At 39.1% G+C, this 72,089-nt stretch overlaps 3 protein-coding genes across 3 annotated transcripts in view; 1 reads left to right on the forward strand and 2 right to left on the reverse strand.

Annotated features, from left to right (window-relative positions):
- Window positions 1–9,163: 9,163 nt before the first annotated feature.
- Window positions 9,164–23,746, reverse strand: LOC127195306 (cytochrome P450 2K6-like). The gene is made up of 9 exons (XM_051152674.1): window positions 23,561–23,746; window positions 21,594–21,756; window positions 20,456–20,605; window positions 18,114–18,274; window positions 15,991–16,164; window positions 15,072–15,213; window positions 13,999–14,183; window positions 12,638–12,779; window positions 9,164–9,360 (listed from the first exon to the last, which is right to left on the reverse strand). Exons 1-9 carry the CDS (start codon window positions 23,744–23,746, stop codon window positions 9,164–9,166), a joined length of 1,500 nt encoding a protein of 499 aa, XP_051008631.1.
- Window positions 23,747–32,456: 8,710 nt separating this feature from the next.
- Rhag (Rh associated glycoprotein) lies at window positions 32,457–53,276 on the reverse strand. Its single transcript, XM_051152575.1, has 10 exons — window positions 53,106–53,276; window positions 41,957–42,140; window positions 41,603–41,753; window positions 39,016–39,163; window positions 38,614–38,780; window positions 36,960–37,097; window positions 35,918–36,039; window positions 34,298–34,371; window positions 33,887–33,960; window positions 32,457–32,643 (listed from the first exon to the last, which is right to left on the reverse strand). The coding sequence occupies exons 1-10, from the start codon at window positions 53,260–53,262 to the stop codon at window positions 32,569–32,571; spliced, it is 1,290 nt and encodes a 429-aa protein (XP_051008532.1). The 5' UTR covers window positions 53,263–53,276; the 3' UTR covers window positions 32,457–32,568.
- Window positions 53,277–68,142: 14,866 nt separating this feature from the next.
- The window catches only part of LOC127195155 (cysteine-rich secretory protein 2-like), a 10,437-nt gene continuing 6,490 nt past the window's right edge, over window positions 68,143–72,089 (forward strand). Inside the window, exons 1-3 of the mRNA XM_051152576.1 lie at window positions 68,143–68,211; window positions 70,618–70,734; window positions 71,865–71,952. Coding sequence (XP_051008533.1) covers window positions 68,143–68,211; window positions 70,618–70,734; window positions 71,865–71,952 — 274 coding nt within the window. The remainder of the gene's footprint in view (window positions 68,212–70,617; window positions 70,735–71,864; window positions 71,953–72,089) is intronic.

Below are 72,089 nucleotides of genomic sequence, written 5' to 3' on the forward strand. Positions count from 1 at the left end.
AGTTCTAGGCCAGTCTGTGCTGCACAGAGAGACCTTGTCTCAAAAACAGAGATATCTGAGTGCACCACAGTCCTCTTTGGGCCTGCGTGCTGTTGGGATGGAGATGATTTGGGCCTGCTGGCTGGAGATTGACCACTAGCAGTTCTCAGGCCTGGGATAGCTTCCCTTGAGGGAGGGATTTAGGCCTTGAGCTTATCTACAGATTTGTTTAGTAGTTGGAAAAGGAGATATTAGCCACCCCCGCACCCCCCGCCACTGCCAAAAAATTATTCTTTTGAAGAAATTCTCCATGGTTCCTTTGTAGGGTTCATTGTGACTGTTAAGTGTCCTATCTGCACTTTTTTGAATTGGTCCCAGGTGATTGAGCACTGCAGGAAGACAAGAAAAATGAACACCTTTTGCAGTGACACAAAACAGTAGCATCTTCAGCTCTCCAAGGCAGGTTCTGGAGTTATTTGGCTCTTATTAACCTTCTGCTAACTAGGAACCTCAGGCAAGGTGCCTGATTACTGTGTCTTAACTTGTTAAGTAGGGTTAACAAATGTTGGACTTTTTGGGTAGGATTTAAATACTTAAGAGTATTACCTGACATGGAATATACATTCAACATTAACTCTTATGGTTACTAGTGCAGTTGTTTGCATTTAAACCACTTTTCTCCTCACTAGGATTTAGTTTTTATTTAATAATGTAGTATAGAAATCACAAAAGCTAAACAACAACAAAACAACTAACAAAAATCCAACTATTGGTTTTTACCAAGACTTCTCCTATATTACCCAAAGAACTTATTTTTAGCTTTCCCCATCATTAATGGATCAGTAAGAACATTTTCCAAATTCCTCAGAAATGACTTCTGTGCCTTATGGAAGGCGTCAGCTAAGACTGGAGGACCACAGTCATGATGTTAAGTGAACGGAGTGATTGAAAAGCCATCGCTGCCTCATTGACAGGCTAAAGCTTTGAAATACTTGTTCTTTTGAGAGAGAGTCATGTTATATAGCCTTGGCTGGCCTATGACTCATTATGTAGATCAGACTGGCTTCAGATCTGCTTGCTTCCCAATTGCTGGGACTAAAGACACAAGTGCCCTCACTGTAAAACCATTTTTAAGTTCCTCTAACTCTCCTGTTAGCTGTCTATAACATGTTTACGGGTTTAAAATAGATGTCACACTGAAAGTGAAAAGTAGTTGCTGAACTGTCTTGATTTGCTTTCCAGGTGAAGAACATTTTCCCTTGCACAGGTGTCGAGGGAAGAGCAGCCGGGCTAGTCCACAGTACCAAGAATCTCTCAGGATGCTGGGGTCTTAGGTCTTCTACTTACTGTTCATCTCACAGAAAAACAAGTTCATCTAAAACTGTGTTAGCTACATTGTGATAAAGACTCCCAGAGGCCCGTCTGGACACCTTATGACTGGGACAAATGTCAAGGTCACCTGCCAACTGTCTACCTCTTTTATTATTATTAGTAGTAGTATGTGTTTCTTAATATATTTGAGGCAATATCTCCCTGTGCATCCTAGGCTTACTTTGGGCGTGGTGTAGCCTATGAACTGGAGGGCTTCCCACCTCAGCCTCCCCCACACTGGGATTACAGTGGGTGCCAGAACGCCTGACAGCCACCTCCCTTTATCCCATTTATCCACACCTGTTATCACCTGTGATATTTGTTACATTAGACTTGCTGTAGTGTTGAGGGGCCATACTAGTTCTTGCTATTAAAACTCACTGTGACTCTTTTTTTTTTCTAATATTTTTAAATTTTAAATTCATTTTGTGTAGGAGCGTTTGCCTGTGTGTGTATATGTGCACACTGTGTGTGCCAGTTGCCCACAGAGAAAAAAAACAAGGCATTAGACTCCCTAAAACTGAAGTATAGATGGTTGTGAGACTCCACGTGGGTCCTCGAAACTGAACCCAGGCCCTGACTAGGTGCAGCCAGCGTTCCTAACCACTGAGCTATTTGTCCAGTCCTGAAAGTGACTCTTAAAAGAAGAAGAGTCTGCATTCTGGCCTTTAATTTAAGCACTTGGGAGGCAGAAGCAAGATGATCGCTGTGAGTTCGAGGCCAGCCTGGTCTACAAAACAAGTCCAGGACAGCCAAGGCTACACAAGGAAACCCTGTCTCTAGAAACAAAATAAAACAAACAAACAAAGACAGAAGAAAGAATAAGCTTTATTTTCAAAATAAAATTTTGGAGCCTGGTGTTGTGCATAAGCATTTAATTGCAGCAATTTAGAGGCCTAGAGGTAGGAGGAGCTCTGTGAATTTATGACAAGCAGGGATTCAGAGTGAAAAAGAGAAAAGCAAAGGAAGAAAGGAGGGAAGGAAGGAAACGAGAAAGTGGTTGCATATCCAGAGAATTGTTAAAGAGATATTATGAACTTAATAAAGCTAGATTAAAAGACAAGAAAAAAATTCTCTTGTAATATTTAGTATCTCTTCAACATTGTTTTATTTTAGTCTCATTTTATGTGTGGGCTTCTGCTGATACAAAACATACAGTTCTCACCTCAAAGGGAATAAAAGACTTAATTCTTAAACTAAACATCAGTGACCATGGCCCAGCGATTCAGCTTATGCCTAGTCCCATATGTCAGTGTGGGTTTGTGACATTTCTATAGTATCAGGACCATAGAAAAGCTCCTAAATACACAGGCTTTTTACATACAGTGCTTGACGGGTCACAGCAAAGTGAGAGATTTCTGCTCCAGGCTTCAGATACAGTCTGATGTCATTATTAGCCTTTAGTAGAAGCCAAGAGCCCGAACACTCCAAGAACATTAGATCACACATACCTGGGGTCATACATAAGGCAACATACATTGGGTCTTAATCCGAAACATTCAAACTCCCTATAATCATTGAAGTTACAGTCAGTTAATTAGTTAATTAATCAGCCTTGTAGAATGTTTACTTCAAAGTGTGTTTTTTTGTGTATGTCTTCGTTTCAGTTAATGCGTACTTACATGTTTATTTTATTGTAAGAATAACTTACAAAGAAACAATCCTAGTGTGACCTGCGTGTATTTTGTGAGTGATGCTTTATATAAGTGTATTGGTTCATTAGCTGGCTACCATGAGAAGAAATAAAATCTTGCCCTGAGTTGCTTTGTGTCATAGCGTTTTATCATAGCAGCGGAAAGGAGGCAGCATGCTAAACTAACATGCAGGCCTGTGCCCCTGCTCGTCCTGCAGCAAGGGACCCTCCAAGGCAGAACCTGCTCTCTGCACTGCTGAGTCAGTTCAGTGCATTTTTGCAAAGATCCCCGGGTGATTCATATTAAGGTTTTGCGAGCACTGACCCACCCCTCAAGTTTATTTAACATATCAGTCATGCACTCCAACTAAAGATATTTATACGAAGTTCTCATTAATTCTTAACAGTGCCAGGGCAATAATAATTTCTAGGAGGATGGAGAGACTTAGTGTTTATAAAAGGGTATACAAAACAGTTCATAAGAATTTGCAAATTGGGGAAAAAAACTCCTCTTTTTAAACAGCTGTATTATTCTATAATTATCCCTAATGAACTATTATTGACGGATTATTGGATCCCTTAACTGGGAATGATTCTTTCATTATCAAAGAATGTGAAACGGCTTTTTGTCAAAAGCCCCTTAGGGGAGGAAGGGCAGGAAGTCATTAAAGGCAGCACAGTTGCAGACCTCTGAGGCTGAGTCACAGCTTGTCAGTCAGTCATGATGAATTATGAGGGAGTGGGGCAAAGGTGGAGTTCGAATTTCAACCAACTGATGCAGGTAAGAAAACAGGGCTGGAACTTTGGAACACCCTGAAATCTCTATAGCCAAAGCCAGTACTTTGCTCTTTAATTGGGAAGACTGGCTCTTTATAAACATATTTCTCTACATAATCTCATAGATGAAGATTAAAAATGGGAACTGTTCAGATTACTTGGGGCAGTAGGAGGAGGTAGGTTTAGGTTATTGGCGCTGTTCCAGCCAATAGTTTTCAGCAAAATAAGAGACTGTTGTGCTCAGGACACGGAAGTAAATTTAAAATCAGAATCTGAGCTCTCAGCTTAAAAGAGAATAATAGAGGGCTGGAGGGAGAGAGAGAGAGAGAGAGAGAGAGAGAGAGAGAGAGAGAGAGAGAGAGAGAGAGAGAGAGAGAGAGAGAGAGGATTGCTCAGCAGTTAAGGGTGCTCACTGTTGGACCTGAATTAGGTTTCCAGTATTCATGTTTGGCATCTCATAGCCACATATAACTTGAGCTCCAGGGCCTCCAGTTCCTTCCTGCACCTCCTCAGACACAAACACATGAGATGTACACTCACACACATTCACATAAATAATAATTAAAAATTAAAATCTTAAAAGGACAAAATAGAGGCTGTAGTAATGTTAGGGAAACTGACCAACATCTCTCAGGCTGGCTGGAAGCGATTGAGCTCAGGCAGTGGAAACGTTTACATTTTCTTGTCCAGGAGCCCTTTCTTCGAAAAGGAGTGAAAAGGACTCATCGAGGAAGAGAGGATTCCAAATTCCCTTTTCCTGTGTCAGAGAATAGAAGCTTAACTTCCCTAATTGTCAGCTGACAAACACAGATGACCTAATCATAGTGACCAACCTGTTCCCAGAATCCTTCAGGGCATTCTCAACAGTTTAAAAGCTCTCCGGCCATCGGGCTCAGAAACTTTTTTATTCTCCCTCACCTAAACATAAAAATCTTCAATAAAGTATTCCTTTGTTTGAATGTGGCTTGATTATTTTTTTTTAAATAGTGAAGACTAAACATAGAAAAGGGGTGAGGGGTGGCTGAGATATATTACTGTCAAATCCTTGGCAACAAGAATTTAGGGCACTGTCTAGAGAGACAGCTTCTCAGAGGGTATAGACTTAAATCAGGGAGGGGCTGCGTAACAAGGTGGGCACATCAGAACGCTAGCAGTTATTGAGTAATCCTGCCATTTGGTACAGATGGCAGCAGAAGCTGAGTGGCATTCTGTCAGCATTGTAGTAATTCTCCAAGATTAAGTTTAATGAATGCTACTTAGTGCCCGCCATATAGTAAACACCCAAATTAGCTATTATTATCATCCTAGTAGCAATCAGTCACGGTGGTGATTACTCCTCGCTTCATTCTTACCAACTATATTTATTTACTTATCATTTTGTATGTGTGTATTTGTGGGGGTAATATGGACTTAAGTGCAGGTGCCCTTGAAGGGCAGTGGAACTCCTTAAATTGAAGCAGTTGTAAGCCATCAAACAAGGCTGCTGGGAACCAAATTCATGTCCTTAGCAAGAGTAGTGCCTGTTCTTAACCACTGAGCAATCTTACCAACATCCCTGCGCTGTCCTTCCAAATGACAAAGAGCAAATTACTTGAAACAATTTCTGCTGGGATCCTTTTCTGTTTTCAGATATTGCTATACAAGATCTGGCCACCGCTGCATGGTTTTAACTTTGGGATGGGAATGTGGCTCTGGTAGAATGCTTGCGTTACACGTCTGAGGCCCTGAATTTGATCCTCAGTATATCCACCAAGTCCACTGCATAAACTGACTGTAGATTCATCCTTTTCTTTTTTCCTTGAGTTTTACATGTGTTGGAGATTGGACCCAAGGCCTTGTAAGCACAAAACATGCTCCCTACAGTGGAGTTATAAGTCCAGCCCTCTTCAATTATGAAGTTTGAGGTTTCTGGGGGTTAGAAATAATAACAAGGCTAGAAAATAATTAAGGCCAGGCTACCTTAATGTTGCCTCAGGTTCTAGAAGTTATAAGGACTCAAATGTCAAAGCCTTGCCATCCCAACTGTGTAAGAAAATGACGAAGGAATAAGTTAAATAATCTCACAGTACAGTTCTCTTTGGGGATTATGTTGGAGTAGAAGAGAGGATTCTGCAACCCATATTTGGTGTTGAGTCAAGGTTTAAGCAATGGGGATGGAGGATTGTCCTATGGAGTAAACAAAGAAGTTCATGAAAATCGTTAATCAGACTCAAGTTGGTCTGTCTTTTATTATCACCATGTGCTTAGTGATAAAATATATTTGTTTCTTTAAAAAGTCATTGAGCTGATTTTTATTTTATTTAAAAACTTCATCATTAAAAGCATGCTAATAAATAAGTGATTAAAAGAATCACACATAAGATTTAACAGACCCAAAATCTGCACCACTCAATGTGTATAATAAACTGAAAGTGTAAAATTCAACGTGAAGCTCCGCAGCTTCCATTCTGAATGCCATCGAAAGTCTAGCTGTGGTTGCTGTTTGAATTTTAGTCATGCACATGTAAACTTTAAAGTAGCACATTTTATTTTCCTTTTACTATTTTTATTATGTAGAAGATCATTTTAAAGAGCACTTATTGTCATCTCCCCAGTATTTGTGCTTCTTGGTCTCTCTTACACACACACACACACACACACACACACACACACACACTCACATGCATTGCTAGAGGACCTTCCTGAAGATTGCATTCCTTCAAGTGAACTTTTTCTTCATCCTTCATTACATTTCAGCTTGTGCTGGCACTCTTGTCTAAGATGGTTTTGACTTTCAGCTTTGCAAAACAATAACAACAAATTAGAGGATGGAGCATGAATGGCTCAGTGGGAAAAGGCACTTGCTGGCAAGCCTGACCACCAGAATTCCATCCATTGTTGGGAAGAGAGATGTACACATGTGTATATAAAATAAATACAATATAGTAAGAATAGTGAAAACTTTGAAATGTCTAATATAGATAATAACATAGTAATTATGGAGACTAAGGAAAAAATTATGTTATATTGATTGTGATATATAATTTATGGGTAAAACTTAGAGAAATAAAGATGTAATAGTTTTATTGTATATGCATAATTTTATTAGATATGAATGGTTTAAGGAAATTTATTTTATAATCCTTATTATTAAAGAATGAATCAAGAGAAAAAATTTACATTAGTAGAAATCAGTTTTCTCAATTACATTTCACATTTTCTGCTTTATTGAAGTTTAGTTATTAGTTTAGTTATTAACAGTTATTTAATACTTAACAATTACATAAGTGGATGTCATTTTATTCTCTGACTATGGCAAAGGTAGTTATTTGTTTTAGATTATTATGCTTCTCATGAAACATTATTTCCCCCCTGGTTCTGGCGGCAGACAGAGCACATATGCCTCATCACTGTGTAGTCATAATGTCATAAAAAATGGAAAGTCGACAAGGTTATAACTAAAACTTGGGTCTCCTGCTGCCTGATTTGAGCTATTTCTACTGCTCCCCACATAAGGAAAACAAGGCCACCGACTAATTTTGATTATGGATTCAGAACCAACTAAAATACCATTGAACCCTCAAAATAAACTAAGAACAACAACAACAAAAGTGCAGTTTCCCATGTTTCAAACAGTAACATGAGTCCAAATGGAACTTATGTTCCATTTCTTCATTTCCTGTAGCTCTGTAAGGGCCTCCCATGCAAAGGCTTTGTGGGTAATGATGTCCTGGGGCTGAACTAGGTGACCTAACTTTCTATGTCCTTTTACTGAACTGTATTTGGCAGGAACTTCTCTCTTGAGGCTGGAGTTGAGAAAATGCTCTCTTAATCTTTCCCTTTGAAATCCAGATCTTTTAAAAAAATATTTCTTGCCAGTTTCACAGATGCAGACTATAGTTCTTAAGTACCCAAGTGCTTCCTTGACACTGTATGCAAGGAAGAGAAGACTCTTGACTCTACTCTCTGTGTGAAGTAGCAGCTTTCCAGCTGATGCTCAAGGGCAGGGCTTGTAGCTCAGTGGAAGAAAGCCTGCTAATCATGCATTAAGTTCTGGGCTTTATCTATAGCAAGGATAAAGAGAAAAAGTCAAATGGGCAAATACAGACAGCCTTCCAAAGAAAGGTGTGATAGTGCAGGGAGTAATTCTGTGAGCCAGATGCAGCCGATTGATCAGGCTTTCTCCCAGCCTCTGGTACTTTTCCATGGCACACCCCATTGCTGCAAGCCTTTCTGCTCTGTGCTTCTCCAGAGTTGGGTTCTGACCAAGTTCTAGCCTATTACAATACCCTTAAATAAAGTCTTCTTTGTCTAGTGCAATCCTCAGTTAGCCTCAGTTGGATAAGCGCAAGGGAGAAGCACCTATTTTTGATGGTGTCTTTATGAAAGCTGGAGGTTTTTTTTTTTTTTTTTTTTTTTTTTTTTTTTTTTTCTTTGTTAGGGGAACAAATGGTTTTCCTTTGTTCTGCTTCCGGATCCTTTTTATTTCACTTCACTGGGACTTTGGAGTGCTAAACACAGAGATGTGATTCTGAACATTCTGGATATGCTAGGAGCGCAGATGAATACTTTCCCTTCCAAAACAAGTATTATTATTAATAATAATAATAGTCTCTCTCTCTCTCTCTCTCTCTCTCTCTCTCTCTCTCTCTCTCTCTCTCTCTCTCTCTCTCTCTCTCTCTGTCTGTCTCTCTCTCTCTCTCTCTCTCTCTCTGTGTGTGTGTGTGTGTGTGTGTGCACCTATTCATGTCATGTCATGCATGTGCAAATAACAGAACAACTTTTGTGAGGTCAGTTCTCTCTCTCTCCCATTACATGAGTTCTGGAGATAAGACCTCTGGTGCCAAGGCTTACTTGGCAAATGCCTTTCCCGAGCCCCACCTACCCATCAGGTAGGACCCAGATTAATTAATACTTTCTGATCTCAGCAAACTGACTGTACTCACAACCAATTACCTGTTATTAACCACTGCTTTTTTACTCTTAGAATAAAAACAGTGCCTTATGTTTAGTGTATGCATCACTAACAACTGAGTTTTCTTTACTGCTCTTCTGATAATATTAATGTATAGTATACCACCCTACCCACCCCACTCCACCCCTGCACACACTTATCACTCTTGACTGGTGGTCCTTCAATGTCTCATGCCTTACGAGACCCTGCTGGTTTCATGTTTGGGTTTTTTTTGGTGACATTAACTGTTCACTTTTTGTCTTCATCAATAACAGTAGGGAGTTTCTACAGCAGTAAGCAGAGAACTTATTCTGACTTGAAAAGACAGTCCTCTGTGAGAAGCCGGCTAACTGCAATAACGAATAATCCTGAAGGATTTGACTAAATGCCTTAGCTGGAGAAAGGAAGGAAAGGAAAGCTTTTATGCCAAGGACCACAAGATCACACCAAGAGCTGCGGCTGCAGTAAACTTAAAGAGCCAAGGCTCGGGGCAGGGCACATATCTTGTGAGGCCTTGGTTGAATGGTAAAGCCAATGTCTGGAGTTAGATCCAGGTCCAGATGGGAGACTCCAGGAGGTGGTTGGAAAGTAAACTTCTGCATGAGACTGGTGAAGAAAAGGAACAGCTCCATCTTTGCTAGTGGCTCACCAGCACACATCCGACGACCTGGAGACAGTGACAACATAGGGGGTTATAAGATATTAGTACAAAATCCTCAACAACACCGGCAAAGACAAGATCAGAACACACATTGTTTCTCCTCTTTGAACGAATGGATCAGTCATCGATCTCCTCTGAGCTTTATTGGTTTTATTTCAAAGTAAGACATGGAAATACACTTAAAAAAAAAAAAAAGATCAAAATGGAAGCTCAGGTTTTTATTTTTAAATGAGAGTCACTTGGGAAGAGGCAACCTCAAATGAAGAATTGTCCAGATCAGACTGGTACATGGTATGTCTCGGAAAGATTGATGAGCAATGAGTGATATGGGAATGCCCAGCCCCCTGTGCATGAGATCCTCCTTAGGCAGGTAGGTATGGGTTGTGTAAGAAACTTGACTGAGCATAAACCAGAGATGGAGCTTGGAAGCAGTGCTCCTTCTAGGCCTCTGGTTCCAGGCTCCTGCCTAGACTTCTCTCAATAATGCAACGTGATGCTTTTCCTCTCCAAGTTGCTTTTTTAGTCATGGAGTTCATTACATCAACAAAAAAAAAAAAAAAAAAAAAAAAAAAAACCAGAAAACCAAAAAACAACAAACAAACAAAACCAGGAACAATGTATTAACTTGAAAATACATTTTGACAGACAAAGTCACGTGCAGCACAAGATCACGAGGGAAAAGCACACTATTTGTCTTCTAAGTGAAAGGTAGCCATTCAGTCCACAAAGCCATATTTAATGTTTAGTACAGGGCGGCTACTAATCTAGGTTCAGAGTCTGCTGTTGTTCACATGAGATTTGCTATGTAGCAGATGATCTACAGAAAAATAGGCAATTATAGTACAGTGTCAAAAGTCCCGAGGAGACCAGTGGAAAGAAGCTGGGGAAGAAGATTCATTCTTTGAATGAGAGCTTTGTAACTAAGCTTTGATAGAAAGGATGAGATGCAGATTCCAGGTGAAGATGAGGGAAGGTGAGGATGAGGTCCATGTGTCATTGGCTGGATGATCATTGACTCTTACTGTAGAAGAAACATGAGGTAGATTGTCTTGGGTCGGAAGCAAGAGGAAGGGGGAGGAACCAGGCCACAGTGGTCTTGAATATGATGTCAGTCTTGAAAAGATACTGCAGAAACATCTTGGTGAGACAAACCCAATGGTATAATTCAGAAATGTGAATTGTTTGGAGAAATGTCTGAAAATGAAATAATATTGAGAAAGGAAACCTTCCTGGTAGAAGCTTATTAAAATAATAGACACTTGGTAGTTATTTATATTCCCTGTGTTCAGAGCAATCTTAGTTTTAGCTTAAACATAATGAGCTTTGTATTAGTTTACAGATTAAAGGCAGTATATGTGACTAAAATTTAGCTTTTTTTCTTTTTCCTTTTTCTTTCTTTGTTTTTTGTTTTTGTTTTTTTGTTTTTTGTTTTTTGTTTTTCAAGAAATTATTTCTCTGCATACCCCTGACTGTCCTGGAACTCAGTCAAACCAAGCTGTCCTGACGGATTTGCTTCCCAAGTGCTGGGATTAAAGGTGTGTACCACCACGCCCAGCTGAAATGTATAATCTACTTTCAGTGCTTCTAAAGACACACCAGATCTATTTGCCTTGCTCTCCGGGAGAAGTCTTTAACGTGTTGCTTATGTTAGGACCAGTAATTTTTGTAGTTAATAGAGTTGAAGATATGTTTTATTTCCTTGAACATAAATCACAAATGTACTAAAACATGGGAGACTTCCATCTTACAACAGAGGGAATGATTTCATGTTAGCCTTTTTGGTTTATTTGAGACCTACATGGAATAGAATAACTCTACATGTAACTACACATTTCCTTATTGGGCACAGTAGTGAGGCAAGGTTTTCATGGGGTGAAAGGTCATGGGTCATTTCTCTCTGCTTAGAAATGTCCATAAAATAGCTAACCACTCAGGCTACACAAGTTCAGTGTCAACAAGACACAGGTGTTATTGTGGTTGGCTTTGAAACAGCTATTGTTTTTATGGGCTTGCCTGTGTAACAGGTCACCTAACAGGTGACCAACGGGTAAACAGGTAATTATAATACAGTGTCACAAGCCATGGAGGAGTCTGAGGAAGGATCAGTTAATATAGGTTTGGGGTTAGATACTTTCATCTCCCAAGAAATAAGGACATAATTGAATGGTGTTTAATAAGATTGTAAATAAAGTAACTTGGGATGTTCATTATGACCTTCTGAGTAAGCTTCATTGGGTTTCATGGTGAATGCTGAACAGCCCAACAAGACAAAGCATATATTATGATAGGTTACAACCCCAGCCGGAGATTCTTACTGTATATGTGAATCTGAGAATGATCTCGGGAAACAAGTAAAGACATTTAGATCATAAAAACCCATCAGAGATCAAGACTTCAAACAGTGTGGCTGGAAATGGAAATGGAAGGGAAGGATGCTGTCCGCACAACTGCAGGGACAGGAGGACAGAGAGGTTATTTATTTATTTATTTATTTTTGTTTTTTTCCTTATAGTTTGACTTTTACGTGCTTGTCTAAGACTATGAAACAGTATTGGGCTGTGTGTGGGGGTGGACACCTGTAATCCTAGCACTCCAGAGGGAGAGGCAGGTGGATCTCTCTGAGGTTGAGGCTAGTCTGGTCTATGTAGTGAGTTCCAGGATAGCCAGGGCTATATAAAGGAACTCTGTCTCAAAATAACAACAAAAACAAAAAAAACAAAACCAAGGAAAATAGTATTGGCACTCCTAGCTTTCTTTAATTGAAGACCACAATAACTTTCCTTTTTTGGGGGGATTTATTTTTAATTATGTATATACCTATGTGTCTATGGGTAGGTACATGCACATAAGTGCAAGTGCTGGTAGAATCCAGAAGCACTGGGGACTCCTGAAGCTGGAGCCACAAGCAGTTGTCATTCACCAGATATGGATACTAAAAACCAAACTGAGGGCCTTTGCAAAAATCTCGTTTAACTGCTGTTCTACACACACACACACACACACACACACACACACACACACACACACACACACACAGTGATTTCCACAATAAATTGAGTAAAATCCCCGAACAGGTTAGTTATTCTAAATATGGATGACTGCTGCTTGTTTAAAGGTCCAAAGAGGCTTCACGGTGTATGCAAATCCAGCCAAGCTTGGACATCATATTGATCATGATGGAAGAGCAAAAGTGTTCATAGAGGAAAGCACAAGACCTCAGCATAAACATGAGGTGACATCTCTCTTACTGCTTAAACCAGCTGTGTCCAGTCAGGCACCTTACCCACTGAAAAGGGCATGAAAGCTTCTTTCTTGACAAATCTCCCCTCAGAGCTGAGGAAATGAGTGGGGTTAAAAGCCTCTGGTGTTTCCCACTGTGTTTGGTCCCGAAGTACTGATGTTAACAGAGTGATGACCTCTGTGCCCTAGAAATAAAATTACTATTAGTGGTAAAAATTAAATCAAATTTCTTCCTAAGAGGTCCCTCTGCAATGATGCATTATAACCATGGTTGGTAAATTTCCAGATATGGTGTGTTCCTTTTCCTTGTAGATCACATTTATTATTGTTTTTCTGTTTTCACTTTTGCTATGGTTTGGAGATGGGCAGAATCTTCCAACATGCCTATGATCATGGTTTGTTCCAAAGGGTACAGTGGAACCTTTATAAGGTGACGACCATGGGGAGGTCCATCCTTATCCAGCAGATGTGTTCCCTTCTATGGAATTGTGGGACTCTACTCTGTCAGCCTTTCTCCATACACCCCTCTGGCTTCTCCATACCCCCCTCTCAATACCACCTCCTGCTCTCACCACCTCTATTTAGATAGGGCTGGTCTGTCTAATCTTAAACTTGAACTGGCAAAACTCTAAGTCAAATGAACTGTTTCTCATTACAGGTTAGCTACCTTGTACGTCTTATTATAGTAACGTGAAGCTGACCAATGCTACATGACTTGCACTTGTCTTTCTGTTTCACTGTTAATCTGATTAACTTAGCTCAATAGTGTGCCTAACAGAGGCTGAGAAGAAAGCCTCCAAAGACAAGCATGATCTTGCTCAGAAAGTATTCCCAGAGTAGGATCCAATAGTAGTGAGAGGAGAAGAAGCTTGAATAACCAGCAGCCTCATAGCTTTATGCAGACATGGGCCCACCAGCAATGCTCAGACTAGGTACTGAGGTATTGAGGAAAAGAATCGGTGCCTTGTGTATATGGTTACCTTCTGCTCACTGTTGCCTTCAGTCTAGTTTTAGGAGATACCTGGGAATCAGTGTGTGTGATTGCATGTGAGGGTGGGGTTGGCAGAGGGCTCAGAGCATGACACAGCTTATTTGAAACCTGGTTCCTTCAAAGAGCAACCTTTCGTTCCCAAAAAAGATTTCAATCTTCTGAGTCCCATTTGTTCTCAGTTATAACATAAAATAGAATAATATCTTATAAAGCCTTAGAGAATAGTCATCAGGTGCAATGTGTGTCCGTGTGTGCCACATGTTTTGAATGACGGGGAGAGAGGAAAGAAGAGAGATATTAAAAGGAAAGGAGAGAAAGACGGGCCAAGATGGTCCTTGAACTTCAATCCCAGTGCTTTGACAATTGTAGACATCTGGAATATACTCTCTTGTCTCTCTGGCTTAAGCCCTTACCTTTGGAATATAGTAGTTCTTGAACAGAACATCTGTAGTTGTCTCATGGGGTAAGCCCATGGGCAGAATGTTAGCGACTCTCTGTATTTCGTGAATTACGGCATCTGTGTAGGGCATTTGAGTTCGGTGCTCAATCCGAGGCTGAGCTGAGCCCACAACTTTGATGATCTCATCACAAACCATTTCTGGATACAATGCAGTTAAAGTTTAGTATCTGACCTGGACATAGATTCAAGTGATTGCACATGCTTTCTTTATATAGGAAATTGAAACCCAAATGTGCTTATTCCTTCATCCTTCCTACTTCTGTTTCTTTTTGGGGTGTAGGGTTGGAGGGTGGTTAGAGACAAGCTTTCTTCATGTAGTCTTGGCTGTCCTGGAGCTTGCTCTTTAGACCAGGCTGGCCTGAAACTCAGAGATTCACTTGCCTCTGCTTCTCAAGTGCTGGGTTTAAATCATGCGACGTCACCACCCTGCTTCCGTTTCTAAGGCTGCTCTGTGACCAAGTATGGGAGGATTTCAGAACATCTTAGGATGCTTATAGAGCATATCCTACTTTCTTCTGAAAAATAAGTTTTAAAAGATTTAATTGACTTTCAGTTTGGGTGTGTGCATTCATGTGTATGCATATGGGTATTAGTGTGTGTGTACGTGCTTCTGAGTTTGTGCATATGTGTGTGTATGTGCATGTGCATGTATGGGCATATATGTATCTCTGTGTGTGCGCGTGAATATGTGTCTTTTTGTGGATGTGTGAATGTGAGTTTGGGTGCCCATGGAGACCAGAAGAATGTGCCCTGGGAGCTAGAGTTATAGGTAGCCAGAATCTGCCTGGTGTGAAAACTGGGAACTGAGCTGAGACTCTGTGCAAGAGCAGTATACACACTCAATCACTGAGCCATTTCCCCATGCCCAAAGCTCCCTTTCTAATGCTAAGAAAAGCTAACCATGCAAGCTATTGTCAAGGCTATAATTTACAGGCATCCAGTGGGACTGCAGATTTCTGCCTTTCTGATTCCGAGAGACTTTTCTTTCCCTTCCTTTGGGCAATGCTCTGGATCTTAGGGACTTACTCTGGACCTCAGGGTATCGCATCATGAGTATAATTCCCCAGCGCAGTGTGGAGGCTGTTGTCTCAGTTCCGGCTGCAAACAGGTTACTAACAAGGGCTAACAAATTTTCTTCATTGAAATAGTTAGCAGATGTATCGTTTTCCTAAAATGGTGAAATGTGTCATTAGTCATGGAATAACTTCATAACGGGTCATCACAGCAAGTTACCATGAGTTACCAGGTATAGCAGGGAGGTGGTGGCGCACACCTTTAATCCCAGCGCTTGGGAGGCAGAGGCACGTGGACTCTGTGAATTCCAAGCAAGCTAGGGATAAAACAGAGAAATGCTGCCTCAAAACAAAAACAAAAACAAAAAACGCCAAACCAAACAAAACCAAATAAGAAAACAAAATAAAACAACAACAACAAAAAAAACCCAACAACAGCAACAACAAAATACCAACAACATAGCAGGTATTTCATTCTTCAAGTTAGAACAATTTTCATTTATTGTACAGCTGCCATGCAGAAGCTGAGGAATCAGAGAGCATCCCAGATGCTAATGGTGCCAAGCAATTCTAAAAATGACAAGGGCTGTTTCTGTTTTGAAAAGTTGGAAGCTATATTTTAGTTGCATTATTAAACTATTATAAATTTTAACAAAGTAATTTTTCTTAGACTTAGCAGCTGAAGTACATTTCAATTTTGTCAATACAGAATATTTTCAAAAGCTAATAGGAAAGATCTACATATTTTCCCCAGAGGTAAATACGGAAATTATATGCAAGTGTAATGAACAGCACTTCAGAGTCTGTAAAATACCCACTATTAACCTGAGTCCATTATCTTTTTTCTTTGAAGGAATGTTTTATTCTAGAAGTGATGAGTTAAATTAATAGTAAATATTGGCTGAAGAATCCTCTTAGGAAAACACCATTACCTCCTGCTGTCTGAGTAGAAAAGCATCAATGAGACTTCTGGGATCATTTTTGTCAAGGTTGTAACAATGTTCTAGGAAGGTCATCCTTATGAAGGAAAATAATTCATCTCTGTTCCTCAATACTGTCTTGTGGCTTCTTAGGAGAAATCCCAAAATAGGAAACATATTAAAAAGCTAAAGGAATATAAAGAGAAAGTACTTTAATATAGGCACAAATTAGTTTGGACAATGTAAGTGATATTACTGAAAAAAAATCACAGAAATAACACCTTTGACTTTTACCCAGCCAAGAATGATAGACTGGATTATATAATAATGCTTTTTCATTTTTCAGAGTTAAGCAATCAACACTGAATACTGATGCAGCTCATAAGTTCTGGGTATGAAGAGTATTTTGCATATTGTATCTGTAGGGATACAGGCCTAAGGTTGAGACAGATTACAACAACAATATCAGCTTTATGTTGAAAGTGATAAACCCAGTGTTTTTCTCACAAAAATTTTGTGTGAATCTGGGCAAACAACCGAAGTATTTTATGTCTAAACAGCACGATAAATTTACTTATTCTTTTTGTAGATTCACCAAAATACTTCAATTTGTAACTGATATTATCTAAAGATTCCATCAAGGAACACAGCTTAATCAAGTCTTCTCTGATACTTAAGATGTTCAAAGAAGACACTGGCAAGGACATTTCTATATTGTGTGTATTATAAGGGCACTCTTGTACTCCTTGTTCTACAAAAGAACCATCATGTACACGATATTACTAACTTAGCTCATGCACACTGTTCGTGGTTGGTTGGTTCTATGCTAAGCACCTCCCAGCCCAGATGCTTCTGGGAGAGTGTCTGGTTGATACCAACAGACACCAACTTGATTTCAAGAAGCTCTCACTCAGTTCAGATGCCCGGACAATGTGAGAAGACGGCAAGGGATGCTGAGGAGAGAGACAAAGACTATGGAAGTTTCAGAAATGGAGTGGATCTCAAGAAAGGCAAGGCCAAACTTTCTAAAAGACTGACTTGCTTTGCCCCTCTCCTTTTTGTTCTTCTGCCTATTTCATCTGCTGCCTGGAAACGAGCTGTAAGGCAGATTTTGCATGTTAATGGCTCTCTGAATAAAGCTAATTTTAAAGATTCTGTACTTGTCCGTTTCATTTGCATGTGATGGGCAGCAACAAGCTTTGCTATTCCAGGTTCAACTTTACTGTTTGCTAAGATTTGAGTTTCTCAGTATTTCTTTTTGGATAGGTAAGATCTGGTGTTTAGCCATATTCTCAAAGGAGTTCATGACCTCTCCAGATGGCTTAATGGGCAAAAGATCTTGTCTAAGATTGTATGAGATAGTTGCCTGTGCCTGTTCTAAGCCTCAATATCAAGAAGTGGTCTGCATTTATAGAAAAAAAGGATAAATTGTTCCAAAGTGAAATGATATGTTTAGCTGAATTGGTACTATTCAAATTTTTACAAGCTTATTTTTTAATTAAATATATAATTCATGTATGAGTGTTTAATCTGCATGGATATCATGCATCCCTTGCATTCCCGGTGCCCACATAGGTCAGAAGAGAATGTCTGATCCCTTGGAATTTGAGTTACAGATGGCTGTGAGCCATCTTGTGGGTTCCAGGAATAGAACTGGGATCATCTGGAAGAGCAGCCTGCTTAGTCATCTCTCCAGCCCCTAGAAGATGAATGAGATTGCCGAGCCATTGTGAACATGTATTGATCAACATAAACATTGAGAGAGCATTTATTTTATCACTTTTCTTTATGTACTTGTTAGTTCTCCTTGTGAAATCCTCTTTCCTAAGTGAATTCTAGTATAGACTTCTTTAATTGATGCTTAGTTCATACTCCTTCAATGATGGTTGATGGAGGTACACAATGGACAGTAGCTACAATGATAAGATACACCAAAGTCATGTAACATTAGTGTGACTCACAATCCATGCATCAAGGTATTTATTGCAGTGCTTTGTGGTGAGAGAACCATCAGATAGGTTAAACAAGCGTGTTCGTTATAATATTACACTTACAACACATTGACATCCTTTCACAGTCTCTTGAACAATCAAACTCAAATAAGGAAATCAAGTCAAATAAGGAAAGACAGTTACCACAATTCCAGGGTTTCCTATGAGTTTCACATTTTCACCAATTAAATTTAAGAGTCTCAGGAACTGGGGATCTTGGTAGTCAAACCGTTGCCCAAGCAACACGGACACAATGACGTTAGCCACAGAAGCATTCAGGACTTTTTTGATCTCAAAGGGTTTTCCTGTAAGACAATTCATCAAACAGGTCAGGAGTATTCAAATACCCAGCACTCAACGAGTTCTAGATTGATTGGAAAAGCCTACTCAGTAAGGTTTTATAGGAAGATTATTTGTGATTGTGTCTTTTATGGCTTTGACTAATGCCAAGAATTTGCCACAGAGAAAAATTCAATGGGCGTGTAAAAGAAAAGTGGGCATTTAGCTCAGTTAAAGAAATAATATTGTGGCAGAGGCACTCTAGGATGTGTATCTGGGTGTGCAGTGTGTGTAGAGACAGTGAGTAATGCATAATGTATAAGAAACTATCATTCATTATCCTTGGCTGCACTGAAGTTTGGAGTAGAACATTCTACAATATTATGATGTTTTCTGCATTACTAAAATCTACAGAGTGTGAAATCAGACCTGGTATTACAGATCTGTATCCCAGTTACTGGGGAGGCTAAAGCAGGAAGATCTAATGTCTAAGGCTTCCAGGGCTATAGACTAAGTTCAAGGCCAGCTTAGACAACCTAGTCACTAGTCCTAAGTAGGACTCAAATGAAAAATAAAAAGCAAAAAGAGGGCTGTATCTGAGGCTTAGTGACCCAGTGCTTGGTGAGTATGCATGAGTCCTTACTCCACTACCCAGTTACAACCCCAAAATACATATACAAAACCCTACTTGGGTTATGAGACTATTGAGCAGGTAAGCATTTATTATTTATTTATTTTTAAAAAATAGCATATTGAATGTATAACGAGAGGCTTTTACAAGGTTGGGTACTAACTAGCATGCCTCCCGAAAACAGGTATATTTATTTATTTATTTATTTATTTATTTATTTATTCATTTATTTTTGAGGCATGATTTCATTATGTAGCCCTGGATAGTCCAGAAATTTCTATATAGACAGACTGACCTCATACAGATCCATCTGCCTCTGCTTCTTGATTGCTGAGATTAAAGGATCATGGCTGACAGTTTTAGTTATTTTTCTATTGCTGTGAAGACACCATGAGCAAAGGGACTTAGGAAAGAAAGCATTGAATTGGCTTATAATTTCAGGGAGTTAGTGTCTATCGGTTTATTACTATCATGGGACAGGCATGGCAGGGCATGAAAGTAGAGCAGTAGCAGAGAGCTTAAATTCTTTTTGTTGGTTGGTTTGTTTTTTTTTTTGTTGTTGTTATTTTGTTTTGTTTTGTCTTGGTTGTTGTTTTGTTTGAGACAGGGTTTCTCTGTGTAACAAGTCTGGTTCTGTGGACCAGGGTGTCCTCAAACTCACAGAAATCTGTCTGCCTCTGTCTCCTGAGTGCTGGGATTAGAGGTGTGAAGTGTCACACCAGGGGAAAGCTTACATTGTTACTGTGATTGGTACAAAGTACTCTTTGTAATGAGTACTTCCCTTGTCTGGAAAAAGCTAAGGCCCTCCTTTGAAATAAGGGACCCTTCTACATTGAAGACAAAAAGCACTATAGGCTAGGGAAGGTCAGGTGAACTCCAAAGGTAAACAAACAAACAAACAAACAAACAAATAAAAACTATGATACACTTGAGGATCATGTGAAAATCCCAGCCTTGGGGATAGTGGTTCACAGGCATTTGCTACTGAGCTAGCCTTCTTTCTGACTTCTCCGTTCATAAGCACACTCTGCTGCCTCCTCTATCTGTATCAACCTCCTCCTGGAAGCTACCCAGATGAGAGATGTACTTGTTCTGTTGTCCAAAGCATCTCTTATCTGTTCTCCAACTAACCATTGTGGACAAGTTTTTAAATTCCTTTATGTGGTAGACTAAAAAGCTGAAAAATGTCATTGTGTCACCTGCCCCCAGATGCTATGTATTATGTCAAAGTTAATTTTTTGGTATGTGAGGACTGGATTACTGATAAAAGTACATTGTCTGAAGTTAAAAGGACTGCATGTCTTCAAAGTACTTTCAAACAGTACAAATGTATTTTCTATAAACATGATTTTTAATAGATTCATATATGTAGGGGAAGGCAGGGAGGGAGGGAAAGGGGGAGAGGGAATGGGGCAGGAGAGGAGAGAATGAAAACAGATGTTTACATTTGACATGGACAGTTTTGAAGTAGAGAAGATTGGGTCCTTGTATGTTCTTGGGATTTTTCTATGCCAAACCAAGTGACCAAATACACCTTTTGCATGATAAATGAAACGGCTTTATTTGTTCCACACACCTTTGTGAGATTCAAAGTTCTGTATGAGATGCTGGCATTCCTCTATAATCGTGTCTTCTATAATCCGCTTGCCCATCCCAAGGTTCCTTAAGGTGGTCAAGCTGAATCTTCTCATTGTTTTCCAGGTTTCACCATGAGCAAAGGCAATTCCTTAGAGAGAAAAGGGTCTGTTTAAGTTACCTCCAACAGTTTCAAATTTAGTACTCAGTGACAAACAAAAATTATAAACAGAAGCTTTGTTTTGCCCTGACAGAAATAAGGGAAGGATGGGTTGATGGTTTACTCAAACGATAGAGAATTTATCTGGCATACTTAAAATCCTAGTTTTGTCTCTCAGCAAGAAAAATAAAAAAAACAAAACAAAAGCCAAATAAACAGAAAAACCCGCAAATAATGCTACCCCCAAAAAGAGTAGGAAATCTAGTTTTCTTTAATTTTTTTTTTAGAGGATTGATGTAGAAAATAGGCTATACTTTCCCTTCTCTTTGAAATGTACATAAATCTTTCTTAAAAGCAATCTATCATTTTATATGGGTGTTTATATGACTCCAGTGTCTTTCCGAACAATCTGGAGACATATCTGAAATGATCAAGGAGGTAATATCCTAGTTTCTCAGTTTCCATGGGAAGATAGGCACCTAACTTCAGTGGGGAGATTACTATAAGTTAGCTTTTGTCATAAATATATGATGAGCTTGTTTCTCTGAGTCCAATTAAAAAAGACAATATCTTGAGTAAGATCTATTTTTTTTCTTGAGAACATGCATGTATATTTTATTTTTGGAACACAGCCAGTCCAATATATAAAAGGCATTCCTTCCTGTTTTTACAGTGGCAAATTGTGAAGCACGTTTCTTTTTCTAGTCATATAACAAGGACTTTTGGGTTAGGAAAACATTTTGTATTCTTTTCTCAATAAACTCAGTACATGATTTTTGAATATTTGTTTTATTCTTATATCAATCTAGATGTGATGAAGGTGTCGATGAACAATTGCAAACAAATTCATTATTTTCCAATGAGAAAAAGTAGTTCAGAGCATATAAAACCACCGAAGTAAAGAGGAATAAATAAACACAACATAGTTGAGTTAATAATTTTAACTACAGTGCTTTATTTGAACTTTAGGGGTCATTACCTTTTCCGTCAAAAAGCCTTTCAAATATAGGCACTCGAGAACGCTCCCCAAATTGATTGCCATAGTTAATAAGGGCATCTTTCACCGTCTCATAGCCAGAAAGCACCACCACCTTCCTTGGTCCCATTTGAATGCTGTAAACGGGGCCATATTTCTTGGAGAGCTTTTGTGTACAAAAAGCAGAGAGACAACGAAAACATCACAGTATAACAAAAAGTGAAGTTGAACATGACCTCCGGACTGCTTTACGAGGGTTGCTTCTCCAGCCACTGTAAATCCTGGAGGCACTCTGATACCTCCAAGTGGTGGTCCCTGGCCTATTTTATTTTAAATTTGAGAGTAAGAGTCATCTTTTATTACAGAATGGACCTATAGTCTCTCTCTATTATGTTTTTGTTTGAAAACAGAAAATTCCCAAATGGAACCCCAGGGAGACAGAAGACTTCTTTGGTACCCCACTGATCTATTCCATGTACACATCCTGTTTCTTAGGATTTTCTATGATATTAGTAGGGCCAATCACTGCTGCATCACTAGTAACATTCTTTACTGAAATTGACTTATTTAAAGTTGCAACAGGAATCGAAGGATCACATGATTTAGAAAATTGGTACAACTAAGATTAATGTTTCCGAAGTAGGAGTAAAAATGGGAGTTTGAGAACAGAGGGTCTTGTCTAAGAATTACTTTACACAGGGTTAATTATTTCATGTAAGAAAATCAATTCACGGGGAAGTTTAATTATATATATACATATATATATATATTATGGAAAAGAGTGAAAATCTCCTTTTCTGTAGGTGAAAGTAGTTCAGAAAACTGGCATGGCTGTGGAAATGAAAAAGAAATGTACTAATGAGAAGGAGGTAGTCAGGTCACATAAGCAAAGGACAGGAGTACTGTGGAAATAATGTTGAGGAACAGGGGTTGGATCAAGGGATTTGTTGAAAGAAGATCCCATCCTTATGAGGGATTAACCTGGCCTGTGAGTTTGGGTGTAAAGGGAGCCACAACGTTGTACTGAGTATTGATTTCATTTCTAGAAAGTTAATTTCTGTGAAGTAAACTTATCTGTAAAATGGAGGTACAAATGCCATCTTATTTTACCCCAGGTTAGTTAGGAGGAGAATATGGAATTCCTGTGTTGATTTATTAAATAAAAAAACATAAGACAAATTCAATGTGTTTTTGCTTTGGTGCTGATTGAGTTGAAATTATAGTTTTCTATCAATACTTTGTTTCATAAGATTTTAAAAATTAAAATGTTACAAATTCTATGACAGCTCATTTCAGTTAGAAACATTACAGAATTTGTAGCCAAATGCCAGCTCAAAATATTTACACTGTTTATCGCTGTACTCACTAACTATAGATTTTTTTCAGTGAAAAACTGGAGAAATTTAGTCTAGTTCTTGTACCAGGTCTGTAAACTAGAAGAGAGTGACATAGAAGACAAAAGCTAAATTCATTCTTCAAATTACTGGAAGACCTAGATCTAAACTGTTAGATCTATAACATAGATTTTTTTATATTATTTATATGTAGAGTTTTGAGAAATTAATTTGAAGTTTGCAAATAAGCTAATAATCAAATTGAATTGCTTTGTAGTACATCATATGAAAAAACTGTAGACCAAAACATTTGTGATGAAGGTTATATGCCATAAATACTTCCGAATAAAATTGCCACTTAAGCCCTTGAACCATATTAGATAGCTAATTTACATACACACAGTCACTCATATATATATGATATATATACACAAATTTAAATGCATATATGCATTTTTAAGCAGCTTTGCTAATTTTGAATGCTGATGACCTCAAAACATATATATGAGCTGTTAGCACATGTAAGGTAATAAATATCTCAGGTCAAGAATGATTTAGAGAAACACACACACACACACACACACACACACACACGCATGCACACCTCGTGAACAACCTTACCTCTTCACATCTTACCTCTAACATGGTTTCATACGGCCTCTTCAGGTTGAGTATGTGTAGATTTCCAATAACTGGCAATGGTTTGGGTCCTGGAGGAGACTGTTGTTTGGATGCTTCTGCCATTAAGACTTTAATCTTTAAAATAAGAACAAGAATGAGGCCCAGGAGGGCCAGCACAGCAGAAGAGTCAAACGCACTCATTATCTTTAAGCTGATATAACCATTAAGGAATTAGAGATCTTTCTAGTTACAAGCAGACAGAATCAACACTTCTGATGAAAATCAAAAACTTCAAGGCGTTGCTACATTCTCTATAGCCATTGTCTGTCTTTCACCTATTTTATAATGAAGGCGAGATAAGCCCTGTTCTTCATCCTTCCCCCGTTTTGATCTTTTACCTTTCCTCTTTCCCCTCCCAGTTCAACCTGATCAGTTGAACCTGGATTTTCTTTTCATGTAAAACTGGGATTAATCTCATGTTTCCTGATAGGTAAAATCTGCTTAATCCTTGAAGACAAAGTCTACATTTGCACAATGAGATCAGTTGCATTGTTTGGTAAGTAGAGTGCAGCATGACCTCTGCATGGTGGTTAGGTGTGCAATCCACACCGAGAACTTCCCGTCTCTTACACTGTTATCTGATCTCAGGCTTCCTCCCCTTTAACGCCCTGTACAGGGAACTTATTTGTTCAGTACTTAGTAAGTACTGGGCACAGACTCTAGTTCAAGTCTTCAGTAAATTAGTCTCTTCTAAAAACATCTGAGAGACTGGGGTCACTAGAAGGAAATGGAGGGGAATGATGGTGCGTTGACATACTTCATTTACATGGTACAGTTATATAGAACTTTAAAAATATTGTTACATATTTTATGAGCTTAGTTTAACTCTAATAACTGTCATCATTTTAAAAATACAGACAGAATACAGTTTGATTTTTTCTTCTTCACAATCACCCTTTTTTCATTTCCTTCTACCTCTTACTGGTCTCTGCTCTTTCTAAATAGTTCCCCTTCTATTTCTTGTCCTAAAAAAAATTCAGATTCTGTGTATAAGAGAAAGCATGTGATATTTCTTTCTGAGTCTTGTTTGTTTTGATTAGTATGATTATATCTTATTCCATTCACATCATAATTTTATTTTTATGTCTGAATAATACTTTATAATATACATGTATTTCCTTCTTTCCTTCCTTTCCCACTTCCTTTTTTCCTCTTTCCTTCCCTCCTCTCTGTCTCTTGCTCTCTCTCTCTCTCTCTTCCTTCAGTCCCTATCTTTGTTTTACATTTTATTTAACACACATGTGATTGTATGTATGTGTGTATGTATGTATGTATGTGCACTTTCTGATGGTCAGAGGGCAGCTAGTGGTAGGCAATTCTCTCCTACCACATGGGTCCTGAGGTCATCAGACATAGCAGTAGACTCTTTTAACTGCTGAGCCATCTCACTGACCTCCATACCATGCTTTCTTTATCTATCTATTTACGTACCCACAGTAATCTCATAACTCAGTTATTATGAATAATGACACAATAAATGTGGGTGTGACTGGATCTATTACATTCTGACATTGACTCTTTCAGGTGTGCACCTAGGAGCTGTATCATATGATCTTGCTCACACTGGATTTAACCCAGCAACCTTCCTGTCTCAACCTCTGGAGGGCTAGGATCACAGGTGTGCACTACCTTATCTGCATATATAATCTTTATTGAGTCTTTACTTCTCAGCAAACACTGAGGAAAATAATAACAGTACAGTGCATAAGTAATTGTAGTACTGTGATGGATAATGTGTGCGAAGGCCCTGGTGTACATTTAAGACTCAGTATCCTGCATCCATCCTTTTTGTTTCACTGGAAAGCTTTCTTGTTTGTGTCTGCATTCTTTTCTGAGGAGGAGCCTTTCTTCACTGTCACCTAATTTGCCAGATTTCTTGAGAACACTTTCCCTCAGTTATTCACTTGTTTTACCACAATGGCTCATAGATAGTTTATCATTTGCTCTTTGTTACAAATGAAAATTTGTTAAAGTGAGGATGTTTCATTTTTACTTTTCATTTTATTTCATATTTAATTTTGAGAAAGGATCTCACTGTGTGTTTTTAGCTGGCCTGGAACTCTCTATGTAGACCAGGTTGCTCTTGAACTCACAGAGATCTTCCTGTCTCTGCCTCTTGAGTTAAGTACTGTGATTAAAGACCTTTACCACCATGCTCAGTTACTTTCCATTTTAATGTTGACCTGCCCCCTGCCCCCACTGCAATGCTTAAGACGGGACTCATCCCTTAATGAAAATTTGTCATATTAGTAGCTAGATTAAAAATTGAATGAATAATTTATGTATTTCACACATTTTGAACAATCAATCTTAGGAATATTGGACTGGGAAGAATCATGTGACAATATAAAACAAACTCTGCCATTGTACGGGTGAAGGCAGTGAACATAAAGAGATCAGGGGTCTTGGTGAAGATATAGTTAGCTACTTATTTTAGCATGGCCATAAGCACAACTTAAATCTGGCCCTTCTATGATGATCTGTGTATCACATGGGTTAATGAAATGATACTAAATATTCCTCCCACATATCTAAAAGCCTCTGTACTTGGGAAAATGTCAGAGTGCTCAATTACAGTCCCAGGTTACCCCTTTTGTAAGGCAGCAGTGGAAATCTTCTCAACCCAAGTCTTGAACATTTGAACAGTTTAAAAGAGGCAGCTCTTCATACAGAACAAAGAGCAGCATTTCACTGTGCAGAGTCTAGCTGGAATCTCAAAGATATTTTCAGCAACAACAGCATTTACTAGAGTGGTTTTTCACGTACAAAGAACAAAAGGGGAAAACAAAAGGTTCAATGTCAAAATGGGGAAATGACAAGATTAAAATGATCTGTAGCTGATTTTTTCTAATTGTTATATAAGAATTGATAATAGTTTTATTTATTATGACCATACTATTATTATACAATGTCACCAGTGAGGAAATGGAGGCTTTAAGGAGTGGGTTATCTGATCAAGGTCAGTAAAAGGATTCTTGGTCACCTGATTTGAATGCTCTCGATCTCTATGACACTTGTTCCCAGTGCTGACAATGAGCACCTCTGGTTCACATCTGGCCATGATGTGCTCTGCCTCTGCTTCAGTCCTCTGAAACCGACTATAACAAATAACAAAGAAATGTAGCCATAACTGTTTCTTAATTGTTCTTCAGAACGTGTAGGATAATTGCTGGATATTATCAGTATTATTTCCTGGCGTCTATGTATGTCAGTTAAGAAAGCCAGGTGTTTCCTGTTCTGACTATTGTTAACTCTCCAGAAAAGAGGAATGAAGTCTCTGATTTCTATGTGTTCTCCAAGTCAGAGAGAGTGCACATCAACATCCAAGAGCTGACATATGAAATGACAGAGACAACCAGGAGGAGATGGAGGACTTTGTGTGTGTGTGTGTGTGTGTGTGTGTGTGTGTGTTTGCACTCTGTTTTCTTTTCTCAAATATATTTTATTAATTTGTTCATATTACATCTCAATTGCTATCCCATCCCTTCATTCATCCATTCCTCCCTCCCTCCCATTTTCCCCTTACTCCCCTCCCCCATGGCTGTGACTGAGGGGGAGCTCCTCCCTCTGTATATGCTCATAGGGTATCAAGTCTCTTCTTGATAGCTAGCTATCCTTTCTCTGAGTGCCACCAGGCCTCCCTATCCAGGGGATGTGTCAGAGGACTTCTTATCCATACCCTCATGTGTTCTTTCCTCCAGCCATACTGAAATCCACAAGAGGGAGTTACAAGACAGCAGTAAGCATGAAATAATGGGAGGTCACAGAACTGCCTGGACAAAGACTATTGAACTGAAAAGTTTCAGGGCTAAATGTGTGACTTAAGTAAAGTTGTCCAATTGCCGTCTTTCTATTTTTATTTTTTCATTAATGCATGTATGCACATGATCCCAAAGTTCTTTTTTTGCACCTGCATTTTATGCTTTAAAATGACGTCATTTTATTTTTAGTGTTGATTGACGTGCATGATGTCTATTCACCATCACCTTTCAAACACATTTTGGTGTCTGTATTCATGATGTATAGCCAAAAGTGTTTCTTTCATGAACTCCAAATATTACACCATGGCAATGATTTTCTGACACAGCAGAGTGACTTCAAGTGTGGCTTTTTGACAGACTTGAATTTGATTTCACATTCTGTCTTTTCTTAGGCCGCTTGTGGTGAAGTACTCAAACTGTCTGTGCCTCAATATATAGTATGCCATGTATTTGTCAAAACTCAAATGTATTTTTAAAATGTGATTTACTGGCCAGTAACTCTCAAGTCACACTCCATCACTGAGGGAAGTTGAAGTCTCCAAGGAAGGAGATCTAAGATTGAGCTCCAGGCAGGAACTAAAGCAGAGACTGTGGGTGAGTTCTACTTACTGGTTTGCTCCCAGTGGCTCGCTCAGCCTGCTCTCTTATACAATGTAGGTCTTAGATTCGAAGACCTCTGACCTGCTTTCTTATTTTTAACATCAATAATTAATGAAGACAATACTCACAAACTTGCCTACAGGCAAAGCTTATAGAAGTGTCTTCTCAATTAAGATGCATTCTTTCAAGAGATGTGTAAGTTTGTGTATTGCCAGAAGTCATTGTTAAGAGTAAGAGTTTATCATGAACTTCCATACAACTTAGAGCTCTTCACCCAGAGTCTGGTTACATGTCCCAGTATCAGTCTTAATCCCTCACTGTGTGGAATCTCTCAGAGGACATCTATGTTGGACTACTTTCACCAACTGTTTTGCATGCTTTATCATGAACTGACTATAGGCTGTTTGGTGACATCCAGAAGGGTCAGCATGGGTGTAGCTTTTCCTCTTTTGTAATATTTTATCTGTAGGAGGCCTATCAATTTTCCATATATCATTACCATCATTCTGGAAGCAGAGAAATGAATGCCTGTGCTCAGTTTCCTCATCTCCCCCTTTGTATTCTAGGAACCTAGCCCATCAAATGATGCTACTTGCATTCTAGGTGAGTTTTCTAAATGTTCTCTGACAGCATCATATCAGATAAGCCTAGAGGTATGTCTCCCAGGTGATTATAAATCCAGTCAAATTGACAATGGAGATTAACCATCACCTAGGGTGGCTTGAAGACAAAAGGTGATCATCAGATGTGGTACACAGAAAATGGGCTGAAACATGTGTTAAACCTTAAAGGTAGGTGTGTGTGTGTGTATGTGTGTGTGTGTGTGTGTGTGTGTGTGTGTGTATGTGTGTGTAGGTACATACAAATACCATATATGTTTATATTTCATGGACTGTCATATTTGTCTGGTTGCAGTTTATTTTATTTTATTTTACTTTTTTTTTTTGAGAAAGGGTTTCTCTGTGTAGCCCTGGCTGTCCTGGACTTGCTTTGTAGACCAGGCTGGCATTGAACTCATAGAGATCCGTCTGCCTCTGCTTCCCTGAGTGCTGACCTTAAAGGCATGCACCACCACTGACCAGCCTATCTGTCTTTTTAAAAAAGCTTCTTTAACCTGCATTAATTCGTGTTATGTGATCATTTACAACACTGTCACAAAAGAGGCAAACAGTACTAACAGTTGCCAAGAGCAAATGAAAAATCTCTTCCCCACAAAATTCTTTTTCACAGGAGGTTATTGCCTTTTTAGATGTAGCATTTGCCCACTTTCTAATTTATTTTCTATAGGAACGCATAAATATATTTATATGTGCCCATCATTGATTTTAATGCAAATGCCATTATTTACTAGATGGAATCATGTGATCAAAAAGTTCCTTGAGAATTTTGTTGCGTTTTTAAAGAATAAAATCTAATGTGTGTAAATACAAATTTTGTTATACTTTTCCTTTTATCTTGTCAATTACACTTGCATAAAGTCACATTTTTCAAAGCAAATGTTGTAATAATCCACGTTTTATGTATAAATACTTATATATAGTGAACTAATCATTGACGCAAACAAATACATATAGGTTCACATCATTTATTTCCTCTATTTCTGACAACAGAGAAGACCGGGTGAAGCAAACACCACAATAACAATCAACACATCTAAGTTTCCATCTCGGCAGCTGCATACCACTTGAAGAACCTATTACTTAAGGAAATGGCTGATTCCAGGCAAAACGTGAAACACATGAGGGAGAATGAAGTAGAAAGCATCATGAGCAGGTGTTTTGTGACACCAGCTTAAAGGCTGTGGAAACAAAGGCTGGAGAACTCTGACGAGGTCTTAAATTTCACAAACCTATCTGAAATTGCATCTATTAATTCTGGGTCATTCCTTCAAATTTAATCAAAAACAATCACAAAACTTTCTGAAATTGTTCATCTAGATAGATCTTGAAATTTTATTCTGTGAACTGATGCAATAGACTTGGCATATTGAATTTTGCTTTGGCATGAAAGTGATGTTAATTAAGTGTTAAACAAACCAAACAAAGCAGGGCTTAGTCTTCAAACTTGAGGAAAAAAAAACCACTTCTGCAAATAAACATAGCTAAAACACACAGCCAGAATACATGCACATAAAATGTTTCCGGATCTACTAAAACAAACAGAACGTAATTGCATAGATGCAATGAATAAACTGGGGAAGCTTGAAGACTCTCAGGATAAACTCACGGCCAATTTACCGAACAGTAAACATGAATTTATCTGAGTTAGAAACATATATATTCATATTAAAATAATTTGCCAACCTTCAGATAAAATGAATGTAAAATACATGTACTGTATCTTTGATTCCATTTATTAATATGGCAAGGTTTTATATTCTCCCCCTTTCTATGAGAAAACAATCATTGGTTTTTATGTAGTACCCTGGGCCACCCATCCAAGACTCAGAAAGTGATGGGACTAACCTTATGTTATGTATTTCCTAATGTTAACAGCTTCCTCCCCCTAAACTTGATGATAAAGGAAAAACTAAAGATATACCAATAAAATGGTAATTATGAAAGGGATTTACTCCTAGAACTTAGAGAGGCATAGGCAGGCATGTCAATGTGAATTCAATGCCAGTCTGGTCTACAAAGCAAGGCCAGGACAGCCAAGGTTTCTCTGTGTACAGAGAATCCATGTCTTGAAAAATGAAACTAGAGAGAGAGAGAGAGAGAGAGAGAGAGAGAGAGAGAGAGAGAGAGAGAGAGAGAGAGAGAGAGAGAGAGAGAGAGAGAGAGAGAGAGAGAGAGAGAGAGAGAGAGAGAGATTCATTAAACAATTTTGCTAAAGACTATACTTTATTATTTGTCCCTAATAAAAATATTCTGTACAGAAAAAGAAATGCAATGTACTACTGTGAATAAAAGAATGCTAAGTCAGAATTTGAACAAACAAATTCACAAGCCAGACATAGCAGACATAGTTGCCATCACAACACACTTTCTGAGCTGTCAGATCAGTTCTCTTATAACTTAGTTTCACCAGACCCTCTAATTTTTTTTTTTTTTTTTTTTTTTTTTTGGTGATCCATGGAGGTTAAAGGAACCTTGAATACCTTGGCAACAAAGATGTTTCTTGTGAAGGTCACGGGGTGGGAGGTACTGTGGATTTTGTTTATATGACACATTTGAAAAGCCCATTTGAGAGAGAGTATGGTACCAGAAGTCACCTGCATGCCACACAATGTATCTATTACCTAGAAACATTTTACCTGAAATAAAATATTAAATATTTTACCTTCGCCCATAGTTTTTAAGTTCTAACCTTCAGAAAGGAATGTCCCATTGGTTGCAGCAGGGATCATATCCTTTTCCCCACCTAGATGCTTCCTGTTAAGATTTCAGGACTGGGGGGCTAGAAAACAAAAAACAAAAGCTCCAAACATTAAAAAAAGTCACTTGATTCCTATAAAGTTGGTTTAATGTGACTGTGCTAATTGACATTTCTAAGTGCAGTGCTTTGAAACTTATACTTTGCATAGGCCACTTGCTTTTTAAACTTAATAGTAAGTAATATCTTCAAATTAGATACGCATTAAGTATAAGTTGTGTGTATATGTGCTTCTTCATAAAATGGATTTCAGTCATCATATAAAGAAGAGATAAAGACAAACACCTTATTTTACAATAATATTTAATTATTTGAAATTTTATACAGATAGCTTTTAAGCTCTCATTACAAATAATAACCAAAAAAAGGGATCAAGAATAAGAATATGCAAGCAACAGTGTAACATTACCATGACTGTTTTTAAGACTTAAAAAGATGCTAACCAGAACATTAATATTACTTTTTGTTTGTTTGTTTTAGACAGGGTTTCTCTGTGTAATCTTGGCTGTCCTGGACTTGCTTTGTAGACGAGTCTGGCCTCGAACCCACAGAGATCCACCTGCCTTTTTTTCCCCAAGTGCTGGTATAGTAGGCGTGTGCCTTTGCACCTGGATAATATTACTTTATTTTAACAATGATTTCTTTTATTTTCTATATAGTTCATTATGCCATTTCCTTGACTTAAGCTTTATATACTCTTTGGGATTGAAGACATGGTGTGTACATAAAGAAGCTAAAAGGATGCAGATGGAATACATGTAATAAAATAAGCAATACCCAGCTGGAGGAAGAAAGGGACTCAGCTGGAGGGGGTGGGGAGTTACAAGGGGGTGCAGTGTGTAGGGGAATGAACAGGAATGCTATGCTAATGATAGACATGCACAAAGATGCCGTGCTGAGAGCCAACCTGAACAGTGGATAAAGTCTGATGCCATCAAGAAATATTGATCTCTATGCAGATTTATCTCCCTTTCAAAATATCAAGAGCACAGCCCTTTGTTTACTATGCACCTGCCCATTCACAAAGTCATTCTAGAGTATGGGATAGAGCAATTTCTTGTCAATTGAGAAATCGTTTGACCACCAGGGAATGATATGAAACATAAAGGCATTTTCACACTGGCCATTTGTGGCCCGCCATCTCTGTTTCTTTGGATACTAAGTTTCTGCCTCTTAAAACTTGACTCTTCATGGTAATTCGGAGGATGCTGAGTTCAGGAAAGGTATTTAGACTTCATGTTCCAGATGGTTGTGATTTGCATGCCGAAAGAAGTGATCATCAAGTTCTCTGATCTTGGGAACCTTGAAAAGCAAAAGCGATAGTGGGACACTTAATGGTTCTGTCACTGAGCCTGTCCTGAGTTGGTCTTGAGGCAATGGTATTTTCTGTAATTGTTATCTAAGCTTAGAAAAGCTCCAAATTGAAACTATTTGAATTAAAGTAAAATATAAAAACAAATCATTTATTTCACAGACTTTAACTGCATTCCCTCTTTCCCAAACCCAGTCTTTCTAATAATCTGTTGAAGCATCTGTGCCACTTAAGATGTGCAGAAAATGCTTTGAGGGAAAGCAACAGTAAAGTTGAAAAGCAGAATGTGAGGTCCAGAAATAAGTTGAAGTTTCTTAGTTAGATGTGTGTACCACCACAGCTGACATGGTATCAAGAATTTAGCAGTTGACAGGCCAAGTGGGTAAACAGCAAGGTAGCCAGCAGCTGGAAGGTTGGAAATGTAGCAGTGGACTCAGCAGCGGATCCAGAAGAGGCCTTAGTAGAAGAGTGCTATTGACAGTGCTTGCCTCCAGATTGGACCTGTCCCCACAGAAGCATGGTTTCTGTTCAGTGAGTGGTTTTGAGCACCCAGCACCCAAGAGGCCTAATTTGTGCCCCGTGTCTGCTTCCCAAAGTAGTTTGATTCCCGACTGGCCCTACTATGTACCAGAAACAATATGCCAAAGGATGGCACTCTGGTTAGTCATCCCAGTGGCAGCCAAGTTGTTGAGATGATCTCAGATGAAGAGGAAGTTGGATAGTTTTAAAGCAGCCAAAGTAGGAGATGGTGGCCAACAGAAAGAGAGAGAGAGAGAGAGAGAGAGAGAGAGAGAGAGAGAGAGAGAGAGAGAGAGAGAGAGAGAGAGAGAGAGAACAGAGCTAAGACTAAAGAAGGGGAAAAGGCAAGGATTCAGTAAAGGGGACCTAAAAGCCTGATCAAGTCTCTTAGACCAAGGATCTAGGCCAAGGATGAGAACAATAGCATGGTTCACTGCCAAGGGTAGGGTATTAATCCCAATAATGGTCCTGGTACTCCAATTCTATGTAGGGGCTATCTATAACTCCACAGGGCATTTGCCACTGTTTCTACCTAGCTGCTATTCCTGCAGATGCTGACAAACAGAAAAGAGCAGAAGTTTCTGAAGACCAGCAATTGAAGAGCTCCTCCTTGCCTACCCATGATTTTGATGTGGAGGAGCAAAAAGCATCCCTGGCAACCTGAACCGTGACAGAACCATCATTTACACTCTTGTTTTGAATCCTGTCCATTACCTTCCAGTAAACAGAATCGTCATAGCAATACTCATCAGGAGGCTGATCCCAGATAGGTAACTTCAGAATTAGACCTGTGAGGGTTGAGGGATAGCAAAGCATGTGAAAGAAGAAGGCTTCTTCCTTACTTAAAATACTGTTGGGAAAGCATCCATTTTAGACAACATAATCAGTTACCAGAAGCTTCATGCATTTGGGAACTTACAAATGAACTTGCACCTTGCTCATTCCTTCTTCTAAGTAATGGAGTAATGGGGTACTGGCAAGACTTTACATTGTATTATTCCTGCTATTTTGAGGTTATCTTACAATGGTCTGGAAGTACAAGCTCTTCCATATTAACCTTCCAAGTAGCTGTGGTTCCAAGCATGTACCACAAAACCCAGATAAATGTTAAGTTTTGATGCAGACCTGTAACCAAACCTCCAATAATTGCTGATCCAATGGAAGAGCCCAGTGCTGCTGCCTGCATAGCCATGGTGGACCTAGGAGATCAAAGCAGAAGAATTAGATGCCTTTCTAAGAATGAATGACAGCAAACAAACCTTATCCACTGAAGGGATGTGTGCTCATCATCTTGAGGACAAGTTATTGTTTTACATAAAAGCAAATGTGTAGTCACTGGTTTTGCTTTTTTTCCTTTTCTATTTTTATTTTCTTTGTCAATCACTAGTCATGGTTAATAAAGTATTCTTTAGGAAGAATTAAGGAATTCCAAAGAATTGATCTTTGATTTGATTCATTCAATAATTATCTATTAATTATCAGTTCCTTTTTTTCTGAGACAGGGTTTCTCTGTGTAGCCTTGGCTGTCCTAGACTCACTTTGTGGACCAGGCTGGCCTCAAACTCACAGTGATCCACCTGCCTCTGCCTCCGAGTGCTGGGATTGATTAAAGGTGTGCGCCACCACGTCTGGCTAAGTATCAGTTCTTAAACTTCTAGACAGAGTAGGTGAAATCATGTCTAAAATAACATGGCTGCCATTTCCTCACCACTCTACATAAACAACTAAGAGTGAAATTAGAAGGTTCATTAATAACAGAAAAGCTGAATTCAGCATATATGTTAAGGAGAAGGCACTGAATAACTTGAAGAATACATTGTTTATACTAGAGTTAGTAACCTTAAAACACTGGGTCTCAACCTTTGTAGTGTTGTGACCCTTTTAATACAGTTACTCCTGTTGTGGTGACCCCTAACCATAAAATTAGTTTCATTGCTACTTGGTAACTGTAATTTTGTTACTGTTATGAATAGTAAAGTAAATATGTGATAGGAAAGATAGCTGATGTGATCCCTGTGAAAGGGTTCTTTGACTCCGAAATGGGTCACAACTTACTGTTTGAGAACCATTGGCTTAAAATAAAGGTAATAAAATATTGGGCTAGGGAGAAGGCTCAGTGTGTAAGGAAGATTGATGCCAAGCCCTACAACCTGAGTTGGATCCCTGGATCCACATGGAGGAAGAAAATAATCAACTCGGGCAAATTGTATTCTTACTTGCAGATGCACACTATGATGTGTATACTCACTTGCATACACATGCTTGGGCACATGCATACAGAGTAAATAAATAAATGTAAAATTGTAAAACATCATTGTGAGTTGGGCATACAAGAATGTGATAAGTGGCTGTGACATGCATAAGGCTAATGAATAAGCAGCAAGTGAACTTTGAATGTGGTGGTATCGCTAGCACAGTGCTTTGCTCAAAGCAGGCAGGTAATAGAGTTGATAAAAGATTAAAGGAGTGAGTCTGTGAAATGAGGTGACTAGAAAAGATTCATCGATGGCATTCTCTGATTTATGTCTCTTTGAGCTTAGAATGTTAGCAGCAGCAGAAGCAGCAGCAAGAGCAGCAGCAGGAGCAGCAGCAGCAGCAGCAGGAACAGCAGTAGCAGCAGCAGCAGGAGCAGCAGCAGCAGAAGCAGCAGCAACAACAATAACAGGGCCCCCACACCTGTGTTGTATTCCAAGAAACACAATTTCTAAGCCAGGGGTAAGAAATACCCATTGGTAGTTTACTCACACATTAGACTTTCCCAAGTATATGGCCACAATGCTAGCAAGGCCTCCAAACACACCAGGTAAGCCATGTAAGTTATGAACTCCACATGTATCTCGGATCATCAGTTTTTTAGCTAACAGTGGCTAAGGGTGTAAAGGAGAGGAAGGTCATTATTTTGTGAGGCACGCAGAGTTCCATACAGAAGCAGACAACTGTGCAGAAGAGTGTAACTTTATATTCTTACTGTGCATCTATAAAACATACACTACGGTGTAACACAGTACAAGCAGGGGGTTAAGACACTACTGTAATGAGCCAAATTTGTGTCTCTATCACGTCCACGTTGACTCTTAAAATTTCTTTTTGATTTCCTGATATAAGCAGCTAAAAGCCACTCATTAGCATAAATCCCACACATAGTACATTAAAAACAAAAACAAAAACAAATATGGGAGGAAAACCCTGGAGGTCTGCTCTACCTCAGCGTTTGTTTACCCTACACCTCTGCTGTCTGTTGGTTTGTATTCTCTGGCCTCATCTCTCCATTTCTTCCTGGGCTCAGAAGGAGACATTTTATCTAAGGCAGTTTTCCTTTGCAATAAAAATACACTCATGAACAACACCTTAAATACAATTGGTGATAAAACAGTCCTTAGTGACTGGATTGGGATGGAGTGTCTTCGCCTTTGCACCTTCTAAGAACAGGTCACTTGCCTCATTAGAACTTAAAACCCCAAATAAGCCACAGGAGTAAAATATTCTCTGGAACTTCTCTAAAGAAACTGAGGCACGCCCTCAGCATTGACTTCATGCTAAATTACTAATAACCAAAAAAATTACTAATAATCAGTATTAGATTTTCTCCTGCCACACTGAGGGCAGGAAAGAGAGTCATTGCATGGTAGGAATATGAGCAGTGTTTCGGAAAGGAAGTCAAATTGCCTCCAGGGAAAGGCACAAAGGGAACGAAGTGCCACATCTCTTTTCTCCCTGCCCACTGGTGGGACATGAGAAGACTGTGGGGCATATTTAAGGTTTGGTTCAATGTAGGTATCATACATACACTGAGGCACTTGTATCCAAGCACAGAGATGAGTCCTGCAATACTTCCAATGGTCATAGCAGCATACAGGTTGATTTCCATGTCCACACAGGTGCCCACAGCGACACCTCCTGCCAGAGTAGCATTCTGAATGTGGACCTGCATGGAGGCGAGGGGCATGAGCAATATCAAAACAACAACAACAACACAAACAAACAAAAACAGGAGGAAGGCAGCATGCAGTGAACACCTATGTTAGCTCTTAGTTGAAACACACACACACACACACACACACACACACACACCTTTTTCTCTTTTTGAGACACAATCTGGCCGTAAATGTCTGACATTGGAAGGAGAACCAATTTTAGTTCCCCGGAATTCTCAGAAGCTACAGTCTGGGTATCTATCTGTCATTTTAAAAACAGAACCTGTTGAGTATGATTTTCAAAAAAATGTGTTGACAGTTGTCTCTTATGACGTAAATTGTAAAAAACTGAAATATATGTCCTCAACCTTGCTTTAAATACATAGCATAGGAGTTTCAGGGATGACTCAGTTATGAGCACTGGCTCCTCTACCAGAGGACCCAGTTTCAGTTCCTAGAGCCCCCACACTGGTTAACCACTGTCTGTAACTTCAGTTACAGGGGATCCAATGTCCTTTTCTGGCACCCATGGACCCTGCGTGCATGTGGTGCAAGACATGCTTGGAGGCAAAAATTCATAAACTTAAAATAAAAATATATAAATCTTAAAAATATGTACAGCACAGCACAGCATTCATTTCCTTCCCTAGGTTGGAAAAGGAGAGAGCTTGGTGTGGGTTTGCCCTGTACGACCATTTCTCTAACTTACAGGCAAGAAGCTCAAAGCAAGGAGTTGAACTCAAAAAAAGATGTTATGCTACTTTTTGGGCACATAGAAATTGCAAAAATTACTTTGGAGAATTTTATATGCCTGTATTCCTCCAGCATTGACACCTTACATAAGCACAGAAAAACAAATCTATTATTACCTCAACCTATTAAGTATCTTATTTGGATTTTACTAGCACCCAAATTTTCATTTTTATTTTCTAGAGCCTTATCTGGGATTATTGTTTCTGGTTTGTTTGTTTAAACTTTTTTCTTTGAAAATCATGCATCTATACAAATATAATCATAACTACCTCCTACTTTCCTCCTCCAACTCCCCGATTATTACATGTATTATAACATGCCCCCTCCCTACTTCACATTTTTTGATACCCCACCAAGTTCAGGTGGAGCTGCTCATCCACGCTAGGGTGTGGGGCCATCTAGCGGAGAAAGGAAACTTTACTGGCTCCTTAGTACTTGGAGAACACTTGCATTTGGGAAAATGGAACCACCATCCACCCTTACCTACTCATGGACAAATCAAGTCTTGATGGGAAATTTCTAAGAGCACTTAGTTTTATTATGAAATAAAAAAAAACCCTATATGTCTGATTTATATGTGACTGCATATCCTACAAAACTTCAAATTCTTTCACTTCATTTTTGTAGAATAGATTGTGAATGAATGGATATTATTTTCCAGCCATACTCCAGAGACTTCTATTTTGTAGGTTGTCCTGGTCTGACAAATAATGACTTTCTTATCTGAACAACTGTTGACACTGAAGTTTTCATTTGTTTAATATTGTTACGTACCATATCCAGCCTGCCTCGGCGCTCAACAAGGCTTGACAAGGCGTAGGCTACGACCACACAGGCAGCAAGGGATGTGTATGTGTTGACAACGGCCCTGTACTGATTATCTCCAGGTGCAGCAATTGCTGAATTAAAGCTGGGCCAAAATACCCATAGGAAAAGTGTTCCTGTAAATCATAAATGGTATTACTTATTATAGGAGAGACTACGTTAGAGGGCAGTGTGCTCCAGGAACTGATGTCTGTGACTTTAAGCTTCATCACCTAAAATCCAGGCAGAGCAAGGAATACTTACCCAGCACAAAACAAAGTGACTCCAGAAGAGGCCTTCTGAGTATCTTCACACGTACGTTCAAGTTCAGGTATCACCAAACACACAAGCATCAGGTTCATTTTTACTCACCGATCATGGCAAACAAGTCAGAGTGATACACAGATTCTTCATTTTGGTGTTCGTATCTGAGGCCAGGCCGATATAAGATGATTGCTACAGCTAAACCAAAGTAAGCTCCAAAGGCATGGATTGTCATTGATGCCCCCGTGTCAGAGGCCTGTTGGGACAAAATGGCATTTGCATAAATGAAGGTGAAACTGTGTCACATTATAGGCAAAAACACAATGAAAGAATTGCCTGGGCAGATGTTAAAAAGAGAAAACCAGGTAGTAAAAATAAGAAAAAGTACTGCAAATCCTTGCAGACATGCAGTGGTGAGGTACCTCTTGTGATGTGATTGCTTAAAAAAAAAAAACAAAAAAACAAAAACTAAATGTCCCTGAACTACAGGATTTGTAACACTGCGATATATTAGTCATCTAATAAAGTTGTGTTGGTTCTCAGGTGAGACCATTTTCCTAAAGAGCCAGGTCCTGACTGGGCACGCAGTGTATGCTAGGCTATTTCAGGTCCCAGGAATGCTCAGTGAACTATGAGGGGTTGCACTTGACACAAAACAAAAACGACTTACGCTTATTTTGGCTTTGCAGTTAAAGTTCACTTAACTATAATGTGAAGACTGGAACCTCCAAAGGGCCACTTTCCCCTCGTGGTTCTACATCCTTTTGAATACTACATGAAGACCCACTGAGCTCCAAAACTGATTTGAAGAGATGCATTTTGTACCCTTTTTTTTTTTTTTTTTTTTTTTTTTTTTTTTTTTTTTGATCTTATATGGATTTAATCGAGTACTCTCCATTTTGTGTTTCTAGAGAGAAAGTTCACGATGCTGAGCCAGGAGCAATTCTTTATACAAACTAAGGTAAGTGAACGAAAGCATCCCAAATTTACTTCAGATTTTCAGAGTGGAATAAACAGAAGAGTCTCCCGGCTTGTTCTATCTTTGACTAGACAAAGACCCAGTGCTCTTGAAAAGCACCTTCAGTGAACTGAGTTCAGTTATCACACCAGCACGTATATGTTCTCATCTTCCATATAGCAACCTTGTTTCTCTTTATCTCATAGTTCTAGGACAGACATAGGTGGCCATTAATTATATTTTGACTTTAAAACACCAGGTAAGTCTATGTCCATCTAGAAATGCTCACCTATTTGTAGCAAAAGAGCCCTTCCTGTTATTTCCTTCTCAGAATCCATCAAATTAGGCTTCAGTTAAGCAACATATGGAGCCTATAGGGCCTTTGGTCAGTCTCCTCTTCATACCATGGTAACCTGACCAGCATCTGGACCATCCCTCTCATCTACTGCAACTCAAGTTCCTCCTTTAGTCCCCTACTCCTGAGGAACCTCTGTGCGTGAGATTTCTTTGGCATTAAGTGCATTTGTCCTTTTTAGTGACTTGTGAGACTCCAACATACTAGCTTCATTGTCACCTCCTCAGAGAATTCCTTTTTTGATTTTTCAGTCTACATTCAATAGTCTTCCTCATAACTCCACTTCCCACTGTGTATATGCTATATCGTTGGGTGTGTGTGAAGGCTACAGTTTAGACATGCAATGTCTCCCAAAGGCTCAAGTGTTGGAAGTTTGGTCCCCAATGCATCAGTGTTCAGAGATGTGGCTTTGGGAATGTAATTGTATCATGAGGGACTTGATATCTTCAATGGATGTACTGACTGAAGGATCTGAACTGAGCAGGCAATTAGATTTCGGTGAAAACTGTGGGAAGTTTGTCATTAGGAGAAGGATTTTTGTCCCCAACCCCTTCGCTTCCTGTCCACCAGGAGGAGAGCTTCTTTACTCTAAAGCATGCCACCAGTGTGAGGGCCTGCCTCACTATGGGACCAGAAACAATGGTGCCAAAGTCCTATAGGCTGAAAACTCCGAAAGCTTGAACTGAAATGTACCTTTCTTCTCTTCCCAGATAATTTGTCACAAACAAAAAATTTAACATGGAGAGGATATATAATTATTTGATTTTTGTCTAATGCACTGCACTTTAAGTTTTATAAAGACAGAGACCTTAACTAATTTTGTTTTTGAGTGAATCACCAATACTTGAAAGAAAGTTAAAATATTAGCTCTTGAATCAAATTTTAAGTACAATTATAAATAAAAAAAATATACATCAGAATGGTCAGAAATATGCTATTATCTTCAAGGAAATCAGTGACATTTTCATGGAAGAAAAAAATGAGCTTATGTAAGGGCTTTATGTGGGACTATTTGCATAGCTGTTCAAATATAAGTGCATGTTAGTTAGTGATAGCCAAGACAGTGTAATCAAGTGAGTGACACAGTAACAAAAATGGGGCTCCCCTCCAGACTCAGGTGAAGCCTTTAGCATCTGTGACCATTGTACTGTGGACAAATAGTAGTGACAATGATACTTTCCTTCCATGATTTTGCAAAAATGAGATGAAATCCTGTACAACTCCTCTTGCCTTGTTTTGCCATAAGCACTCCCCAGAGAGTGGCTATTTTTGACTATTTGGTGTAGTGTCTCTCTTGCCTTTAGGCAGAGTGGGTACCCATGGCATGTGGTGGCCAGAAATGATAGTCAGAACATAGTATGCATATATTTTCTCACCCTTACCTCAAATATAGTAGCAACCAGATGTTCATTGGCAGCAAAGGCAGCAATTTCTAGAATCGTCATGATCAACATTTGGCTGGGGCTTGTTTTTCCCAGGACAGCACCAAAAGAAATTAGAACCGTGGCTGTACTGAAGTCTGCCTGTATCATACTAAGGGCGAAAGAAAGAGTAAATGGAAAAAAGAGTAAATTGCACACCGGAAATACCGTAGTAAGCTGTATCTTTGAATGAGGTACTAATCCTGCTCTTGAGATTTTGTCTTCATGATTTAATTACAACCTGACTAGGAGTTAAGATTTCAGCATACGACCTCGAAGGTGAGGCCACAAGCCCTCAGATTCCAAGCTACTCACTTCATGATTCCGAAGCGAAATTTCTGTCCATGGCTGTGAAGGAGTCCCTGCACAATTGTACCCCATTGGAGCCCCAGAGCAGCAAGAAAGAGATTGAAACCAACACCGCTGAAGCCATATTTCTTCAGGAAGGTCATGAGGAATCCAAACCCAACAAATATCATGACATGCACATCTTGAAATACTGAAAAAGAGTAAAGGGGGAAAAGATTTGAGGAAAAAGCCCAAGGAGTCATGTTAATCTATTTAGTAAATGCTTTTACCTTTGCATAAAACTTCAAGAGGAGATCATTAATTGCCATGGTTGGTTTTTTTTGTTTGTTTGTTTGTTTTGTTTTTCTGTTTTTTGTTGTTTTGATTTTGACAACTTGACACAAGCTAGAGTTATATGGGAAGAGTGTCCTGGATTGAGAAAATGCCTCCATCAGATTGCCTATAGGCAAGACTGATGTAGGAGGGCCAGCTCACTGTGGCTATGCTATGCCTGGGTAGGCAGTCCTGGATGGTATAAGAAAGCTGGCTGAGCCAACCGTAGGGATTAAGCCATTTAGTAGCTATCCTCCATGGTGTTGGCTCCAGTTCCTGCCTTCAGTTTTCTGCCTTGAGTTCCTATCATGACTTCCCTCAGTGATGACCTTAGAAGTGAATTAATCCTTTCCTATTATTTGTTGATTGAAGGAATTAGGGCATTTTCATCCTTTGTTCCCTTGAACTTAGAGTCATGGCTCTGCATATAAGACAAAAATAATGAGAGTTTGATGGAAAAACATATTTGAATGAACCTAGTCTCCAATTTTCAAATGCATGTAATAGTATACATTCTGGGAATTTTATCCAAACAAGAAAATAACTTTGTAGCATTTTAAAGTCATCTGACAGCAGCACATAACCAACAGGCTGTTTCCTCTTGAGGAGCAAATCCTTGTCTTATTGTCTGGAATCCTCAGCTTAGCCTTCCCGATTCTATTATGTGGATTTGTGATGTTGCTTATTGTCTGGGGACTTCAGTGTTTCGTCTGCAAGATTGAAAACTCCTACTTTATAGTCTTATTTCCAGTCGGATGACTTGCTGTTGGAGAACTCATACAGCTCAAATAAATCATAATTTAGCCTGAGGAGGCCAAGTTTATAGTTGGAAAACATAACACTTGAACTTGAATAAACCATATAAAATTAAATTTTAGCAATGAAATTAACATTGATACAATATTTTCATGTATATTACTTTGGGCTTTTCTTTCTTTCTTTCTTTCTTTCTTTTTGTGTGTCTTACTGCTTTGCTTGTATAATATGGTTTCCAATTTTGTGTTTTTGTCAGGTTTCTGTGTGTATGTGTTTCCTGTGGGGATTTTTTTAATCTATCTCTCTATCTATCTACTAATTAATTAATTTTTGCCTCCTAGTCTGTTTTCTAGAGTAAGGGAGAGAGAAAGGGTGTGGAATAGCATGGAAAGAGAGGTAGGAGGAATCTGGGAGGGGTTGAGGGAAAGAAAGATGTGATCAAAACATATTTTGCAATTGTTTTTTCAATTAAAAGAAGAAAAGGGAGTGGATAATGTTAGAGAATTTTTATGGTTCAATTTTATACATAGAATAATAAGTTGATTTGAGATAAAGCCAGAAACATGCAAAAGCAGAGAGAATTGAAATATGTAACTGATGGATGGACATTAAACTTTGAAGCCAAGATTTAGGCAGAAATGGGCAAACAGGGAAGATGTATCTAGAAGTTTTTTTCTCAGTGAAGCTGATGTTAGAAGTCAAACTAATTTACACAAACGGTAGCGCAACATTTGAACTCAGGTCTGACTTTTCCAATCCCTTCGGTATTTAAGCAAGGTAGGCATGTCAAGATACTCAAAGCAGAACACTGGCTTTGGTAGGCATTAAGTAAGTCTTCCTTAGCCTGTAGCACCTCTTTTCCTTTGTTCTACAATCAAGCTGAGAGGCTGCAAGTGAGAGACCCTGGTCTCCACTGAAGCTTGCTTACTTTGCTTAAGGTTACTAAGTACCTGGAGACTCATGGTTTAGAAAGGCTTTTATCTCCCATTTGCCCTGGCTCCCCTGTTGGCAGCCCTGCATTCTGCAGTCACTCTGGAAAATGGTCTCAGCTTGTTTGAAGTCGTAGCCCTGTCCCGGAGCAGTGTTCACCAAAACTGACGCAGGACGACACATTCTGTTCTTTCTTCTAGGGCTGGAGAGTAAGTACTCCCTGATGCTGGCTGAGCCATGAGCCTGTGTGGGATTAGCCATGGCCTTTCTCTCCCCAAATGTGTCTCGCATTGTTACTGGCATTAATTTCACCTTGTACTTCGCTCAGGAACCTCAGAACCCGGAAGATACTTACTGCTAAATAGCTGTAACCAAACAAAACAGCAACAAAAAGCTTGCATTGCTCTTCCTTACCATGACCTTGCCAAATCCTTCTGGAACTATGTTATCTCCTCTTTTAAGGACAGTTTAGATTATATATTGTCCAAATGGTCGTCTAGCCCTGCATTTTGTTTTATTTATTTTATTTTAGTGTGTGATTAGGAGCCCAAAGTCTGGTTAGGGAACTTGTTTTTATTTGTAATCATAATGCTAGAATAGACAAATCCAGTTTTCCTTACACTATGATTTACTTATTTAATTTCCCCCTTGGTATTTGCATACATGAATAAAATACATTTATGTCTCATCAGAACTCTCTTCTTCGCGTGTTTCTTCTTCCTCCTCCTTTCTCTTCTTTTCTTTCTTTCTTTCTTTTTTAATTTTTTTATTAATTTATTCTTGTTACATCTCAATGGTTATCCCATCCCTTGTATCCTCCCATTCTTCCCTCCCTCCCATTTTCCCATTATTCCCCTCCCCTATGACTGTTCCTGAGGGGGATTACCTCCCCTTGTATATGCTCATAGGGTATCAAGTCTCTTCTTGGTAAAATAATCCATTGTGTCTCACGGGTATAGGGCACCACCCACTGGAGTATGGGCAACAACTTCTTCTCCTCTTTCTTCTCCTTCTCCTCCTTCTCCTTCTCCTCCTCCTCCTCCTTCTTCTTCTTTGTTTGTTTGTTTGGTTTTTTTTTTAGACAAGGATTCTCTGTGTGATAGCCCTAGCTGTCCTGGACTCACTTGTAGACCAACTCATAGTGATTCACCTGCCTCTGCCTCTCTAGTGCTGAGATTAAAGGCGTGTGCCACCACGCCAGGCATGGGCAACTTCTTATGGATCACAAACCTGAAGAAAACTGACACTTCCTCCCCAATGGACCATCAACTGTTAATAGCTACTCATCTGAAGGCACGGGACCCTGGGTCTCTGCCCTTCCATGCTGCAGCATTGATTGGCTTGATCTTACTTAGGCCTGTGCATGAAAGCCATAGTTGCTGTGATTTCAAAACTGCAAATGTCATGTCCTGAAAAGATTATTTTGCAGGAAACTTCTCTTACCTCTGGCTCTAACAATCTTTCCATCTTCTCCTATGTCATGTTCTCTCAGCCTTGGGGAGGAGGGAATGTGATACCGATGTCCCATTTGGATACTTTACTGATACTAATGTTTTAATTCAGTATTCAATCTCTCTCTCTCTCTCTCTCTCAATGTTGTATTGTCAGGTTTTGTGTGTCAACTTGACACAAACTAGAGTCATCAGAGAGGAAGGAGCTTCAGTTGAGAAAATCCTTCTATGAGATCCAGCTGTAAGACATTTTCTTAATTAGTGATCAATGTGGGAGGGCCCAGCCCATGGTGGGTAGTGCCATCCCTGGCCTGGTAGTCTTGGGTTCTATAAGAAAGCAGGCTGAGGAAGCCAGGGGAAGCAACCCAGTAATCAGTGCATTGACTCTGCATCAGCTCTTGCCATCAGGCTCCTGCCCTATTTGAGTTCCTATCCTGACTTCCTTCAGCGATGAACAGTAATAGGGTAGTGTAAGCTGAATAAACCCTTTCCTCCCCAACTTGCTCTTTGGTCATGTTATTTTGTTGCAGTAGTAAAATCTCTGAGACAAAGATATTTTTATATTTTTCTTAGAGTTCTTTTGTTCCCTTCTGTTGTCTACTAGCTTTAAATTATTCAGTATCAAACTCAATAAAAATATTTTATCTAATTTTGTAATGCCCTGAAGGTTATATCTTCACTCTTATTCATGGAAAACTAGACATTTTACATGTGGCAAAAGATCCCAAAATTTCTCCTGCCTACAGGGTGTTCAGAGGCAAAGATGGAGCTAAGATTGAGGGAATGGCCAACCAAAACCCTGGCCCTACTTGAGATCCATCCCATGGGAGAAAAACAATCCTTGACACTATACACTCTGCTATGCTTGTAGACAGGAGGCTAGCACAACTCCTCTGATAGGCTTTATCTAGCAGCTGATGGAAACAGATGCAGAGAGCCACACCCAAACATTAGACAGAGCACCTGGAGTCCTAGGCAAGAGTTGAAGGAAGGATTGAGAGAGCTGGAGTTATTGACTCCACAAGAAGACCTACAGAGTCAACTAACCTGGGCCCATGGGGCCTCACAGAGACTGAACCACCAACCAAAGAGCATGCATGGACTGGACCTAGACCCAGCACAGATGTAGCAAATACACACACAACTTGGTCTTCATGTGGATCCCCAACATCTGGAGCTGGGGCCCTCTCTGACTTGGATGTGTCTTTGGATCATGTTCTTCATAACTGGGCTGCCTTGTCAGGCCTCAGTGGGAGAGGATGTGCCTAGTCCTGCAATGACTTAATATGCCACGGTAGGTTGATACCTATGGTGGACCTGCCCCTTCTCTGAGGAGGAGACTGCAGTGCTAGGAGCAATTGCATGTTGGACTGTCAGAAGCAAGCAAGCGAGCTTCCTGGAGGCAGCCTACTCATTTTTTTTTTTTTTTTTTTTTTTTTTTTTTTTTTTTTGGTATGGCTGATAAATGAGTGTATCCCTGGTTTAGGCAAGGCCCAAGGATTTTGCCTCAAGACTGCTTCTTGTTGCTGTACTGCCTTTCCATGGCTATCTCATATATCTGACATGGCAGAGACCTTCACTGTTTATCGCTTCACTCTGCCAGGCAGATTTCCTGAGGATTATTTTGAAGATATACCTTCATGACATAGTGCTATTTTAATGAACTAATGATTTCATAATCTTTGATGATGATTTTAAAGAATTTCTGACTTGATTCAAGTAATTTAAAAACTTTCCTATAGTATAGCAAAAACTACTAAGAGCTTTGTGAACCTGCATATGTCAAGCACTTGGTTCACACCAAGAGGGAAAACAAGATAAAACAAATAAGTGACCAAGGAAATACAGTCATTCTAGGTTTAGTCCAAGGGTAAAGCCCATGTGCATACTATAATGAGAAAGACCATATGAATATGAAAACAAAGAATAAATGGTTAGCTATATGAGACAAGACAGGCACCTGTTTCTTGGAAATCCCTTGACATAAAAAACAAACAAACAAACAAAAAAACCCAAAAAAACAACAACAAAAAAAACTCCTTCTTTGAACACATAACATACATTTGAAATAAGAAAAAGATAAAACTAGTTTGAACTCATAATGGGCTTATAGAAAAAAAACACTGTTTTAAACTTATAATAAACAAAAGTATCTAGTTAGATATAGTTCTAGTTAGAGAGCTTAGATTAAATAGTCCCGCTGTAACTCTATGTAATAACTGTTTCTATTTTTGAATGAGGTAATTTGCCCTTACATAGAAAACATTTTTGTTAGATAGTTTAAGAACCACCCCCAAAAGAACCCAAGACGAAATTAAATGTTTGTTGAAACTGTTTGCTTCATCCAAAAAAAAAAAAAAAAAAAAATGCATCTGTCTGTTTATATGACTAATTATCTGTATGTATTGTTATATGTATTTATGTGTATAATATATTTATATCTGTTATTTATGTATATGTGGATGAGTGGTGTCTTTGGGAGGTCCCTTGTTTTGTCTATCGATTGTATGTGTGAATGTGGATGTGCAGCCTGTAAAATCTGCTTGCTTTGTCTGCCAAACCGTGCGTATGTTTTTGCATGCTTCTAAGTTTAGTAAGTTTAGTAAGTGATAAGCAGCCTTCTTATTTTTTTTAAAGATGTATTTATTTACTATGTATACAGTGTCCTGCCTGCATTTACACCTGCACGCCAGATCTTATTATAGATGGTTATGAGCCACCATGTGGTTGCTGGGAATTGAACTCAGGGTCTTCACCCCTCTATTGGCTTTCTTAATTAAGTCTCTAGCTTTCAGCAAGCCTCTGCTCACTGCTAAACCATCAAATCAAAAGGAACCGAGGTGTCTCTTTTACAACCCCTCATCTGCTCACCACGGGATTTAGTTGATTAAGATCTCCTTCTGTTAAACAGCAAAGGTTCTCACCTAGAGAGCTGTTTTGGCAGCAGGAAAGCCAGAAGACATGAAGGATTCAGACCCTGAATCTGAAGAGCCATAGCAAGGCCACCGGCCTGGAACTTTAAGAGTTAAAGTGTAAATAGCCAGTCTGAAAGATGAAGAGTTAAAGTACACAGTGAACCAGCCTTGGTTTACCCTGTGTTCTGGAGCTGGCTTATAGCACGGGCACAGAAGAATGGGAGGGGTGTGAGGAGAGGGCTTGGAGTAGAGGAGGGGGGCTGCGTTGAGGATGTAAAGTGAAGAAATAAAGTAAAAAAAAAAAACAAGTTTCCATGTATTATCTGTAAACCAAGGTTCTATTTTTATTTGGTTTTTGCCTCCAATTTGTGTTACTGATTCCTACCACTAGAGGGCATAAGCGCCTCAGTTTATGGGGGCTGAAGGCTGTTGACGGTACCTGTTTGATAGGTACAGATTAAACAGCTCAGAAAAATCAGGATTGTATTAAAAGAGTTTGTGACTGGAAACTGGGCAAATGCCCACTTAGTTTTGTGCAACAAGGCTCTGCCTTTAAAATAATAAAGTGATAACGTGGGGAGGGGGGAGATGGATTTAATTAGGGGTTTGTAGGCTGGGCAGATTACTTTTCAACTTTTAAGAGTTTCCAAGGTCTGTCTGTCTGTCTTTCTTTCTTTCATTCTTTCTTCTTCCTTCCTTCTTTTCTTTTTTCCCCCTAATTACTAAATTTAATTTATTTTACGTTTCTAGATGTTTTATTTCTTCCTGTTTTCAAGTTAAAACCTCTCAGATACAAAATATACAAGCATTTCTCAAAAACATATTCCATGAAAAGTGCAGATGACCATTTTGTTAAAAAAAAATGAGTTCTAGTAACATGGCTTTTCTAATAGCACATAATTTCTTTAATATGTCGCTCTTCAAAGTACCATTTAAAAGTTCACAAAATCATATTACCCAAAAGCGTCAATTTCAGTAGCTGCACATTTATTTTTTATAGTTTCTGTGATATTAAGCTTAGAGTCATTTTTTCCCATGGGTGTCTGAAACTGCTTTTAAGCTTTATAATTTATTCAGAGTAAAAGGAAATAAGACATTTAACCTTAGTTTCACCAAGTAAACTTCTTATCCCATGAAGAATGTATTTTTACCCTTTAGAAGCTGGTTGACACTGGCCCGGGGACGATAGCACAGTTGGCCATGTGATTTCTGTACAAACACAGAGACTTGAGCTCTGCTCCTCAGACACCACACAAAAAGCTGGATGCAGGAGCACGTGCCTGTAATTCCAGCTCTAGAAAGGCAGAGAAGGGGAATTCCTGGGGCTCATCGAGTAGCTAGCGTCATCAGTGATTCAGCAAGAGAACTTCTCTCAGAATGTAAGGGCAGGCAGGAGGGAGGCAGGAGGGGAGGGAGAGGGAGAGAGACAGAGAGACAGGCAGAGAAAGAGACAGAGATGGATAGAGACAGTGACAGAGACAGAGAGATAAAGAGACACACACACAGTGAGAGAGACAGAGACAGACAGAGAGAGAGACAGAGATGGATAGAGACAGTGACAGAGACAGAGACAGAGAGATAAAGAGACACACACACATATTGCCTATAAGCACTTTTATCACTTTGTTACCTTATATTATCATTGTTTCAGGTTTTTTTTTTTTTTTTTTTTACAGGATCTCACTGTGTAGCCCTCGCTGTCCTGGATTTGCTTTGTAGGCCACGCTGGCTGTGAACTCACAGAGATCCACCTGTCTTTGCCTCCTGAGTGCTGGGATTAAAGGTGTGTGCCACCACTGCCTGGAGGTTGTTTCAGTTTTAAATAGAGTTTCATGAATGAACCAGAAGGGAGAAAGTTATTCTGTAACTAATTTTTAAGGTCTAGTTGTGTCTATAGCTTCCAGGCCTCCCATAAGGATAGAACTTTTTAATTTAAAGTCAGTACTCAAAGTCAGCACTTTTATATCTTATTGTAAGGTCATATCATCTATCTATCTATTTTGCTTTTTCTTTTGTGGTTTTTTTTTTTTTGGTTTTTGAGACAGGGGTTCTCTGTGGAGCCATGGCTGTCCTGGAGTTGCTTTGTAGTACAGACTGAACATGAACTCACAGAGATCTGCCTGTCTATGTTTCCTGAGTGCTGGGTTTACAGGCGTGTGCCACCACATTTGGCTTTAAATATTTTTTTAATATATTATACTATTACTGAAATTCCCTTCTTTCAAATAATGTGTAATTTCTTTTTTTTTATTAATTTATTCTTGTTACATCTCAATGTTTATCCCATCCCTTGTATCCTCCCATTCCTCCCCCCCCCCATTTTCCCATTATTCCCCTTCCCTATGACTGTTCCTGAGGGGGATTACCTCCCCCTGTATATTCTCATAGGGTATCAAGTCTCTTCTTGGCTACCTGCTGTCCTTCCTCCGAGTGCTACCAGGTCTCCCCCTCCAGGGGACATGGTCAAATGTGAGGCACCAGAGTACGTGAAAGTCATATCACATTCTCCACTCAACTGTGGAAAATATTCTGACCATTGGCTAGATCTGGGAAGGGGTTTAAAGTTTACCTCCTGTATTGTCCTTGGCTGGTGCCTTAGTTTGAGCGGGACCCCTGGGCCCAAATCTGCCTATCATATTGTTCTACTTGTAGATTTCTAGGACCCTCTGTATCCTTTTATTTTGCTATTCTCCCATGAGTCTCTCATTTAGAGTCCCAATAGGATTCCCTCCCCTCTGTCCCAGTTTCCTGGTAAGTGAAGGCTTTCGTGGGACATGCCCCTTGGGCTAGTATGCAGATATAAGTGAGTATATACCATTTGATTCTTTCTGCTTCTGGGTTAACTCACTCATTATGATCATTTCTAGCTCAATCCATTTATCCACAAATTTCGGGAATTCCTTGTTTTTAATAGCTGAGTAGTATTCCATAGTGTATATATGTAATTTCTAGTATATATTTTTAAATGGCATTTTGTTATATAATCAACAGAGATAAAAGCGTAGTACATATGCATTAGGGTATAAGTATTACAGGACTCTGAAAATCAATTCAACTAACATACCCATTACCTCTACATAGTTACAGTTATATATGTGTGTTGTGAGATTTAAGATGTATGGACTTAAAAAATTGCAAGCATAAGATACAGTATTAGCTCCCATGACAGTCTACACACTAAACTGTCAAAAATTCATCACTTATTATTAAGCTAGGGAATAATTAACATTTTTCGTTACTCCCTCTATCTTGCTTTTTGCCTCATTTTGAAATAAAATTTTGCTTAGACTCTTTAACACCAGGATTAATGCTTCAGTTTGAATTAGGAAAATTATTAAATTCTTATGGTCTATATAATTTTATTTTAATAACATTAATCTTCAAGAGTATTCTTAGTAGCTTTAAAAAATATATTGTCTTATATCCTCTTGTTGCCATGTACAGCAGATATTGGGGTCTCACTACAGTGATGTTGCAATTGTTTTATCTTTGACTAAATGTTTATAGTGCATTCTTGCTACTTAAAGTGTTTATTCCAAGCCAGGCATGGTGGGGCATACCTTTAATACCAGCCTCAGGGAGGCAAAGGCAAGTGGATCACTGTGAGTTTGAGAACAGCCTGGTCTACAAAGTGAGTCCAAGAGAGCCAATGTGGACAGAGAAATGCTGTCTTAAAAAGAAATAAACAAACAATAAAGTATTTAGTCAATGAGTGAATGGCTGAAAAATACAATATATATTGGGACAATTTTGAAGTAATCCTATTTATTTTATTTGCCTCTGAAATGAAAAGTATAAAATATAACCAAGAGTACTACCAAACATCTCTGAAGTATAAAGTCGACTGGGTTTAGAATGTGGCCTATAATCTTAAATCTACCTTTAAATTTGAATGTTGTAGTTTGCAAAGTTATCCTTGGTCATAACTCAAAAATGAGAAAGATTACACTATATGTACTCCTGAAAAACATAGACATGAAAGCATTAACCATTAAGCATTTAAATGACTTAAACATTTAAAGTTGTTTGAGCCTCATTTAAAATGTAGAAATAACGGTCTACTATTATCTCTCTTGGAAGAGGAGCTAATAAGTGTGTCAGGCTCATGATAACACTTCAGTAAATGGTTCTTACTGCATATTACCTATTTCCTAGTCTGCTTCTCTTAACTGGAAGCTCAATTGTTCTCCTTCAGTGTCTGTTCTCAGTGAAGAATTTTATTTTTAGGTGACCTGTTCACCATTTTCAATTAAAAAACTGTCTTTTTCATGATATTACAAAACACAGAAAACATAAATTATTGTTCCAGTAACTTCCTTCATCAGCCTAAATACCCCTTCTTATGCCTAAGGACCCATGGTGGAATTCTGGCTTCCCTTTCTTCACTCTGTCTTGCCTTTATCTCTATTGTACAGCATCTGCCTTTGGCTCTCTCATTTAAGGAAGGAGACCAACACCTTTCTTTCTTACAGAATGAGTAAAGAAACCCAAATAATAAAGATGGTTATATAGTGTTAGTAATGCAATGAATTAAAAACACATATAAATTATGTTATTTTTGAGCTTATTATTCTGACATTCGAACAAACACAGATTCTGACCAAACACTTTCATCATAGACAGAAGACAAGAACGTACTAGTGGGAACTTATAATACCCATGGTACACGTAACTACCATACAATTTTACCAGCACCTCAAAGGTGTGTAATACATATGATAGTATTTAAATATTTACATTCTGAGACCCCGAGGAACCCAAAAGAGGATAAGAAGCAAATTGCTTACTCACAGGGATACAACTGAAAAAATCGGTCCTCCTTTGCTGGCGTTGTGGCATTGATCTGCTGGGACGCATTCTGAGTTGTCTCATACTCAACAAATAATCCAAATAAAACTATCATAACAACTTCCAGGCCTATGGCCATGAGAGAGAATTTGAACCTCATGACTGTGGCGAACGACAAAGTTGCAGTGAGGCCTTCACAGGCTGTGTGGTGTTGATAAGAGCAAAAGACTGCTATGTATGTGGAATTAGGTTGCGCATTTGGAGTTTAGAGAAACCCAAGGATACTAACACACACACACACACACACACACACACACACACACACACACACACACGAAAAAAAAAAAACCACCCCAAACAAACAAAACAAAAAGACAAGACTAGTTAAAATGTTCCACCCACTGAAAACATTAATTTCTGTTATGTAATAATTTGAATGTCGAGGACTATACTATGTAGGTGCTGCGTATGTGTCTAGAATTGTATTTAACCAAATTCAATAGATACTTATTCAGTTCTTATTAAGTGCCGAATACTCTCCTAGGCTCTATAAAAGATACAAATTTAAATAAAAAATACAATGGATGTACCAATTTCCTTGAGGAAATTGGGGATTTATTTGAGACTGTAGAAAAATAAGCAAGTGGTTGTATGAAAACAAATAAGGGATGAAAGAATATTTATACGGTGTCTTTCAAAATGACTAGATGAGTTCAAAATCTCATCATATTAAGTGAGTGATGGACAGAATTGGAGATACTTGGTGTTTCAATTGGATTAATATGTATAATATATAACAACTATATAGGCATTGAGTTACCTTAACATGGCCTACAAAGCATACAATTAAAAATCAGGAAATGTGAATGCTACTGTTACCTCTATAGTGCATCATAGTATTTAGTGAATATACATTCTACCAAAGCATAATTTTAATATACTTTCTATTAAGCTAAGATCACTATTTTGTAAAATGGTGTTGGTGTGGAAACTAATGGCATCTTCTGTAAAACATAGATGGAACAGTATACATCTTAGAAAAACATGATATATTTAGGGTATGGCTATTTGTTAAGCAAACTTGGAAACTAGACCGGGAGAGAAGAGTGGGGTGGCTGGAAGTAATGCTATCTTGTTGACTGACTATGTAATCAAGGGCCATGCACACAGCATTGAGGATGCTGGATGTTAGTTAGTACTTTGTTGGCTACAAGATTATAAATATATATATATAACAAAATAAGAACCAGCATTTGCAGATGATCTATTTTTTTTTTTTAACCCTAAACACTGTGTGTCTTAGGTACTGTTCTACCAGTGTGAAGAGATTCCATGACCAAGACAAATCTTATAAAATAAAGCATTTAATTGAGAGCTTGCTTACAGTTGCATGGTAGGAAGCAAACAGACATGATGATGGATCAGTAGCTGAGAGCTGCACCGAACCTGTAATGGCCTTTTAAATCTCAAAGACACCCCAGTGACACAGTGACACATTTCCTTCAAAAAGGCTATACCTATCTCAACAAAGCCACACCTCCTAATCCTTCCTAAACAGTTCCACTAACTGAGGATCAAGCATTTAAATATATGGCCCTTTGTATGCCATTCTCATTCAACTCACCACACACTAATTTACACAAATGTCAGTAATCTTCTAATAGGAAAGTATGAAGTTAATCAGGGAAATAGCTAATCTATTATCTTGACAAAATAATTATTAATAAGTTGATAAGTAAGATAAAACTACCATGTGGATGGAAGACTTTTCCTCCAACTGGGGATTGTTCTTTTAGTAGAATAGGTCTGTTTTTGAGAATATAGAGTTAACAGCTAAATAAAATTACCATTTCTTAACCTCATTTCACAAAGTCCTATTTAAAATATGAAGGAAAGTACAGATGTATGTTCAATCATTCACAATCTACATCATGACAACGGTTTGCTTTTTTTTTTTTTTTTTTTTTTTAAACAAAGCTTGTTTTGGGCTGCTAGATGATAGTTCAGTGGATAAAGAGCTGGCCTTGCAAGTAAGACCTGATCTCAGTCTTCAGCATCCATATGAAAAGTCAGGGCATGGTGGCATGCATCTGTAATCCCAGAGTTATGGAGTAGGAGATCAGTGGGTTTCTGAGGCTTGCTGGTCAACCAGTCAGCCAATCACCAACCACTAAGCCCAGTGAGAGATCCTTTTTCAAAACACATGGCTCACCCTAGCACACAAGTACACACACGCAGGATCAGACAAATACAACCAACGGAGTAAATGTGTGCTTGTGGATGTGCCTATCTGGAACTAATTTCATGGTAGAATCTGAGATTGTAGAACTAAATCACTTCTGAAAATTTGTAAATGTCCAAGTTGAAGACTTGAAGAATCACAACAGGAGGGTGCTGCCTGTCTGATTGAGGGGATACATGTTCCTGCCACACTAATTTCTGATGTTGTGGTGACCTTAAGAGTGTTTATGAGATTCCAAAAGAATAGTAAACCTGAAATATTTATGTCAATACACTATACAAATGCCTTTGTAAACCAAGTAATAAATTATACACCATAAAGCTGTATAAGTAGCATAAATCAGTGTAGTTCTAACCTATATAACAAAATGAAAAAGTGTATCATGGAATTCAACACCTACCAGGCTTATCTAATAACTGGTCAGCACCGTGGGAACAGGACCTTCTAGCTGTACAGTTGCTGTGGAGGATTTGTCTTCAATGGTTTACCTGGAGGAGTTTGGGCTTGCTGCCCTTGCCCCGAATGCTAACTGTTTATTGAAATAGACCCCACCATGAGCGACCTGTAGGAACTTCCTCTCAGTAATTATCACACACACACACACACACACACACACACACACACACACACACACAATTTTTTCTCTAATTGGAACAAGGTCCTCACAGTGTTTCCTGTCTCCACACATGCCACTCTTCAGCACTAAAGTTACAAAAATGTCTCTTGTTCAACAAAAATCCTCCCTCTACAATTTTAGAACTTCACTGGTTTGGTTTTGTTTTGCTGTTTTTGCTTGTTTGTTTGTTTTTGTTTTTTGTTTTTAAATATTAGCCTGATTTCTGGGACAATTAAATTGCAAGAAAAGAAAAAACTTCACTTTTGCTCATGGCTTCAGAGATTAAAATGATTATTTTTATTTTATGTGTCTGAGTTTTTGACTCCATGTATGTTTATGTACCACATTTGTGCCTGGTACCAAGGCACCCTTAGGTGCAGGAATCTACATTTAGGTCCTCTGAAATAACTACCAACGCACTAAAGCACTAAGCCACCTCTCCAGCTCAAGTTTTGGAAGTTTTAGTTAAAGTCTGGTTGGACCTACTTACTGCCTAAGCTTCAGGTGGATACATGCCTGTCGGAGGAAACTGGTCTTCTTGTGGCCAAAAGCAAAACAAAACAAAACAAAACAAAAATACAAAAAACAAAACAAAACAAAAAACCCGGATGAGCACTCACAGAGCCTTATGAGAGTGAGCTGCCCCACAAGGAGCTACTGTTTCCAAACAGTGATGGTGTTATTGCCTCTAAGTACTGTTACCTGGGGTCCAAGACTTTTTGACACATGTAGCTTTTCATATTATGGTATTTTCTGTATGTACTATGTTTGTATGCACTTTTTAATCTGTTTTTAAAGCACAGAGACTTACACCTGAACAATGTGAAGAGAATGAGAGATTTTGGAGGACTGAGTCCTAAATGGGATCCCTTCATCAAATATCTACCTTTAAAGCTCAAGGATCTATGTGGAAGAGAGAGCAGAAAGATTGTAAGAGCCAGAGGTGGTAGATGACTCCAGCGAAACAGTAGCGTCCTTTATACAACAGGACTAATGCACATATGAGCTCATGGGTAACACCATGTATAAGACCCTCTCAGGTCCAAAATGCACAAAATCCTAGCATCGATAATGAGAAGTGAGCACCAATCTTATGCCTAGAAATGAGGCTATCTGGGAAAGGGAAAAACCAACTTTCCCCCTAATGGTTTGTTGCTGACTACATCAACCACATTCCAGGGCAGGCTACATGCCCAGGGATAGTTGGCCCACCAAAAAAACAGACTCCCTGGTGGTTTCTGTTTTTGTGAGCTTTTTGTTATCTTATTTTTAGTTCTATTGGTTTAATTTTTATTTGGATTTGGATTTTTTTTTTTTAACTTTTGGAGAGAAAGGGGGGAGGGAGATAAAGAAATATTCAGGGATACAGATAGAGGAAAGAGAACATGGAGGGGGGGCGGAGAGGGAGGTGGGAGGAGTCTGAGAGGAGCTGGCCGAGGGAAAATGTGATCTAAGTATATTGCATCGATATTTCTTAAAAAAAAAAAAAAAAAATTATAAAAAAGATACTAGAAAAGCATGCAAGCAAGCCAACAAATAAACAAATCCCAAACTGACCTGTTAGCTTCTGGGGACAAGATTCTGTTTCCTTTGCAGGGTGCATGTCTACTATCAGTAATGTACCTAAAAGTATAAACATGACCAATTCATGAAGATGAAGCGAGCTAGGATGGACCTGAAGAAGAAAGAAAGGATTAGAGAATGGTACCAAACAGTGTGAGGGAGGGAGGAGGGGTAGCCAGACCTTAATGAATTCAACATTAGATTATGGGTCTTAGAGCAGTAGTATGTAATTAGCTATACACTAACTATCTACTGCTGTATAGCTATATACTGCTGGACAGCCCATAATCCAGTCAATCATATATAGGTTACTGTAGCACCTTTGCAGTAATTTGGATACTGTAGGCCTCACTGTTCCAACAGCAAGGGCTTGTCATTGCTGCCTCCATGTCAGGAGCAAAATTGACCACTAAACTCACATCAGGATGCTTGGAATGACCTGTCTCTGTCTGTCTCTCTGTGTCTCTCTCTCTGTCTCTGTCTCTGTCTGTCTGCCTGCCTGTCTGTCTGTCTGTCTCTGTAGTTAAATTTATTTAAATATATGTGTTTCTGGGCGTGAGGCTCTCCTGTGGAATGTGATATATTAAGAGCAGCACAAATTCGGCAGGATCTGAATCTCCCATCATGGAGAAAACTGTTCTGTCTCTGCTTGCCTTTGATCACCCTTGCATCTTTATAGAGTAACCTCCTAGACCTTCTGTAGGATGCCCCCCTCACCCTCTGTTGGGGCTTTTCATTTTTTCCTAATTAGTGTAGGGTTATGGGGTGTGTGGTTTAGGTGCCCCTGAGGTGAAATGCCTTTTTCATCACATGACATCAGGAGGAACAACAGAACATTTACTGCTGACATTTACTCAAATTATTTGGTTAAAGTGGGGAAAAGTTTTGTTTTAGGATTATATCCCAACAAGAACATTCTGGAATAATAACATAACAAAAATATTCACTATCCTAAATGAAATGAAAGGGTAGAGGGGGAGGAGGAGCTAGAGAAAGGGAAGGTGGTAGAGATGAGGGCAGGCATTGACACTTGCTTCTGCGCTCCAGAGATACCCACCTGATTAGAGGCTTGGCTGTTGGCTCTTGGCGTATTCAGCTGACACAGGAAGGAAGTCATGCATGGCAGAGGTGCACAAGCTGCTTTCAGAGATAAGGGTGGATCTGAAGGGCTTCCTGGAAAGTGTCAGGTCTTTACTTCTTCTAAAACTCAGTTTCATTCTTCACCACATTTCTCAATGTGTTTGCAGAGCCTAGGCATTCGTGTGGTTTGGGTATTGGATGGCATTGTTAATAGCTATGCCAGCCAATACCTGCGAGGCGCTTTGCTTTTGCTAGTCCTTAAGGCACTTGGGTGGTGGGCTGGTGCAGAGTTGCTGAACTCTAATGCAAGCTTGATAATTCCACCACCTAACTGCAAAAGTAAATCTTTCCTATTCTAAGGCCTTCCCCCCCCCCCCCGGCTAATTGAAATGGTGCTTTTCTATGAAGTGTTTCAGGTATTATATCACAGAAATGCCAAAAATTACATGTATAAATGAATTAAAATAATTCATAGTATGCAAAATAAATATGGATATTTGCTCATGCTACCTTGTGGCAATAGTTTGATAGTCATCTTCTGGTCTTCTTGTATATCTTTACATCTAAGTGTTTTCACATACATATGCCTTGTTTGAAAATATTAAAATACAGCATTTTTCTATATCTATTAATTTTACTATTTTTTCCAGTCTGATCTTGACTCATAAGCTCTGATCCCCCTGCCTCATTAATTAGCATCACAGGCCTGTATCATGATACCTGGCACCTTACGTATAGATGAATCAAACCCAGAGGGCCTGGTAGGCAGGTACTTCCTCCACTGTGCTATATCGCCCACCCATGGCTTCATATGTTAGTAAATTAGTCATATATTTTAGAATTGCAGTTTTACCTTTTACTTTGGAAAGATAATAAAAATTTACCTTAATATAAACAAAGCCCGTGTATTGAGATTTTGGTAGTAAGCTGCCCAACGGGATAGGGTCCTAGGTCGGTTGGTACAGAAGTTGTCTAAGATGCAACAAAGACCTGAGTGTGGACCCCGAATCACTGGGCCTTACTCAGTACCACAAGCCTTTAATGCAAGCACATGGGAAGTAGAAGCAGGTAGATCAGAAGCTCAGAGGCATCTCAGCTACATATTAAGTTCAAACCAAGCTGGAGTGCACACAGAGCTTTCTCAGACAGACAGCAAAAACAAAAATGTTGCTGCTTTATTCACTATAACAAGAAAACAGGTCCAGCATCGTAGTCCATCAACAGATGACTAGATAATGAAACTATACTACATGAACAAAATGGGATAATATCTGGCTCTAAAAAATAAAACAAAAACAAACAAACAAAAAAAAAAGCAAAAAACAAAATAGCTAAACTGGCAAGGGAAAGGGATAGATTTAAATTTTAAATAGATTTAAAAGTTATATAGAGCTAGAAGGGATAGATTTAGAGTAATAATGTATGGAAACAAATGCACATCTTGGTACAGTGTGACATGTGGAAAGGAGAACAAGAAAGGGCGGCAACTGTTAGATGACGACGAGGAAAGGCTGAACGCAAACGGCGAGCACTTCCGCGATGCAGGAGAATACGCAGGATGAGAGGAAGCTCATTGTTTTTCTAGGTTTAACTCTGTCATGAGCTTTTTCCCTTGGTGGAGTATAAGTGTATAACATACATATTTGATAGTGAATGCATAAAACCTAATATGTCACTGAAGAGGTTTATTGGAAGATTACAAGTCACCAGATAAAAGCTCCGTTTTGTTTCTTAATGTACTTAACCCTGTAGGAAAGGGTATTTTGAACTATTCAGTATAAAACTGAGTTAAGAATGGCAGGCAGGCCTTGCATCCAGATAGCACAGGCCAACTTCAACCTTCCTGTGATTTGTGAAGTTGGTTGGATAAGTTCTAGTTTCTGTCACTGGACTTTTCCTCTGAAAGTTAGAGATACCATTACTCCACAATGCCAAAATTATTTATGGCAAACACCATAATATTGGTGTAATTCAAGTCTTAACAAATTACAAGATATATGAGAGGCAAACTCACTTTCATTATCAGTCCTACATTTGCCATATTTTTCTATTCACAGCCAAGAGTATTTTGAAGAAATGTTAAAACATTCAATATTGAGGTTGGGATGCACATTTTCCACCCTTCTCCACTTGGATTCTGTCTCAGTCATTTGTATCCTTTGACCCACAATTTGAAGCATTTAAGGGGGTCTCTATGCAAATGTTGTAGTGACATGACACCGGATGCTTTAGCGGAACTCTTCTTCCTGTTTTGGGTCTTTGGTTGATTCTGTAAGCTTCTAAGTATCTTTCCAAAAAATCCTGCTTCCTTCTCAGAGAAGACACGGTTTCTGTAGTTGGTGACTGAGCCTCTGATGCAGCAGCACTCTCCCTGTATCATTCTTTGACTTGCTACTTATTCATAGCATTGAAAACTTCCCACGGACGTATCTTGATTTGGGTGGATACAGAAGGCTCAGGATAACCAAAAAAACAATTGGGAGAGGGGGCTGAATAAGGGCAAAATACAATGTATGAAACTCACAAAGAACTAAGAAAAAAAAATAAAAATAAATTGCTTCATGGTAAATAAGAATATAAATGCCTCTCAACCTGTGTTCTTAAAAAGTATTCTGAATCCAATAAGTACTTTTTTTTTTTCAATGACTTTTTACAGTTTTTTTTTTTTTTTTTTTTTTTTTTAAATTTTGCTTTATGGACATTGGTCTTTTGACTGCATGTACGTCTGAGTAATGGTGTCAGATTCACTGGAACAGAAGTTATAAACAGTTGTGAGCTGCTATGTGGGTGCTGGGAATTGAACCTGGGTCCTCTAGAAGAGCAGCCAATGCTCTTATCCACTGAGACATCTCTCCAGCCCCCTTTCGCAATCACTTTTACACACAGGATGAAAAAGATAAGCAGGAGAGTGTTTAAGTGTAAATAACCTGATTTCTATTTAAGCCATGCTTCCTTTTGTCTCACTCAGGCTTTGATCACTTTGCACCTGGGTCTTATTATGCAGCCCAGGCTTTGAACTCTAGATGCTGTTTCTGCCTTTGCCTGCCCAGATCTGGGAGGCCTGGTGCCTATTACCACAACAGGCTGTGGCTAGCTTTTCTAAGGAGACTCTTCCAAACCGATACTGAGTTATTATTATGGCTAAAGAAACCTTTCACTCATCATGGCTTAAGTTGCATGAAATGTATGTTTGTTTTGTTCTGGTCTACTTCAAGTAGTATCTGGCTTCATTTGTTTTGACGTCAGCTTCCAGCTTTAAAGAGCAATTCACTCGGGACATAGCGTTCCACTAAGAATAACTGATCCATCCAGTTAGGCCCTTTAAGGCCTCCGATGAACAGCTTAGTGTCTTGTATTCTGATTAAAAAGGACTATTGTGAGAAGAGAGACTCTCACCATGCCCCTGTACAGTGCCCACAGGCAGAAGGGAGTATGCTAATGAACACGTTCAAAATTATTAAAGTTATAAATTGTTTTCAACTTTATTGACATTTTTTGTCATGGGTTGGATGATTAATTTAAACACACCAGTTAATAACTATAATTTACTATACTAAACTGTATTAGTCAAACCAGCTAAGCCTTTCAACACAGGGTTATTGGTCTGTGACTCACTGATCTTGCCAGAGGCTAACTATACAAGGAAAGCAGCTTTGAGAGGCAGGGTTCGTGAACAGAGTGGCCTAGTACTAAGTACCAGGAAGGAAGGCAAAGAGGAGAGATGGTCAGAGAGACAGCAATGGAGGGCTTCAGGGAGGAAAAATGATCTTTCGTGGCTTAAATTTTGCTTCCCACATGCCACTCCCTACATATGCTTTACATATGCTTAAATTTTTTTTTTTCTACACAGGGTTTCTCTGTGTACCCTTGGCTGTCTGAAACTCGCTTTGTAGACCAGACTGGTCTTGAACTCACAGTGATCTGCCTACTTCTCCCTCCTGAGTGCTGGGATTAAAGGCATACACTGCCACACCCGGCTTCTAAATTTTAAACCCAAATAGTAAGAGTAGCCTCACTTGGAAATGAGGTCTTTGCAGATGTAATCAAAATGAAGCAAAGTAATAGTAAATTAGACCAGAGGCCCTACATCCAGGAAGTGATGTCCGGAGAAGGACACTAATGGCCTGAGAAGAAACTTATCTTTGGACAATAATCAAGTGAAGGATGTAGAAGAAAATGGATGAAAGAAATGTCAAGCTATGCCTGTCCAAAAACTGCAGCCACCAGCTTCTTCCCCCAGAGCTTCTTGGGAAACTCGCATCACAAAATTGTCATTTCAGATTTCCAGTCTCCAAAAACTGAGGTAAGTACATTTTCATTATTTTAAAGATTTCTGTTTGTGGTACATTGTTGCATCCCCGGAAACCAACACAGTCATGGTTCAGTTTCAGAGTTTTCCTTTCCATCTGTCTTTCTCTAAAGAGAAAGAAACATTTATCAATTGGGAAGCAGCTCAAACCCCCTCTTTCAGGAGTTCCTGCAGACCTCAAGCAATATTGTTAATTACGGAGCATATACAGTCATACTAGGAAGTCTGCTTTCCAGTGTATGAGTTCGAGCTTCCTTGAGAAACTTTGCCAGCCCAGGTCCTTGCCATTTTCTCTTAGAGGAGATGCTAGAATTTGCTAATTCTCTCATTGTATTTTGAGTGCTTTCTTTGCCGTACTCACTCTGATGAGTACAGTGCTGCCAACATTTGCCACTGCTTGGCCCCACCTGGTAAAACCACAGCTTCCCTGAATGCTGAGTCCCTGCGTATCACTGCTAGTCTGTTTTTTGTTTTTTGTTTTTTGTTTTTAACTGAAAACAGTCATTGCTCATTTTATCCTGCTATTTGGCAGCTTCCTGCTATGGTTAGAGTGGCCCTGTAGGTAGCATTGCAAGCTGTGTCTCTTGTTCAGAACAGCTAGCAGAAACAGCTCCACGGGGCATTTCACGGTTTTCTGTTTTCTGCCCAGTGCCCTCCATGGCCCCACTGTGCTGCAGCGAAATCCCAGAGAACCTAAGCCACTCTTTTAACCTGCAACCACTCCTTGTATCACCACACAGATCTGTTGCGTTTCCCGTCACTTGTCACACTTTAATAGTCACTTAGGGTGGCTAGCACACTTCCACCAGGTGTTGCAAACATCTGTGCCCCTCACTGGATGCAGCAGTTGCTTGATGGACTCTTGGAATTGTTAGTGATGAAGGCAGATGAGTGAGTGAACACAGATTATCTCCATACTTTGTTTTGCTTTTAACGTGTGTGTGTGTGTGTGTGTGTGTGTGTGTGTGTGTGTGACATGTGTGTAGATGCCCTTAGAAATGAGAAATGGATCCTCTGGAGCTAGAGTTACAGGTGGTTAGGTTCAGGGGACTGAATTCTAGATCTCTGGAAGAGGAGAGAGTTTAACTACTGAACCACCATTCCAGCTCCAATGCTTGTTATTAACAGAAACATTCTCAAAGTACTAGTTAAAATAGACTTTTATGGAGCACGAATTAGGCCTTCCTTTTTTTTTTTTTTTAAATTTTTAGTTTGGGGAACAATTATCGACATTACCCCATTATAAAGAAACCAATATACATAAAGATGCTAAAAATAATGGGAAAATAGACCAGCCACAATTCTGAAATTTTAAGTAAGCCTGTTTTGATTTTCGTTTTCAATTCTGAAGTTCATTCACTCAGACATCCTGGAAAGGAAGCGGTTGGCTCTGCTATACCTCCCTGGACTTCCAAATGTCTGATGTATTTCCTTTACCCTCTTGCTAGTGCCCTGTTGTGTAAACAGAAATCAATTCCACCAATCCTCAATAATGGCAATAGCAAAGGAGAACTTCATAGTTCACAGGGAAAATATGCAGGAACTTGTGGCATCCTACAGAGTAATTGGTTGAAGGAGGGAGGAGAGATTCTATAAAGAGGAACACTTACGCTGACGACAAAAAGCCTCATGACGTCGCCCCCACGTGGCCGCAGGAGGCGGTTATTATTGCCGGCAGAGAGGAGGGGCAGCGAGAGGTCTCCCTGGCTCCTTCCTGATAGCATGAAGATCTGCGCTGTGTAGCCAGGGTAAGTATTAGAGCCAACCAGGAGAGAGGATGCAACCGGAGTCGGAGGTCTGGTGTAGAGAAAGATGTGTGAGGTTAGGGACTGTCAGCGGACTCAGGGACAGCTGTTAGCTAACTTTTCTTAGCAAGAATCCACTAGAGAGTCTCCTTGACCTTAGGAGAGAAGTCGTCCTGTGTATATTATTTCTGTTGAATCTTGGAGGAAGCTTGAAGCCATTTCGAAATCTGAATTTTCTGCAGTCAAATTATAAATGTCAGTCTTTTCTTGTGTGAATGAGTGCTTATATGACCATAGTAATTAGATCTGGAGTCACTAGCTCTTCTGAACCTCCAGTGACTGTCTTCCAGAATAGAATATGTGAAGAAAGCTATATTGACCAGACGCCAATGTATCTTAAGACCTGAAGTGCCATAGTTTGAGCAGGACCAGCCAAGGACAATACATGCAGTAAACGTCGAACCCCTACCCAGATCTAGCCAATGGACAGGACATTCTCCACAGTTGAGTGGAGAGTGGGGTATGACTTTCTCATGTACTCTGGTGCCCCATATTTGACCACGTCCCCTGGATGGGGAGATCTGGTGGCACTCAGAGGAAGGATAGCAGGTTACCAAGAAGAGACTTGATACCCTATGAGCATATACAGGGGGAGGAGGTCTCCCTCAGTCAGTCATAGGGGAGGGGAGTAAGGGGAAAATGGGAGGGAGGGAGGAATGGGAGGATACAAGGGATGGGATAAACATTGAGATGTAATATGAATAAATTAATAAAATATTTAAAAAAGAAATCAAAGGAAAAAAAAAGACTGAAGTGCTCAAGCGAAAGGGACATTTCATTCACTGTATGCATCAAGTTTTTTAGGGTAGTAGCCAACTAGTGATTACTGAATTTGTAATGAAGTAGACTTTTAGTTTACTGTGAAGAAAATGCTAAGATGCTGAAGCACAGTCTGGTTCCAAAAGCAGATTATAGTGTTAACAGTGACATGAAATAGTGAAGAATTAAGAGGACATTCTTAGATAGGTTGTAAGTTTATGACAGAGTATAGACAGGATAACACTATCTTTACATCTTTATTTCAAACATTGTTTGTGTCTTCTAGGACAAGAAAAGCAAGCACCATGCCCTTGACACTTTAGATGAACCATGTCATCCTGATCTGAAAACATCAGAAGAAAGAACAAGGTATTCTGATCATATGTAGTACATGTAGAATAATGGTCAAGTTTTCAACTAAGTATTTATATAGGCATCAAGACTAAGACAGAAAAGTGAGAGAGTGCATAAGATATTTTTCCTTGAACACACTTTTAGCAATGGTGCCCTTCCTTGGACTCAACAAACATGACTACAGTTTGATTTGGTGATGGTATGGGAGTGAAATGTGTTGACCTCCTGGTCTACTGGACTTTGGAATTGTGGGTCATACAATACAAACACGCTGTATAAAATCTTCAGCCTCATGCATATGTCTTTCAGTGAAGATGCAGTTAATTCATTAAGGAGATCTGGGTCTCCAGTACTTGATTCTTTTACAAATAAACTGTCTCTCCACACCCCCCACCCCTTCTCCTCCCATGGAGAATAAAAGAAAGGTTTCAAACAAATTTGTAATGAACTTTTAATCAAATCACACATTTTATGGAAATATCTGATCGGGTTATCAAGGTTTAGGCACTGAAAAACATAATAAAAATACAGATATTAAAGGTTTATGGTTATGTACATTAAATCATATGAGCACTGTATTAGGAGTTTAGAAAATTGTCTTTGTTTCTTTCAAAGTGAAACTAAAGAAATTTCACATTTTGTGTAAGAGAACACACTCTGGTGGATTTCTCAAGCCTGATGGTGTCCAAAGACTGTATCTTAATGAACAATAAGCTACAGGTAGGAAATAGAAGTCATAGAAAGTTGATCCAGGAATGAGTTCTTGAGTGGTCAGTATGAAAATACAAGGCTCTAGAGACACTATCTAGAGTCTAGACTCTGGAATGTATTCTGCTGAAGAACTTACGTGGTAAGGCGGAAGAAAGGTGTGGTCTACCCATGTCAATAGATCAGAATCAAATAACAAACATCCAGCGGTGAAATTTGAGTCCGTTGGTGTGAACAATACCATTTCAGGACAGTGTTGATTGGGACTGACTTGATGACGTGGAATGTGCCCAGAGACAGTTAGGATGTATCACCTGTCCTCTCTCTAAAGCTTCCTTCTTGACACAGATAAGGCAGATATTTCACCTGTCAAGCAAACAGTAAGTGACCATTCTAATGTGCTTTATCATACCAATTACTTTAATGCTGCCATGAGTAAAAAGCTATACTTAATATATCTACCCATGGTTTGAAAACTGAGAAATTGTCCTGTGAGTGATACCAATAAAAACTTTCACAATGCTATTACAGAAACAATCATATTGGTTTTATAGAAATTAACTTTTTATATCATTATGTAAATAGATAGTATATCTGATCCTTATGTTTTTAATTTGTTACACCCACAGTAGAACTGTTTTTACTGGAAAAGTGAAAAAGTGTTAATGATGTTTATAACTTAAAATAGGAGATTACATGGTAAGAATTATTAAAGCCAGGACAGAGGGGCTCCATGAAGCTGCATTAATGACTTGCTCTTTCAAAAGCGAAACCTTGATTTTTATTTTTAACTATGTGTAATGGAATTGAAGTCAGGTGGTAACAGGAAAGATGAGTATCTCCTCACCTGAGCTGCTTTTAGTATTATCCTAAGGGTGATATCCTATTTAGAAGAAGCAATATGGGGGCAAGCAGGAAAGTCTTTTAAATGCAATAATATTAAGCAACCTTTGTACCAAGTTGTGGATTTCCTAGAACTGAGCAGAGAAGGCCTTTACTATGCAGGCTTTTCTATACAAGGCCTTTTGATGATAATACAAGCACAAGGGAAAAATAAACACAGTTTCTAACCGCTCTCAGAGAAATAGCTGATTCTAAGGTGTTTGGTCATTTGTGTCTGCATAATCTTAACTCTGGTATCCTGACTAAATTCTGATGTAGACGTAGATAAGTAAATAGCTCTCCTGCTTACCGAGAATAAGAAGTTGAGTGATGAGACATAGTGAAAAAGGAACTGTACCCTTTCCCCACCATGAGATGGATGATAACTGTAAGCAACATAATTAGTTATGAAGGAATCAGTTTTGTTCACATTCCCCTTTGGATGAAGAAAGGGCAACAGATGTTTGCAGGAAGACACTCGGAATTCCTGAGCCATTGCACATACAAGTCAAGGGCAACCATCAATTTGTTTAGTTCATGTCCCTTTTAGAGACAGTGTGGCTTTGCTGTGATTTCTGTTTGCACCATATAGTGACTCTTGTCAGTGAACTACTAAGTTATAGGTACTAGACGTACCTTAGATCACCCAGGACCCCCCCCCCCCCGGTCCTTGCACTGCTGACTTCAGTGAAGACCTTTGTTTGTTTTGATAGCTTCCAGCCATGGCCTGTTTCCAGGTGACGCTGTTTCTCTTTGCTTTGCTGCTGCAATCGTTGCCCACAGAAGGAAAGGTAAGTGTAGAGCAGAAACATCCTCTCAGAGTAGCCTGCCAGCTTTGGTAGCAGAAGACTCCACAGTGTATGATAGGTGACATAGATTTCACAGAGTGAGTGGGGAGCTCAGAGCACTTCACAAGGAAACAGAAACAGGGAACTAAGGATATTTGCTCTATCACTCTTGGTTGTGACAGCCCTTAGTTGCATATGCCTACTGGGGACGCAAAAAGGCAAAATGTATTCCAAGCATGAGCTTAACAGGCATCAAAGACGTAGCACAAGTTCAACAGCAACAATCCTCACAAGTATTCCTTGTTAAAGAACGAGAGAAGAGTATTTTGTATAATTGGTCAAATAACATATTAGGTTCAGAGCACTGTTGTTAAGATTGCTAAGGACTTGCTGGCTGCCCACAGTAGAATGTATTTTCTCTAGCAGCGGAGGCCAGATGTCTGAAGTCAAGGCTTGCCTGGAGAGTCCCTCCTCGTTACCTTATTGTGACTTGTACAAATTGCTGTCCTTCAATAGGTTGCTGTATCACTCTTCATGTTGACATCTCCACTCTTAAGTGTCTTATGAAAACACTTCGCACAAGATTCAGGTTCCACTTGAATACTTTAGGAAAACTTTGTGTCAAGATCCCAATCTTAATTACTTCGGTAAAGACTTTTTCTTCCCCCATAAGAACATATTTACCGGTCCTTTGAATTAGGATATGGAAATATCTTTAGAGGGCAATCACTGAACTTATTACAGATAAATATATTGCTGAAATTAACCTTTTATGCTTCAATAGAGCCATCTCCAAGCAGAGTCAGGCGTGGATTCCATCTCGTGGAGTAGGCCTTAAATAAAATACAAATGTAGTCTGTTACTTCCATAATATCAGGGCCATATTGCAGCAGTGTACAATGAAGGCAGGTCGTAGTTGTAAATCTGAAGGTTTGTATCTGGCTAGTATTGATTACCTTTCTTCTCAGGTCATGTGCAGCATACCACCCAAAAAGACCTTTTACAGCATATCTTCTTTTTCTTTTTTTATATTTATTTAGTTATTCACTTTACACCCCAATTGTGGCTCCCTCCCTTATTTCCTCCTAGTCCCATTTTCCCTCCATCTACCCCCTATTCCCCCTTCCTTACCCCTCAGACAAGGGGAGCATGCCCTACTAACCCACCCCATCTCATCATGTTCCATTAGCTCATCAAGTTCCACAGTGACCAGCAAAGCAGCTCCACCTGCAGAAAGTGGGCAAAAATCAGGCAAAAGAGTCCATGTCAGAGACACCTCACACCTCCACTCCCACTCCCCTTGTTAGGAGACCCACAGAAGATCAAGTTGGCTATTGGGTACATATACGTAGGGGGCCCAGGTCCAGTCCATGCATGGTTCTTGGTTGGTGCTTCAGTCTCTGCAAGACCCCCTTCCCAGGACCACATTAGTTGGCTCTGTTGGTCTTCTTGTGAAGCTCTTCTCCTTCCATCCTTTCCCCCATTTTTCTACAAGGCTTAGTGCACTCAGCCCAATGCTTGGCTGTGACTTTCAGCATTTGTATTGATCTGCTACTGAGTGGAGCCTTTCAGACATACTGACATGAATAGTGTCAGGGGTTGGCTCTCTCCCATGGGCTGGGTCTCAGCTTGGGCTAAGCATTGGTTTGCCATTCTCTTCATCCCTGCTCTATCTTTATCCCTACATATCTTGTAGGCAGGATACATTTTCAGGTAAAGTTTTTTGTGGTTACATTGGTGTTCTCCTTCCTCTACTATAATTTCAGTCTAGTTAGAGGGGTCTTCTTCAGTCTCCATGACCCTTCTACTAGGAGCCTCAGCTAGAGTCACTCCCATATCCTCCCAGGAGCATACTGTAACAAAGGTCTTCAGCTTGTCTTAGAGATGCTCCCTCCCACAGTTAATCTTCTATCTGCAAGCCCTCTGTCCTGCCCTGCCCAACTCTCCCCACATGTGATACCTATCTTTATTTCTCTCCACACTTCCTCTCCAACGACTTTGACCGTCTATTCTGTTTCCCTTTCTGAGTGAAATTCAGGCATCCTCCGTAAGCCCTCCTTGTTACTTAGCTTCTTTGGATTTAATTAAAACACACACACACACACACACACACACACACACACACACACACACACACACACTAAAAGCTGAAACAGTATTAGAAGCTAGCATTTGTGGCCTCAGAGGAATTTTTAACTTGCAATGAATTACTCATTTCCAAGTCTTCCATGCCCATTTATATTAAAACTAAGTGTTTACTTAAATTTATTAGTATTGCAAATCATCTAATATTTCCCTTTCTGTTTGCATGATATTATGTGATTCATAGTTTTAAAGTGACTTTTGTTGAAGTAATTTCTTAGCTGTCTAAGATGTTCAGAAAAATGTTAAAAAATTCTTTTCCTCCAGAATCCAGAGTTTGCTTCTTTGATAACCACCCAAAAAGAGATCCAAAGAGAGATTGTAAATAAACACAATGAACTGAGGAGAGCAGTTAGTCCTTCTGCCAGTAACATGCTGAAAATGGTAAGGGACTGTGGTTGAAATGGTGTGAGACAGATGTGGAGATGGGATATAGATTTAGAGGGCGAAGCCATTAGTGATGGCTTCCATTATGGTTTAAATAAAATATTTATGGGACAACAATTGAGATGTAATATGAATAAATTAATAAAATACATTAAAAAAGAAACAAAATATTTCTGTTTTGACTTTGCTATTTTATTTATATTTTTATGTGAGAAAGACTGTATTATTTTCATTTTAACATGATTAAATTGCTTTTCAGGTTTGGGATCTATTAAGTTAGGAAGAATTAGAAGCCTAATCTTTGAGCATCCTGTGTGAAACATTTTGCTCATTGTCTTTCCTCAGCATGTATCACAAGCCAGCCTCTCTCTCTCTCTCTCTCTCTCTCTCTCTCTCTCTCTCTCTCTCTCTCTCTCTCTCTCTCTCTCTCTGTCTCTCTCTCTCTCTGTGTGTGTGTGTGTGTGTGTGTGTGTGTGTGTGTGTGTGCGCGCGCGCGCATGCGCATGTGTGCCGGCACATGTAAATATTATGTATAGGTGACTGTGGAGACCAGAGGCATCAGATTCCCCATAGAACTTGGTTATGGACAAGGATGCTGGTTTTCTCAACCACTGAGCCATCTCTCCATTCTCAAGCGGCATACCCTTCTTAATGGGAAGCATTTCCCAGGGCATTGTTAATAGAAGATTAGCCTACTCAAATCCATATCTTCCACATGAAGGCAATGGGCACTAGAGAACTTGGAATAACTCAGAGAAGCTTAGAATATTAAAATATTCTTAGAATGCTTCATACATATCAACATTTAGCGTCATTCACATGCATCCTAAATGTGGCTTTACAGTTAATGTAGTTTGTCCTCATATATATCCCTAATGGACTTGTCTTTATGTGGACACTGGCACTCACTGTAATTGCACAAACAAAAAAGGTTTGCTTTTAATGTTCATTATTAATCAGCTTTATTAATTAATTTGAATATTGGTGATAATTAGAAACTACTTTGACAGAAGTTATATAGTCTTGCTAATCAATCAAATTATATGCTTTCATTATTGTTGGATCATTGTAATTTTTCTTTTCTCTCTCTCTCTCTCTCTCTCTCCCTCCCCTCTTTTGATATTTAGGAATGGAGCATAGAAGCAACAACAAATGCTCAAAAGTGGGCTAATAATTGTGTTTTAGAGCATAGTAATGCAGAAGAGCGGAAAATCAGTATGTATTTTACATATGGCTACTGAATAAATGACTAAATTCTATATTGAGTCCTTTGTAGGATATTTCATTAAGACTTTGCACATAAATGCTATTTATGCAACCTCTCAAAATCATTTACTTATGTATTCAGATAC

Source organism: Acomys russatus, chromosome 11, assembly GCF_903995435.1.
Source record: "Acomys russatus chromosome 11, mAcoRus1.1, whole genome shotgun sequence".
NCBI classification, from domain to species: Eukaryota; Metazoa; Chordata; class Mammalia; order Rodentia; family Muridae; genus Acomys; species Acomys russatus.

What these genes read in the sequence shown, in the direction of transcription:
- LOC127195306 (XM_051152674.1), bottom strand. Translation starts at nt 23,746, where the DNA reads ATGAGTGCGTTTGACTCTTCTGCTGTGCTGGCCCTCCTGGGCCTCATT. An exon ending in AAGGCTTTTTGACGGAAAAG is followed by an intron (nt 20,606 to 21,593) that starts GTAATGACCCCT and finishes TTTCTCTCTAAG; the next exon opens with GAATTGCCTTTGCTCATGGT. An exon ending in GAACTTTGAATCTCACAAAG is followed by an intron (nt 18,275 to 20,455) that starts GTGTGTGGAACA and finishes ATTGTCTTACAG; the next exon opens with GAAAACCCTTTGAGATCAAA.
- Rhag (XM_051152575.1), bottom strand. Translation starts at nt 53,262, where the DNA reads ATGAGGTTCAAATTCTCTCTCATGGCCATAGGCCTGGAAGTTGTTATG. An exon ending in TGGTTGCTACTATATTTGAG is followed by an intron (nt 39,164 to 41,602) that starts GTAAGGGTGAGA and finishes TTGTCCCAACAG; the next exon opens with GCCTCTGACACGGGGGCATC. An exon ending in TGACTTGTTTGCCATGATCG is followed by an intron (nt 38,781 to 39,015) that starts GTGAGTAAAAAT and finishes TATGATTTACAG; the next exon opens with GAACACTTTTCCTATGGGTA.